The 72,089-nt window shown below is 35.9% G+C and overlaps 4 protein-coding genes and 1 pseudogene across 4 annotated transcripts in view; 3 read left to right on the top strand and 2 right to left on the bottom strand.

Moving 5' to 3' along the window:
• Positions 1–112, top strand: part of LOC101684548 (olfactory receptor 4C46-like) — a 933-nt gene extending 821 nt beyond the window's left edge. The window contains exon 1 of the mRNA XM_004781915.1: positions 1–112. This exon is cut by the window's left edge and continues 821 nt beyond it. Within this exon, the coding sequence (XP_004781972.1) occupies positions 1–112 (112 nt within the window).
• A 9,144-nt stretch (positions 113–9,256) lies between these two features.
• On the top strand, positions 9,257–10,189 carry LOC101682496 (olfactory receptor 4C11-like). The gene has a single exon (XM_004781913.1). It carries the CDS (start codon positions 9,257–9,259, stop codon positions 10,187–10,189), a length of 933 nt encoding a protein of 310 aa, XP_004781970.1.
• A 20,665-nt stretch (positions 10,190–30,854) lies between these two features.
• On the top strand, positions 30,855–31,786 carry LOC101683964 (annotated as a pseudogene).
• Positions 31,787–35,803: 4,017 nt separating this feature from the next.
• Positions 35,804–36,730, bottom strand: LOC101683690 (olfactory receptor 4P4-like). The gene has a single exon (XM_004781914.2). It carries the CDS (start codon positions 36,728–36,730, stop codon positions 35,804–35,806), a length of 927 nt encoding a protein of 308 aa, XP_004781971.1.
• A 20,939-nt stretch (positions 36,731–57,669) lies between these two features.
• Positions 57,670–58,602, bottom strand: LOC101682210 (olfactory receptor 4C16-like). Its single transcript, XM_004781912.1, has one exon. It carries the CDS (start codon positions 58,600–58,602, stop codon positions 57,670–57,672), a length of 933 nt encoding a protein of 310 aa, XP_004781969.1.
• Between the last annotated feature and the right edge of the window lie 13,487 nt (positions 58,603–72,089).

Raw genomic sequence — 72,089 nt, 5'->3', positions numbered from 1 at the left:
TACTACAATAACGCCCATGTTAAATCCTTTAATCTATACCTTGAGAAATGACCAGATGAAAAATGCCATTAGGAAATTGTGTAGTAGGAAATCTATTTTAGGTAACAAATAAATGTGCCTGGACCTCCATATTGATTCAACTCAAACAAAGATCAGAAGGACATTTTGGATGATCTTGACAAGGGATACCTATAAAATGGAAAAAAAAAAAACTGCTATGGATCAAAGATTTTGCATTGAAAAGAACAGAAATGAGTTCAAAGAAAATAAAAAATAACACTGACTCAGGATCACTCTTTGCATATTTGGGCAATTCTATGAAATTGGGGCTTTATTTTACTAGCTTCATGCATATGTATAGATTCCTAATCTGTCATCATAATTTAATAATTAAAAATATATTGGTATTGACCAGCTATCTTTATAACAATCAAAAGAGGGAGGTACTACCATTATCCCCATTTTTATAGGTGAGGAAACAGAAAGGGGAAAGTATCAAAATAAGTAGACTGAAGAGTCAGTAATCAGAATCTACCTGATTTCTCAAGACATGCTCTTAAATGCTGTGGTACAGTGCCAGATAATGATGATACAAAGATGATTATAATAGATATCATTTATTGAACTAAGGATTTGTCTGATACCACATATATATAATATAAAATATAAGATATTATATTATATCCATATTATATATAGCATACATACACATGTATATGCATGTATTATAAATCAGAATTATATGTAGTTATATATAATTATATATTATATGTATATTAATTAATTTCCTATATCTAAATTCTATGGCCATTTCATTAACAACTTGCTCAATTTTATTTATCCTAGTTGATAATATGTCCACTAAAATATTGTGGTATATAATTACTTTAAGAATATAAAAGCAGGGGGCGCCTGGGTGGCTCAGTGGGTTGGGCCGCTGCCTTCGGCTGAGGTCATGATCTCAGGGTCCTGGGATCGAGTCCTGCATCAGGCTCTCTGCTCAGCGGGAGGCCTGCTTCCTCCTCTCTCTCTCTGCCTCTCTGCCTACTTGCGATCTCTCTCTGTCAAATAAATAAAATCTTTCTTTAAAATATATATATATATATATATATATATATATATATATATATATATATAAACAATGGCCCACTGAACCCTTAAGGGGTAGGTGAAGAATATTATATCATGTTTCCAAATTTCCTTGTAGGCTTCAAAATCATTTTGTATTTTTCATGTCACCTACATGCAACCATACAAATCTTCTTTATCATCCCTTTACCCTTCTGTAGCCCTAATGTCATAGATCACTTTATGTGTGATCTGAACCCTTATCTCAATCTTGCCTGCCCTGATACCCACACTCTAGGGCTCTTCGTTGCTGCCAACAGTGGTTTCATCTCTCTGTTAAACTTTTTACGGTTAAACAGTACACTAATAAGCCATTAGAAAATGCAGTGCCTCAAAGGAAAGATTATTTCAATGTCAGATAGTAATTTCTATTCTTTAATATACATTTATAGTCCATAAACTTATTGCCTGACAATTAACAATAGTTTTTACAAGCAGTACAATGTCTGGTGCATGATAAATGTTGGATAAAAAATAAAAGTATAAAGGAAGATAGATAAAGTCAATAAAATGTAGAGAAAAAAAATACTGTGGTGTAGTTATGTTTGGTTTTCATATTTTACCTGATTCAAACTCTAAGAATTCTCTATGAGAAACTACAATTTGCTTTAACTCCTGCTTAAAATGTGTGATGAGAAAGAATTAAAGCTGAGATTCTCTGTGAAGGAGCAAATAGCTTACTTTGATACTCTTCCTCCTCTGAGCAAGATTTCATCATATGATGGGAGCTGTTCATATTCTCTCTTAATTAGTTTAGTTTTTGGCAACATTTCGTTATTAAAAAGTATTTTTTTAAATATGCAGATCCATCTACACACAGAACAACTTCAGGTTAAATATATTTCATTTATTCCTTCCATTCCTCACTCATTAATCAACAGAAATTTTGTGACCCCAAAGAATGTATCAGACACATTGATGGTGGCTGGGGCTTTGAAAGTGAATAGAGAGGAGCCTGGGTCTTGCCTTCACAGAGCGTTGGATATACTGAGAGATACCCAGAGGAGAGCAGAAAATGACAACACCATGTTATAAATGTTAACATAGTGGCTTCACTGGGTGCTATGAAAGCATGTTTGAGGGATACACAACAAAGAATAAGGGTCAGGAAAGGTTGCAAGATGAAAGGACATGCAACATGGAACCTGGAGCTTGAAATCAAGTCAACAGTATGAGTATGTTCACATCAGTTAGAGTAGGAGCATTCCTACATGAGAGAATACGTAACAAAGTCCAGGGTGTGAAAATCAGTATGCAGGAAACCTCATGAAAGTAGTATGACTATGGTTGTTAATCCATCTATTCAATCAACAAGTATTTACTGAAGTCTCACCATAAGCCAGGCAGTGTACTACACAATGAACTTATAAAAGGTACACAGCAGGATATGAACCTGGAATGAAAGGAACATGGGTCTCATAATCATGTTAAGGTTTATTGCTAAATATCATGGGACAAACTTTGCGAGGACCTTTGAAACAGTGAATGATGCAGTATGATTTGAGTTTGAGATGATAACTGAATGGGTTATCAGGGTGGGAAGTGGTCTGAAGGGAGCAAGAGTGGTGTCAGGATGTTACTGAAATGATTTGGATGTGAAAGGATGGAGGCCTGAAGAATGGTGATGCCAGAGAGGATACAGAAAATGGTGGGCATTGCTGTGTCCAGTTCAGTTTCCCTTCAATTCTCCAATGCCCAAGCTGCTGTGTCTGCACTACTAACAGCCCAGAACTCAGAGCCCCATCATTTCTGTACATTTCCTCCAGAATGAAATTATAGGCTATGCCCATCATCCCAGGAACCAGCAGGAGCCAATTAAAAAAAAAAAAAAAAGGTTATTTATTTATTTAACAGAAAGAGACACAGCAAGAGCAGGAACACAAGCAGGGGGAGTGGGAGAGGGAGGAACAGGCTCCCTGCTGAACAGGGAGCCCAAAGCAGAGCTAGATTCCAGGACTCTGAGATCATAATCTGAGCCAAAGGCAAACAATGACTGGGCTACCCAGGTACCCCAGAGAATGATTTTAACATCAAGTGGATAGGATGATCCATTTTGTGCATACGGTCAGCCTCTTTCCCCAACCACTCCCATCATTGTACAATGGGCCCATGAACAAAATGGTCATGGTGGCAGGGAGGAGGTTGTCCATGAGCTCAACAACGTGGACTTTCACCCACCAAAGCTAGCCTGGCCATGACCACTGCTATGTGCCAAATCTTCCAGTAGGATATGCAACATGAAGTCTGTAATATGGCAGCATTCCCTGGGATGATCAATCTGTTTGCAGATTGAACTCATTGGACTTCTTCCATCATGGAAGGGCAGTGTTTTGTTCTTACTGCCTAAACACATCCTTTGGATATGGATTTGCATCCCCTGCATGCAATGCTTCTGCCAAAGCTACCATCCATAGACTTGGAGAATTTTTTACCCACATTCATGTCATTTTACACAGCATTGCTTGTGATCAAACAATCTCACTTCACAACAAATAAAGGGCTATAATGGGATCCATGCTCATGGAATTCACTGGTCTTACTACATTTCTCACCCCGTTGAAGAACTGTCCTGATAAAATGGTGGGAAAATCCTTTGCAGAATTAGTTATAGTACATGCCAGGTAACAATACCTTCTAGGTTTGGAGCAAGAGTCTTCAGTTCTCTGGAAAGACGTATGCTCTGAATAAACATCCATGACATGCTCTTCCTCCCATTGCCAGGTTTTGTAATCAAAGGATAGAAATGGGTGAGGCATTACACATTTTTTTTTTATTTTATTTATTTTGACAAACAGAAATCACAGGTAGGCAGAGAGGCAGGCAGAGAGAGAGAAAAGGAAGCAGGCTCCCCGCTGAGCAGAGCGCCCGATGCGGGGCTCGATCCCAGGACCCCGAGATCAAGACCCCAGCCGAAGGCAGAGGCTTTAACCCACTGAGCCACCCAGGTGCCCCAAGGCATTACACTTTTTTTTTTTTTAAGATTTTATTTATTTATTTGACAGAGAGAGATCACAAGTAGGCAGAGGCAGGCAGAGAGAGAGAGAGAGAGAAGGAAGCAGGCTCCCTGTTGAGCAGAAAGCCTGATGCAGGACTCGATCCCAGGACCCTGAGATCATGACCTGAGCCAAAGGCAGCGGCTTGACCCACTGAGCCACCCAGGCGCCCCGGCATAACACATGCTTACCCTTAGTGACCCACTAGCAAATTTTTTGCTTCCTGTTTCCTCTTACTTATGCTCTTCTTGCTTTGAGGTCTTTAATCCAAAGGGAGAAGTGCTTCCAGCAAGAGACACAGCAAGATTCTATTTAACAGTGTTAAGACTGCTGCCTGACCACTTTTGGCAGCTCATGCTCATGCCTTTGAATCTATAGGCAAAGATCTAAGTTACTGTTCTTCTTGAGGTAATTGTTCCTGGCAACAAAGGGGAAATTGGACAACTACTCCAGAATGGAGATAACAAATAGTATATCTAGAATATAGGAGATCCCATAGGATAACTCTTAGTATCACCATAGTCTGTGAGTATGGTCAATGGAAAACTACAACAACCCAATCCAGGCAGAACTACTAAGGACCCAGATGCTTCAGTAATGAAGGTTTGTGTCACCCCACCAGCTTGAGAACCATGAGCAGCATCTGTGCTTGCTGAAGACACATTGAGTATAGAATGAGTAACAGAAGAAATTATAAATTAAGCATGTGATTGTTATAAAATGAAGACTGTAATTATTGTATTTACTCCTTATATTATGAATGTGTTTGTGTGCTTGAATATATATAAAGCAAATATCTTTGTTTTCTTCCCTTTCTTATTACCTTACTATGAAACTAAATATATATTGAATTTCTACCATGGCATTTTAGTGTTTTTGTTTTCCACCATAATATTGAAGTTACTGAATATTAAGGGGAAAGTAAAAATCACCCCCCAAAATTTACTTCCCCTTACTTTGGGGGTTCTAGGTCATTTTCAGTTCTTGAATAGTTGTGTGATGTTAGGTGGTATTATGACCTTGTGATTTGTTTTGTTTTGTTTTGTTTTGTTTTGTTTTGGAGAGCAAGTATGGATTTAGGAGATGTGTATAGGTACTAATGGATAAACAATGGATTTGCACTTGTTGATTTTATATGTTAACTTGCCTGGGCTACAGGGTACTCAAATATTTGTTCAACTATTGTTTTGGTTTGTGACTATGATATTTTTTTGGATGATATTAACTTTTGAATGGGTAGACTGAATAAAGTAGATTAATCTCACTAAAGTAGGGTTCTCATCTAACTAAATGAAGGCCTGAAAATTACAAAAGGCTAATGTCCCCTCAGTAAGAGGGAATTCACCTGCCTGATAGCCTTCAAACTGAACCATCAGCTCTTCCTGTCTGATAATTTTCACTCTGACACATTAACTCTTCCTGATGAAAGGAGCCTCCTTTCAATGGACCTGAACCGGGACATTGGCTTTTACTGGTTTATAGCAGTTTCTGGTCTTTAGACTCAAAATGGGACATAGACTGTGCAGGTTTTGCACTTGCCAGCTCCATATACATGAGAATCAATTCTTTTCAATAAATCTCTTTGTGTGTGTGTATCTCTGTGTGTGTGTGGGGGGGGGGGGTTAGCACTTCCTTACCTTCTAACATTACAAGATGCTCCAGTTCATCTTGTATATTTCATGCCCCCAAGCTAGAGTCAGCTATTTAAGAAGTCCTGATTCATTTTTGGATAATGGTGTCTGGAACCATGTCCTGGGCATAGATCATTAGATAATCACTGATTTTTTTTTTATTCTAGCCAAAAGTCATCATTTATGGTCCAAATAAGCTCCTTTAATTGCAAGAAGAGATAACCTTTTCCCCATAATCTAAAAATAAATATTGAAAATTATCTACTTCATTATATCTAGATCATGCTTCTTAACTAAAAGGGAAGGGAGACCTCAGGGAATGACCTTCCCCAGACTCCTCTATTTTGCATCATTCATGTTTAAATACTAGTGCAGGAAAGGCAGAAAAGGAGCATTTCCCAGTCAAAATTACATGTGAGAGAAAGTGTCAGATGAATCCAGGACAGACTTTGTCTTCTGGTATGTAGGCAATAACCTATGCCTCAGTGACATATAAAAAGATCAGACAGGATTTTAGAAACATTTATTTTTTTTTCTCATTTGAACTAATAGTGGCCAAATTACCTTGAGAAGAAAAGATTACTCTAAATCCTAATGTTTGTATAAGCTCTTAAAACTGGTAAGATTTGTGTTGGAGATTAACGTGACTTTATTTAATACTCAGAAAAAATATCTGATCAATGTCACAGTGTTCATCTAGCACATAGAAGGCATTTGTAGAAGGATAGAAAGTTTTGGGGGTTTTCTAGAAGTAGATTATAATAGAAACTGAGAAGACAGAATAAGATAAATGCACAACAGCTCCTGGTGGAGAAATGATCAAATAGAAATAATATCTGAGTGTTCCAGGAAATGCTCCATGGAGATGATGATTTATTTTGGACGGAGTAGGCTTCCCTTTTCAGTGGTAACTGAGTATTGAATAGGACCAAACAACTGGATCCTAATAATAGGAAATTCTCTTAATTCTTTCATTTACTTTATGAATACTTATTATTAAATATGTATTTTCTCTAGATGTTTAAATCCAGAAGTGAACAAATGTGAATAAAATCTGCCTTCCTTAGTTTGCTTCATTCAAATGTATGCCAAGCTTATATCTATTATTATGTTAACTATACAAATAGTTCAGTCTATAATTCTATCAGATATATAGATAGATAATTGATGATAATAGATCAGTAGGTGGCTGGATTGACAATTGGATAGATATTAGATATCTTTTTATAGTAACTGACTGTTAAAAACCACAAACAAGTTTTCATTCCCATTTGCTAAAGATTTGAGCAAAAAGCATATCTGGCAAACCCCTAAGAATGCAAGGGAACCTGTAGTGAATGGCAGTGTGGTTGGGATATGATGTGGTTAAGAGCTGTGAGTCCAGAACTGACTCTACAGCTGACTCACCCTGTGACACAGACATTTAAATCTTACTCTGGCCCTGGGAATCTTACGTCCCTACAGCCTTTGTCCAAAGACAGTTGTTATAAAGCAGTAATATGCCAATGTGATTAGCAAACCATCTACTAAGAGGTTTCTAAAAGCTTTATTTTTAATGCAGCATCATTATGATATATTTTCAGTGACCAAAGGAAATGTTTTAAAAGGTAAGTCCTCCTCCCAATTGTGAATTGAGGAATCAATCCCCCCACACCAAGCCACAAATATTATGCTATTTTGTTACTATCTTAAATACAATTAATTGAAATGAGTCCATGTGTGTGTGATATACATTATTATGATGTGAAAGAAAATATTACCATCCTCCACATACAGTCCTGAACTCTATCACTTTCCAATGTATATTAAAAACCATTTGTGTGTATAGCCACTTCATTTTTATTGATAATTACATAAAATACCATCTCTCATTCATTTAGCTTCCTTTTTGATGGGCTTGAAGTTGTTTCGTAATTTTTGCCTACTTGGAAAGGGCTGTTGTGATTGTCTTTGTGCCTGTGACTGAAATTACTTGCAGCAAATGGAAACACCAGTCCTGTGTCTATGCGCTGTTGAAATATCATCATGCCGAATATCACTCCCTGAGAGACTGCATCCCTTTAAGACCCTGCTAAGGATGTGCGGCATCAGTTGTTTCCCACATCAGTTTCAGCAGTGTTTGTTAAGAGGCATTCATCAAAAAGGCCACTGTTAATCTGATAGGTAAAAAGATATTTAACTGGAATTTAAATCTGAATGTATTTTTCTGTGAATGAATATGATTATACTGTCAAATAATGTTTAATAAGAAGAGTTGCTCTTGAAGTCAGTTCTTTCCCTCATTTTTGTTTGCACTTTTTAAAAAAGATTTTGTTTATTTATTTATAGAGTGAGGAGAGCCTGAACAGGGAAAGGGGAAGAGAGGGAGATGGAGAGATAGAAATTTAAGCAGGCTCCATGATCAATGTGGAGCCTGGAATGGGACTCAATCCCACAAACCTGAGATCACAACCTGAGTGGAAATCAAGAATGGGATGCTTAACTGATTGAGCCACACAGGCACCCTACACACTCTTTTCTTAAAGAGTGATCTCTGAAAGTCATTTGCGTTTGAGAAAATTGTGCTTCTGTGTGGAATACATGTTGCATATCTCCTTAAATGATTTGGCATTTTTTGGTATTGTGCTACAATATGGTAAATACATATGAAGAGGACAGATAAGGATTTTTCCACTGTTTGGTATATATAAATAAATATTCATTCCCTTCCTCTATCTATCTTCTCTTATTGAAATCCAGGTATGGGTCACTCAAAACATAGATTCCAAGAATTCTAAGTCCCTGGTGCTTAAAATAACATAAAATTTGAAAGAACACTTTGATTTATGTCATATGTTCTGTATTTATCCTATATTGCAATCTCAGTCGATCCTTATGTTTTAACAAAATATGCTGAAAAAAAAAAAAAAATAAATAAAATAGTGAATGAGGTGAAGAATTTAACTTTGGGCAACATAGTATAATTTCAAAAGTACAAAATATTATGATAGAAGCTTAATTTAGAACTCAAAGTAACTAGAAATTATTGAGAGTTAAAAGAATAGGAAATAAAGACTCAAGCTACCAGACCAAGTTTCACAATGGAGTTTACCAATTGACTGAAAGTTTACTGTTAAAATATTGTTTGTTTTTCTCTTGTTCTCTCTCTCTCTCTTTTTTTTTATGTTAAACTAAAGAGAGACATTCACTTCAGAAAGATGCCCTCTCACACAAAATCCCCTAGGTTAATATTTATTGTGCCTGAAGAATCAGGTACTCTTTCATTATTGATATTTTTCATTGCTTCCATTAATAATCAGCTGAATAGATTGTGAAGAGATAATATGATTTCCTCTTTATTCAGAAGAAAATGACACAGAAGGTAAAGGAATACACACTGGTAAGTGGTGCATCCATGATCAAGCATATGGATTTAATCTCTAAATTAAGTAATCATTGCATAATATTTCTTTCTTTGCAGATTAACCATTTCTAACCAATGCTTTCTCCATGTTGCCTGAAATTATGCAGCAAAACAACAGTGTAACTGAATTCATACTATTAGGATTGACTGAAGATCCTATGAGACAGAAAGTGGTATTTGTAATCATCTTCATTTTTTATCTGGGAACAATGGTAGGGAATTTGCTTATTATTGTGACCATCAAGTCCAGCCGGACACTTAGGAGCCCCATGTACTTTTTCCTATTTTATTTGTCCTTTGCTGATGCCTGCTTTTCAACCTCCATAGCTCCTAGACTAATTGCGGATTCACTCTCTGCAAAAAGAATCATAACTTACAATGAGTGCATGACTCAAGTCTTTGCACTACATTTCTTTGGTGGCATGGAGATCTTTGTGCTCATCCTCATGGCTGCTGATCGCTATGTGGCCATTTGCAAGCCTTTACATTATCCAACCATAATGAGCCAGCAAGTCTGCAACATTTTGATTATTATTGCATGGATTGGGGCTTTCATCCATTCTACAACCCAGATTATCCTGGCCTTGAGAATGCCTTTCTGTGGACCCAATTTCATTGATCATTACTGCTGTGATTTGCAGCCCTTGATGGAACTTGCTTGCATGGATACATATGAGATCAACCTGTTGATGGTGTCTAACAGTGGGGCCATTACCACAAGTGGTTTTGTGATTCTGATAATCTCATACATTATCATTTTGCATTCACTGCGAAACCACAGTGCAGAAGGAAGGAAAAAAGCTCTCTCTACTTGCACTTCTCATATCATAGTAGTAGTGTTATTCTTTGTTCCATGTATATTCATATATACACGCCCTGCAACCACTTTCCCCATGGACAAGATGGTGACTGTATTTTATACTATTGGGACACCTTTTCTCAACCCATTCATCTACACACTGAGGAATGCAGAAGTGAAAAATGCCATGAGAATGATATGGCATATCAAAATTACATCTGAATGCAAAAGATGAATTGAGGGCTTTGGTTGATTACTTATTCTGTGCAGATATCACATAGGGTAGTATATATCTTGACTTGCCCAATGCAATCTAAGGTAGTGCACCTAATTTCCTTACTTTTCTCTGTACTTCTGCCCTCAAACTAGTGGTTTCCATCATAATGCTAGCCTGGTTCTTACCTTTCCTGAGAGCTCAATTTTGATATTGGTGATAATGACACACTATCATGAATAATTGGTGATAATGAAGTACTTCTCACATCTAAGTCTACCCTCTAGTTTGATAAGGAGAAAGATATTTTTGCAATCACAACTGTTCAAACTTTGAGCATCCATAAATAATAGTCTGTTTACTATGACTTTTAATTGTCTCTATAGCACATTTCAAATAAGGTGTTTTGCTTTGTCTTGAACACATTCAGATCAAATGAATTAACATTGTGTGGCAAGAATTCTTCTCACTGTATCATTAGTTTATCTTTAAAAAGTTCCATTCTAGCAAATCAAAGGCCAAAAGACCATATACATATGTATGAGTGTGTACACACACACACACACACACATACATATATGTATTATTTTCTTAAATAATTTTTTCTCATTGTTTTCGTTGACTATTGAGATAACTGAGGCATTATATATGAGATTTTATTTATTTATTTATTTATTTATTTATTTATTAAGATTTTGTTCATTTATTTGACAGAGAGATATCACAAGTAGGAAGAGAGGCAGGCAGAGAGAGAGGGGGAAGCAGGCTCCCCGCCGAACAGAGAGCCCGATGCGGGGCTCGATCCCAGGATCCTGGGATCATGACCTGAGCCGAAGGCAGAGGCTTTAACCCACTGAGTCACACAGGTGACCCTGAGATTTTTAAATATAGTATTACAAAGTCCTGGAGATATTCAGCTAATCTACATAATTGGTAAATAGGGGCTAAAACAAGAGACTTCTACATATCTAAGAGGGAAAGAACAAAACAATATATGCTGTCAAGACTAAATAAGTTTTGCAATACAGCATAGATAAAACATATACTGAGATTGAAGTACCAGAAGGTAAAACTTATTTTAAAGGGAAAAAAGTGTATATTATTTCATTTAAATGTGGGTGGTATCAGTGAAATAAAAGAAAGTATAAGAGGCATTCAGAAATACTCACTATACTTGTCTCTAGTTAATGGAGTTAGAGAGACCCTACTTTTGCAGCAGGAAGCTGCTTCCTTTCTCTGTTATTTCTTAGTAAAAGTGTAGTGTGTATTGTGATGCTAGAACTGGCAATAAAATTTTGAAGCCAGCAGAGCAGATTAGCAGTCATACTTTGAATTAGAGCAGGCCAAAGTTTAGATTCACTGAAATCAGTGTGATACATGCAACCCAATGTTTATAACAGCATTATCTACTGTAGCCAAATTATGGAAATAGTCCAAGTATCCATAGAATGATGAATTGGATAAAGATGACTTATGTAGGGTGCCTGCGTAGCTCAGTGGGTTAAGTCGCTGCCTTCGGCTCAGGTCATGATCTCAGGGTCCTGGGATCGAGGCCTGCATCGGGCTCTCTGCTCGGCAGGGAGCCTGCTTCCTCCTCTCTCTCTCTGTCTGCCTCTCTGCCTACTTGTGATCTCTCTCTGTAAAGTAAATAAATAAATTTTTTTTTTAAAAAAAGGATGACTTATGTATTTGTGTGTATGTATACACACACACACAAATGCTTATGTATTTACACACACAAATATATGGGTGTGTATATATACACACACAAATACATAATGGAATATTATTCATAAACAAGAATGAGAAATGAGATCTTGCATTTTCCATGACAAGAATGGAGCCACAGAGTATTATGCTAAGTGAAAAAATTCAGTCAGAGAAAGACAAATACCATATGATTTCACTCATGTGAAAATAAAAAAATAAAAAAACAAACTAAATAAATCAGTATACGGAAAAACAGAGAGGGGGGACAAATCAAGAAAGAGATTCTTAACTATAGAGAACAAACTGATGGTTACCAGAGAGTGGGGTGGGTAGGACAATGAGTTAAATATAAAATAGGGATAAAGGAGTATAATTGTGATGTGTACTGGGTGTGGTATGTATTGAATGACTCATTTGTACACCTGGAATTCTTATCACAATGCATGTTAACTAACAGAAATTTAAATAAAAGCTAATAAATAAATAAATAAAATCATTTATATCAGTGTATTCAAGTTCACCACATCCTTAGTAACTGAGACAAGATTCCATTTAATTTTAATGCTGTTCTTCATTGTTTACCTGAAAAACATTTTCAATACCAATAGTTTCATCCAGTCAAAGATTATTTTAAAATAAATTCATTAAGATATCATGTTAAGTGTTCTCATTACTTTTTGCTTTTGGGGATGTTGTGAAGCTTAGTGACTGCACTAGTGTCCCAAGTTGGCATGTTGATATAGTAAAAGTATGTGTGTGTGTGTGTGTGTGTGTGTGTGTGTGTATACTGAAAAGATCATCACAATCTAATTAAGACATCTATCTTTTCTATATACTTAACATTGTATGTGCATGTGTCTGTGTGTGTGTGTTTGTAAGAAGTTTTAATTTAGATCTCTCCTTTTTTACAATTTTAAGTATAGGTTATGGTATTAATATTAAATATAGTGACCATGCTATATATTAAATGCCTAGAACTTCTTCATTCTACATAACTGAAACCATGCACCCTTGGGCCAACATCTCTCCATTTCCTCCAATACCTAGCCCCTGGTAACCACTATTCTATTCTCTACTTCTGTGAATATAACTTTATCATTTCCACATATAAGTGAGATCATGCAATATTTCTCTTTCTATTCTTGCTTGTTTCACTTAACATCAAATTTTCCAGCTCCATCTATGTTATTGCCAATGGAAGAATTTTCCTCTATTTATTTATTTTTTTAAAAGATTTTATTTATTTTTGGGCAGACAGAGATCACAAGTAGGCAGAGAGGCAGGCAGAGAGAGAGGAGGAAGCAGGCTCCCCACAGAGCAGAGAGCAGAGAGAGATTGGGGTTCAATCCTAGGACCCTGGGATCATGACCTGAGCTGAAGGCAGAGGCTTTAACCCACTGAGCCACCCAGGTGCCCCAGAATTTTCCTCTATTTAAAGTCTGAATAATGTATGTCCCACATTTCCTATATTGGTTCATCAGTCAAGGATGAGGTTGTATCCACTCCTTGGCTACTATAAATATGATGCAATAAAACTGAGAATTCAGAAAGCCCTACACAATCATGATTTGAGATCCTTTAGATATATACCCAAGAGTACAACTAATGGAAGGTAGTACTATTTTAATATTTTTGAAGAAACTTTGTACTTTTCTCCATAATGACTATACCAATTCACATACCCATCAATAGTACACATGGGATCCTTTTTCTTCACATCTTCACCAACATTCCTTATCTCTTGTCTTCTCAATACTGGTCATTCTAACAGAAGTGAAGTGATAGTATGATTTTAATTTACATTTCTCTCATGACAAGTGATGTTGAGCTTCTTTTGACGTGCTGTTGGCAATTTATATGTATTTGGAAAATATCTATCCAGTTCCTCTGCCTATTTTGTAATCATAGGAGATAAAGGAAATTTCCATAGCCTCTGCCCAACTTCCCTATGAACCTGAAACTGCTGAAGAAAATAGAATCTATTATTTAAAAAGCTGTTAAGAAGAAGAGAAAATAGAATAATAGACCAAAAGAATCTACTTCATTAGCTTAAAAGTATATAGAACAAAAAAATAGAAGTTAGGAAGGCAACTGAAAAGTAAACTACAATAAGATGAATTTATTTCCCAAAATTAAACAATCGCATTAAAGGAAAATACGCTGCACTTGAAAGTCAGAAGTTGGTGAGAGAGACAATAATCTTCAGCAAAGAAAAGTAATAGACTAACGATACATATATCAATATGCTAAATTTTGGAACAAAGAGACCATGCACTGCTAGTAGATGATATGATTCAATTTATATGAAGTTAAAGAATAGACAACACTAAAACAGAGTGGTGCCAATTAGGACAGTAGTTGAATCTGAGAGAATTAACTGAAAAGGAGCATGACAGATCTTTCTGGGTTAATGAAAGTATTCTAAATCCTGAATTTGTTAATCGCTATGTGAATATATAAATTTTTCAAAACTCATCAAACCACATACTTAAAAGGTTGCATTTGATTACATGTAAAATAAAATAAAATAATAAAATAATCTCAAAAAGAATTATATTGCAAAAAAAACTTACTAGTATATCTAACTCCCTCAAAAAAAAAAAATTCCCATTCAAATCTACTGATCATTTTCACAGAAAAAAAGTAGAACAGTGACTGTCATTAAGACATTAAGAATCAGATATAGTGAAAAGAAGGAGAACATGCACCCCAATGTTTATAGCAACAAAGTCCACAATACACAAACTGTAGAAGTAACTGAGATGATCTTCAACACATGAATGGATAAAGAAGGTGTGGCCCATATATACAATGGAATAATACTCAGCCATCAGAAAGGATGAATACCCACCATTTGCACTGACATAGATGGAACTGGAGGGGTTTAAGCTAAGTGAAATAAGTCAAACAGAGAAAGCCAATTATCGTATGGATTACTTATATGTGGAACATGAGGGTAGCATCAAGGACATTAGGAGAGGGAAGGGAAAAATGAAGGGGAAGAGATCAGAGAGGGAGATGAACCATGAGAGACTACAGACTCTGAGAAACAAAATGAGGATTTTAGAGGGCTGAGGTTGGGGGGAATGGGTTAACCCAGTGATGGATATTAAGGAGAGCATGTATTACATGGAGCACTGGGTGTTACATATAAACAATGAATCATGGAACACTACATCAAAAACTCATGATGTAGTATAAGGTGACTAATATAATAAAATAAGTGAAAAAACAAACAAATAAATAAATAAATATTTTAAAAAGTTAAAAGCAATTGTTTTTGTTAATAAATACTATGAGCCTGATAAAAACAAAACAAAAACAACAAAAAAAACCTCTATAAGAAGTCCCTTCCACCATTATCCAGATTCAACAATTGTCAACATATTATTATTCCTATTTCATCTCATTGCACTTTCCCTCATTCCACATGGGCTTATTTATTTTTTATTTGTTTTGTTGTTGTTGCTGTCTGAGAATACTAAAGCAAGTCCTTGATATTTTATCATTCCATTCCTAAGAATGCCAGTACTGATGTCACCCATACCATACCTACAATACAATTGCCATGCCTTGATAATAAATACTCAACCTATGCAGGCATTCGTTTTCCAAAAAAGAAAGTTAAAAGAAAAAAAAAAAAAAAGAAAAAGAAAGGAAGGAAGGAAGAAAGGAACAAACGAAACCAAAGTTCTAAAGAGAAAGAGGATTTTTGCATGTGTGGGTCTCAAGTACAAGAAATACAATTCCCTATTCAAAATTGGGTGTTTCTCTAACATGACTCTTCAGAATATTTGCTCCTAAGTCAAAGCACTTCCACCAAAGCAGATAATTATTCCAAAGAAAAAAAGCAGCAGCTATAAGCCAAGGTCCTTGAATATTTATGAAAACCTCTTAAAATAGCCATGCAGTGCCAGATGAAAATCTTTCAGAGCAAGATTCATTAGGGTAGGAATGATCCATTTGAAAGTGTTTCCTCCACATTTATTGCCTCTTGCCTATGGGACCAGAAACATCTGCAGGTCATTTCTCCATAGTGTTTCAAAATAATTCTTTCTAAATTCAAATCACAGATTTTCTATGAAGAATTCTGAGGCTTTAGGCTAGAAGGAAAGTTTTAAACTAATAGAAACACTTTCTCAAAAACTGTTGATTGGTTATCGGATTACGGAAATAGTCCATGTCTGAGTGTTTCATATACTTCATACTGAACGTTTCCTAGAAGAGGTCAATTTGAAAATGGAATTATATCTCATAAGCCTAAACATCATTAATATAATCTAAGACTATAAGTTTTTCAGTAGCATTGAAGCATCTTAAAGATGGGTACTTTCTGATAGGGATATCATTGAAAGTATGGATTGCTCTGGGCAGTATAGACATTTTAACAATGTTTATTCTTCCAGTCCATTAGCATGGAATGCTTTTCCATCTCTTTGTATCATCTTCAATTTCTTTCATGAGTGTTCTGTAGTTCTTTGAGAACAGATCCTTTACCTCTTTCGTTAGATTTATTCCAAGGTATCTTATGGTTCTTGATGCTATAGTAAATGGAATTAATTCTCTAATTTCCCTTTCTGTATTTTCATTGTAGTGTAAAGGAAAGCAACTGATTTCTGTGCATTGATTTTGTATCCTGACACATTACTGAATTGCTGTATGAGTTCTAATAATTTGGGGGTGGAGTCTTTTGGGTTTTTCATATAAAGTGTTGTGTCATCTGTGAAGAGAGTTTGATTTCTTCTTTGTCAATTTGAATACCTTTTATTTCTTTTTTTATGTTGAGCATTTTTTTAATTTTATTTTTTTCAGTGTTCCAAGATTCAATGTTTGTGCACTGCACTCAGTGCTCCATGAATACCTTTTATTTATTTTTGTTGTCTCATTGCTGTTGCTAGGACTTCTGAGTACTATGTTGAACAGTAATGGCAAGAGGGGGCATCCCTGTCATGTTCCTGGGAACACTGTCAGCTTTTCCCCCATTGAAAATGATATTTGGTGTGGGTTTTTCATAGATAGATTTTATGAAATTGAGAAATGTTCCCTTTATCCCTATACTTAAAAAAAAAAGAGAGAGAGAGAAAGATTGGAACTTTCTATATATAATAACCATTATCTTTCAACACTAGTCAAATAAAGTAATATTTTATCCTCACACCAATTCTTCAGAAGATAGTTGATAAATATCATTAGCCTAATTTGACAAATGAAAAACTTGAGGCTCATAATGATTACACAGTCTTCAAGAACCAGCTCTTTGACACCATTCACTTTATTTTGCCATGAGAACATTAACATTAAAGACTAATCATGAGCATGAAAATCAAATGTAAATATACTTCACACACAGAAAAGACATAAATACCAGTAATAAATGACATAAGTCACCAGTCATTTAATATAAGCATGACCAGAGATAGTCCTTCCTGAGGTTAATGGCCATGAATAATGTGAGCCTCTGTGGCTTCTTGAAAATTAAATTGGGGAGATGATTCTCCCTCGCCTTATTGCATGGTTTATTTTTTTCCCTGAATTTCACTCAAAATACCAATTCTTCCTATCACGTAGTTGCATACACAGTAAAAAAAAAAAAAAAAAGTAAAAGTCTTTTGTGCTCCCACAATAATGTGGTGGGTATTTCATATATGTTCCCTCAATTCTCATAACACCTGGGATATTGATATTATAATTCTCATTTTATAAAAGAGGAAACAAGGATGTAAGTTGCCAAGAAAAATACCCTGGAAAAAGAAAGTCACAAGTGTAAAAGGCAAGATTCCAATCTAGTTTCTCTGGTTTTCAAGCCAATACAAGACACTTAACCACTATGGTAGTCATTTTCAACATTGTTCAGAAAAATCTAGAGTCCCGCTCTTGTAAGGAGACTGGGAAGGGAGGAAATAGGGCTCCATAAGAGGCCAAGGTAAAGGTGTTGTTCATTGAAAAGACCACCACATTTGTATTAATATTTAGGGATTCCAATGCGTGTGTGTGTGTGTGTGTGTGTGTGTGTGTGTGTGTGTGTCTGTTGATGATATTGCTTCATGTACACTTGCCTATGAAGGAGAATTAAAGTCATTATAATTATTATGCTATGTCAAAAGGAGATTCCTAGTTCAACATTGTTTATTATAACATAACAATGTAAGGAAAAGATAAAAAAATTAGTAGAAAAAAGTTAACAAGTATAATTTGATCTAATTTTGGCTCTACCTTTTATTATCTTCTTGACCTTCGACAGGATCCATAATTTCTCTATGTTTGCATCTCTTTCTTTGTAAAAGAAGTATAAAATAACAGTGGTAATTATCTCACTTTTGTAGTGAGTTTTGTAGTGAGAAACAATAACATTTTTGCAAAAATGAGCACAAACAAGTGTCTATTAAGTTTTGGTTGATATTATCATTATTATTACTATTAACATCAGTCTCTGCAATTGTTTCTTCATTTGCAAAATGGATGAAATAATATTGTCCACATAGGTTACTGCCATGCACATAGCAATCGATCATTAAAAAGTATATTTATAAGACATTATAATGTTATTACATTTGGCAATAGTTATTATCAATTCTTTTATACTAGCTCCTGAAGGCTTTTTATTATATTTACATAAGAAACACCCTGCTACCCTTTTTATAAACTATTATAAATAGTGAGATACTTGGCTTTCTTTTCACTAGCTTGCATCCCTTTACTGAAGGTCAGCTGACTTAATCCAAGACACACAAAGATCTTTACCAAAGATATATCTCAAAGTCATCCTTACTCCAATTCCTTTTCATCCTTCCACTCATATTCTCTAATACCTTCCATGGGTCTCCACATCCTAAGGGTAAAAGAAAAAGTCCAGCTTTACATTTATACCCTTGACATCCATTTCCGACCACTATTTTCAAACTTAGATGATATTACCACCCTTGAATATAGGCTCTCAGCCATCTCTGACAATGAGGTGTGCAAAGACAATCTTTACGAATCAGATCTTATGGGTGCCTGGGTGGCTCAGTGGGTTAAGCCACTGCCTTCAGCTCAGGTCATGATCTCAGGGTCCTGGGATCAAGTCCCGCATCCAGCTCTCTGCTCAGCAGGGAGCCTGCTTCCCTCTCTCTCTCTCTCTGCCTGCCTCTCTGCCTACTTGTGATCTCTTTCTGTCAAATAAATAATAAAATCTTAAAAAAAAAAAAAAAGAATCAGATCTTATGGGGCACCTGGATGGCTCAGTGGGTTAAAGGCTCTGCTTTCAGCTCAGGTCATGGTCCCGGGGTCCTGGGATTGAGTCCCGCATCGGGCTCTCTGCTTGGCTGGTAGCCTGCTTCCCTTCCTCTCTCTCTGCCTGCCTCTCTGCCTGTTTGTGATCTCTGTCTGTCAAATAAATGAATAAAATCTTTAAAAAAAAAAAAAAAGAATCAGAACTTACCTTCTAGCTCATAAAACCCCATGAAAATCCACAACTCAATAGAAGTTAGGCATTTATTATTTACTAGATTTAAAAAAAAGATTAATAAATTCAAGGTTATATTAATCAAAAAGGATTTTTTCAGGTAATTAATTATTCACAAATGAAATAATGGAGAATAGGAAGAAATTGACAGTGTTTTTTTTTTTTTTTCTTACTGGGGTTCAGAGAGAATCTAAAGATGCAAAAAATCATATTTGTTGCTGCATCATCTCTTGGGTAGGGAATGTGCTTATCTTGGTCACTGTCACTGACAGCCATTTACCAGGGTCCCCATGTACTTTTTCCTATCTCTCCTTCATTGATGCCTGCTATTTTTCTGTCAATACCCCTACACAAACCTTAGATTCACTTCATGGAGAGAATATCATCCCATTCAATGCCTGTATTACCAAATATTTGGAGAACATTCTGATGTCATCCTGCTTACTGTGATGGCCTGTGACCACTTGTGGCCATCTGCAAGCCATTTCACTTCATAAGTGTGTGTCCTGCTAATGGGATTGGTGTGAGTGAAAGGCTTTCTACATGCAGCCATACAGATCCTCTTTATCATCCCATTACCCTCCTGTGACCCTAACCTCATAGATCACTTTATGTGTGTTCTGAGCACTTTGCTCAATCTTGCCTGCACTAATACCCACACTCTAGGGCTCTTCGTTGCTACCAACAGTGGTTCTTTCTGTCTGTTAAACTTCCTCCTCTTGCTGGTCTCCTGGTGGTCATTCTGTGCTCCCTAAGGAACCACAGCTTGGAGGCAAGGTGCAAAGCCCTCTCTACCTGTGTCTCCTGCATCACAGTGGTTGTCCTATTATTTGTGTCCTGCATATTTGTGTATGTGAGATCCACAGCTACTTTATCTATTGATAAAGCAGTTGCATTGCTCTATACTACAATAACACCCATATTAAATCCTTTAATCTATACCTTGAGAAATGACCAGATGAAAATGACCAGATGAAAGGATTTAATATGGGTGTCATTAGGAAATTATGTAGTAAGAAAGCTATTTTAGGTGACAAATAAATGTAACTGGACCTCCATATTGATTCAACTCAAGCAAAGGTCAAAAGGATATTTTGGATGATCTTGACAAGGAACACATATGAAATAAAGGGGAAAAAAGTTACTGCTATTTATCATAAATCTTACATTGAAAAGAATAGAAATGAAATGAATGCAAGAAAATGAAAATTTAAAAAAGTGTAAAATAAGGTGAATAAAGTCAATAAAATTTAAAGCAAATTATAGATAGATAGATAGATAGATAGATGATAGAATATATATATTCCCTACCTCCCACCCCAAAATTAGATATATATATATATAGGTATTTATTTATATATCTAGATATATATTTAGATATTTATAAGATTATAAATTAAATATATCTAATTAGATATATCTATATATAGATATTAGATAAAAATTAGATATATTTATATATATATAAATATATATAGATATATTTATATATCTATATCTATATAGATATATCTAATTTTAGGGCGGGAGGTAGGGAATTTCTTTCCTGCTATTGACTTAACCAGACTCTCAGAATTCTAGCTAGCTCTCTTTGAAAAAACACAATTTGTCTTAACTCCTGCTTAAAGTGTGAAATGAAACAGAAATTGAAGCTGAGATTCTCAATGAAGGGGCAAATAGCTTACCTTAATACTCTCCCTGCTTTCAGTAGGATATCAACATATTAATGTGAGGTCTTCATGTTATTTTTATCTGTTAGTTTACTTTTTGGCAACATTTCATTATGAAATGTTAAGTCTTGATGACTCAATCCACTCAACACGATGTCATCAATATAATGGACCACTGTGGATAGCTCATAGAATAAATCAAGGTCCTCAAGGTCCTCATGAACTAAATTATAATATAGTGCTGTAGTGTTGACACATCCTGAGGTAGGGCACAGTTTAGTTTTAAAAAATATATGCTTCTATTTACACACAAAACACTTCAGGATAAATATATTCTATTAATTCTTTCTATCCCTCACTCATTAATCAAAAATTTCTAGAGCCCATAGAATGTATTAGACACATTCACAGCTTCTGTTTCAAAGGTGAATAGAGAGGAACCTGGATCTTGCCTTCACAGAGTTTCAGATCCACTAAGAGACACCCAGAGGAGAGCAGGAAATGACAGCACACTGTTATACATGATGAGGTTAGAGGCAGCACAGGTGCTATGAAAACATGTTTGAGGGACACACAGCAAAGAACCAGGGGTCAGAAAAGGTTCCAAGATGAAAAGACATACAAAACGGTACCTGGAACTTGAAATGGAGTAAGCAGAGTGAATACGAACATCAGTTGGAGCATGAGAATTGTTACAGGAAAGAATATATAACAAAGGCCAGTGGGTAAAAATGAGTATACAGGAAACCTCGTGAATTCAATGTGGCAATGGCTGGTAATTCATCTATTTAATCAACAATTATTTATTGAACTCTGACCATGTGCCTCATGCTAGACAATGAGCTTATAAAAGGTAAATAACTTGATATGAACCTGGAGAGGGAGGAACAGGGAAGATGATAAAAAGTCTCCTAATCATGTTAAAACTTACTGTTGGGGTGCCTGGGTGGCTCAGATGGTGAAGCTTCTGCCTTTGGCTCGGGTAATGATCCCAGGGGCCTGGGATGGAGCCAGGCATCAGGTTCCCTGCTCAATGGGAAGCCTGCTTCTTCCTTTCCCTCTGTTATACCCTCTGCTTGTGCTCTCTTGCTCTATCAATATCAAATGTGTTTTCCTCAATGAACAAATTAACAGATTCTCAGATACCTGATATTCAGCAAGTGATTTCACTAATTGTTTCTTCTCTCCCTGTCGGTAAGAACCATTAGAAATAGTTTAATTTCAGCTTACAAGGCCACCAATATGCCTTCTGTGCCCTACCTCAGGATGTGTCAACACTACAGCACTATATTATAATTTAGTTCATGAGGACCTTGAGGACCTTGATTTATTCTATGAGCTATCCACAGTGGTCCATTATATTGATGACATCGTGTTGAGTGGATTGAGTCATCAAGACTTAACTACTCTAGATCTATTGGTAACACATGTCTGTCAGAGGAGGGAAACTAAACACAATTAAAACTCAGGGGACTTAAATTCAGTGAATTTTCCAGTGGCCCAGAGTATGGAGCATATCAAGATTCACCTTTGAGGGGCACCTTCATGGCTTAGTGGGTTAAGCCTCTGCCTTCGGCTCAGGTCATGATCTCAGGGTCCTGGGATCAAGCCCCACGTTGGACTCTCTGCTCAGTGGGGACCCTGCTTCCCCCTCTCACTCTGCCTGCCTCTGCCTACTTATGATCTCTCTCTCTCTCTCTGTGTCAAATAAATAAAATCTTAAAAAAAAAAGATATCACTTTTGAAGGAAAAACACAATAGGATAAAACCAGAGGCAGACGAACTACAAGACATACCTAACAATAGTGAACAAAACAGAATTACTGAAAGGGAGGGAGGTAGGGTGATAGGGTAATTGGATAATGGACATTAAGGAGGACGCTTCATGTAATGAGAACTGGGTGTTATATGCGACTGATGAATCACTAAATTCTACCCCCAAATTAATAATATACTCAATGTGAACTAACTTAAATTTAAATAAAACAAAACAAAATATATCCCTTTTAAGGTGAAGGGATAAATACACCCTATCTTGGTCCATCTATCCTCTCCAACACCAAAAGATACACAATACCCAATGGGCTCCTTTGGATTGGGGAAGCAATGTGTTCTTCATTTGGGTGTTTTACTCTGGTCTATTTATCAAGTAACTCAAGAAGTTGCTAGTTTGCGTGGAGCTCAGAAAAAGGAAAAGTTTCTGCCACAGGTCCAGACTGTGGTCCAAGCTTCTAATCCACATGGCTGTTAGGATTCTGCACGTCTTATGGTATTTCATGCATCAGTGGAAGAAAGGAATGTTGTTCAGGTGTTTGGAAGTTCTCCATATATGAATTGCAGTGCAGGCCCTCAGGATTTTGGAGCAAAGTGCTGCCATCCTCCACAGATAACTACTCCCTTTTTGAGAACTTGCTCTTGCCCTGCAACCAGGCCTTAGCAGGGACTAAACACTTAACACGGGCCATTAAATTTCTGTGAAACAAGAATTGCTCATCATGAACTTGGTATTTTCTGATTCATAGAGCCATAAAGTTGGGTGTGCAAAGCAGCACTCCTTTATCAAATAGAATAGTGTCCTAATATACAGTTTTCCCTTCCATGTTTTCAGAAGTTGATGATCCTCCTTCTGACATACTGCAGAAGATAAATAGTAGCCTAATGTTACAACACAATGCTTGTGTCATTTACCTCACTTCATCTTATCACAATGACATTTTATCATCTCACATCATCACAGGAAAAAGGGTATATACAGTACAATCAGGTTTTTTGAGAGAGAGAGAGAGAGGGGGAGGAGAGAATATTCAGATAACTTTTATTACAGTTTGGTGTTATAATTTTTATGTTTTATTATGAGTGTTATTAATCTCTTACTGTGCCTAATTTATAATATAACTTTATCACAGGTATGCAGGTATAGAAAAAACATACTATAATGGTTTTTGGCACTACCCATAGTTTCAGGAATCACTGGGCATCATGAAACACATTGCTCTCCCCACATAGGTAGGGACGTCTGTACAGAACTTCTGGCCCAAGAAGGAACTGAACAAATGGTTACATGAAGAAGTACCCAAATTCAGCCTGAACCCAAGGCCTTATGGAAAGTTCACTATGATCAATTGACATAAGGAGAAAAGATTTGGGCCTGATGTACAGAAAATTCTGCAGTGATATGTAGATACAGGTCAAAAGTGAATAAAAGCAGCACCACAGCCCTATTCTGGAAAATCCTTCAAGGTCAGTGGGGATGGGAAATTCCTTCAATGGGTAGAAATTTAAGCAATGCACCTGGTGTTCATTTTCTTGGAGGGAGTAATGGCCAGAAGTACAATGTATACTAATTTAAGGGTTTTGACTAATGGTTTGGCTGAATGGTCAGGAACATGAAAAATAAATCATTGAAAAATTAGTAATAAGACAATCTGAAGAAGAGGCATATTTCCATACTTTTCTGAATAAGTAAAAACATACAAAGATATATTTGTCCCTTGTGAATGCTTACCAAGAGGTCACCAGCAGAGGAGGTTTTAATAATTAAGTGGATAAGATGAACCATTTTGTGCAATTAAGCCAGTCTTATTCCTAGGCACTCCTACCTTCCTTTGATAGACTCATGATCTCATCATGAGAATAATTCATGAGAACTTGTTATCCACCATTATAGTATTGCACACAGTTTTTCCTCTAATCAATGGCCTCACTTCACAGCAAATGAAGTGCCACAATGGTCCCATGCTCATGGAATTCAGTGTTGTTACCATATTTCCCAGTATCTTGAAACAACTGGCATGATAAAATGTTTGGATAACTTTTTCCAAATTAGTTGTAGTATGAACTAAGTAGCAACACCTTCCAGGGTTGGAGCAAGAGTCGTCAGTTCTATGAAAGGCCACATATGCTCTGAATTAGCATCCAATACATGTTGCTGTTCCTCCCATAGCCAGGTCCTGTAATCAAAGGATAGAAATGGGAGAGCCAACATTCATACTGCCCTTAATGAATGACTAACAAAATGTTTCATTTCTGTTCTCATTAACTTGTGTTTTTCTTGCTTCTAAGTCTTAATTCCAAAGGGATAAATTCTTCCAGCGTGAGACATAACAAGATCCTACTAAACAGAGTCAAGACTGCTGTCTGACTTTGGGCAGTTCATGCCTTTGAATCAATAGGTAAAGAAATAAGTTGCTGTACTGGCTAGAGTGATCTATCATGGCAACAAAGGGGAAATTGGACTACTACTCCACAGTGGAGATAAGAAAGAGTATATCTAAAATATAGGAGATCCCAGAGGACCACTCTTAGTATCACCATGCTCTGTGTTAACATCAACAGAAAAACTACAACAAACCAATCAAGGCAGAACTACTAAGGACCCAGACCCTTCAGTAATGAAAGTTTGTGTCTCCCCACCAGCTAAAGAACCATGACCAGCATTTGTGCTTGCTAAGGGCACATTGAATATAGAAGGAGTAACAGAAGAAATTATAAATTAACCATGTGACTGTTACAAAAATGCATACTGTAGTTATTATATTTACTCCTTATAGTATAAATATTTGTTTTATACACACACACACACACACACATCTTAGTTTTCTTCCCTTTCTTGCTACCTCATTATGTAACAGAAAATATGTTGACTTTATATCATAGTATGTTACTGTTTTAATTTCACATCATAGTATTTAACTTACTGAATATCAAGGAGAAAGTAAAAATCACTCCCCCAAAATTGCCTTTCCTTCTAGTAGAGGTTTTAGTGTATTTTCAGTTGTATGCAGGAGAGTTGTATGATGTTAGGTGGAATTCTGACCTTGTGTTGTCTTTGTTTTTCTTTAAACATTTTATTTATTTATTTATTTGACAGGGGGACAGAGAGCTCAAGCAGGCAGAGAGGCAGCCAGAGAGAGAGAGCAGCAGCAGCAGGTTCCCCTCTGAGCAGAGAGCCCATCATGGGTCTAAATCCCAGGACTCTGAGCCAAAGGCAGATATGTAACCAACTGAGCCACCCAGGCTCCACATGCTTTCTTTACTTGGAGATTAAGTACAGTTTAATGAGATATGTGTAAGAGCTAGATGGTTAAGAAATAAACTTGTACTGACTGATTTTATGTGTTAACTCACCTAGACCACAGGGTGCTCAAATATTTGTTTGAGTATTGCTTTGGGTTGTGACTATGAAATTTTTCTAGATGATATTAATTTTTGAATTGCTAGACTGAGTAAATTAATTTGTTCTCACTAAAGAAGGGTCTTCATTCAACCAAAGAAAGGCCTGAAAATTTCAAAAAGCTAATGTCCCCTGAGTAAGAGGAACTTTCCTGCCTAACTGAACGCTTAGCTTTGCCTGTCTGATGACCTGCACTGACACATTAACTCTTCCTGACCTAAGGAGCCTCCTACCTAGGGACCTGAACTGCGACGTTGGCTTTTACTGGTTTATAGCAGTTTCTTTAGACTCAAAAGGGGACATAGACTTTGCAGATTTTGTGGTACATGTACAATAGAATATTATTCAGCATGGAAAAAGAAGGAATTTCTGACTCCTGCTACAAGATGGATAAACTTTGATGACATTTTAAATGAAATAAGTTGTTATTTTTAGTAAACTATATGTTATAACAAATTTATATTTACAGGGAAATTGTAGAAATGATGCAGAGTTCCCTTATGCTCTGCACTGTTTCCCCTGTTACCATCTTACATAGTATAGTACAATTGTCAAAACTAATTCAGTTTAAGCAAACACATTATTTTAAACTAATATCCATACTTTTAACAAGTAACTTTGATTTTAACTAATATTGCTTTTCTTCTCCAGAGTCTTATCAATATACCACAATATATTCAGTTGTCATGTCTTCTTCAGGAGCTCCAGACAGTGGCAGTTTCTCCTAAGGTTCTTGTATTTATTTATTTCAAGTATGATTAACATATTAGATTAGTTTCAGGTGGGAAAAAAATGATTCAACAATTCTAAGGATGCCTTAGTAGGTTAAGCATGTGCCTTCAGCTCAGGTCATAATCCTAGGGTCCTGAAATAAGTCTAGCAATGGGCTTTCTGATTAGTGGGGAGCTTGCTTTTCCCTGTGCCCATGCTCCCCTGGCTTGTCTCTTTCTCTCTGTCTCTCTCTGACAAATAAAGAAATAAAATATTTTTAAAAAATCAATAGTTTACTCAGTGTCCATCATAATAAGTGTTTTCTTAACTTTTCTGTTTTTTTTTTTCTTTATTTGAGAGAGAGAGAGAGCTCAAGCAGAAGGAGAGCAGAGGGAGAGAGGCAGAGAGGCAAACTCTTTGCTGACTTTGGAGCCCCATGAAGAGCTCAATCCCAGGACCCTGAGATCATGACCTGAGCCTAAAACAAGGGTCAGAGGCTTAATCAACTGAATAGAGCAGGCACCTCTGAACTTTTCTTGTTTTTGATTGAAATTGGCATTTTGAGCAGAACTAGACAAAAATTTTATATAAAAACCTACATTTAGGGTTTGTCTGTTATTTTACTCAAGACTGGACTGGAGTTATGGGTTATTGGGAGAAAGGTCACAGAGGCAAAGTGCCATTTGGATCACATCCTGTTAAGGAATATGTACTTTCTTTTTCTTTTTTAAGATTTTATTTATTTATTTGACACAGATTGCAAGTAGGCAGAGAGGCAGGCAGAGAGAGAGGAGGAAGCAGGCTCCCTGCTGAGCAGAGAGCCCGATGCGGGGCTCGATCCCTGGACCCTGGGATCATGACCTGAGCTGAAAGCAGAGGCTTTAACCCACTGAGCCACCCAAGCACCCCTGAATCCACAAATATTATGTAAGTTTGGTACTATCTTAAATACAATGATATGATATGAGTCTGTGTGTGTGTGTGTGTGTGATATATTATTCTTCTGATAATGATTACACTACCATCCTCTGCATAGAATCCTGAACTCTATCACTTTTCAACATATTTTAGAAACCACTGCATATATGTATCCACCTCCTTTTTATTGATGATTCATAAAATAGCATCCCTGATTCATTTAGCTTCCTTTCTGATGGGCTTGAAGTTGTTTCTTCCCCTTTTCTGACTTGGAAAGGACTGCTGTGACTATCTTTATGCCTGTGAGATTATTTGCAGCAAATGGAATTACTAGACCTGTGTCTAAGTGCCACTGAAATATCCTCAGCAATGAAAATCAATCCCCAAGAAATTGCACCCCCTTAAACTCCTACCAAAAGTATGTGGGATCCGTTGTTTCCCACATCAATTTCAGTAGTGTTTGTTAGGATACATTTATCAATGGGGCACTTGAGTGGGTCAGTAGGTTATGCATCTGCCTTTGGCTTAGGTCATGATATCAGGATCATGGGATTGAGTCCAGCATCTGGCTCCCTGCCGAGCAGGGATTCTGCTTCTCCCTCTCCTCTGCTTGCTGCTCCCCATGCTCTGTCCTCTCTCTATTAAATAAGTAAATAAAATCTTAAGAAAATAAAAATACATTTATCAAAAAAGGTCAATTTATTAATCTGATAAGTGAAAAGATATATAGTTAGAATTTAAATTTGAATGTATTTAGATATTAATTAAATTTATTATCTTTCCACATTTTTAATAAGAAGTTTCTTTTGAAATCAATTATTTGGCCCATTTTCATTTGCACAGTTTGGTTTTTTAAAAAGATTTTACTTATTCAGAGAGAGAGAGGGAGAGTGTGTGTGAGAGCAAGGGAAGGGGCAGAAGGAGAGGAAGAGAGAGAATCTTAAGCAGGCTCCACACAAGACACAGAACCTGGCATGGGGCTCTATCTCACAATCCTGAAATCATAAGCTGAGTGGAAATCCAGAGTCAGACGATAACTGACTGAGCCATCAGGTACCCTAAACACTGTGTTTTTAAAGATTGATCTTTGAAATCTATATTTGAGAAAATTTTGCTTTTGTCTGGAACACATGTTGTAAATATACTTAAATGCTTTGGCATTTGTGCTTGTAATTGTTTTACTATATGGAAAGTATCTGTTATGAGGACGGAGAAGATTATTCCACCATTTGGCATCTATAAATAAATATTAGCTCCCTTCCTGTTTCTATCTTCTCTTACTAAAATCAGGGTATGGGACACTAAAGAATCTAGATTCCACGAATTTTATTGAAAAGTTTCTGCTATGACTTGGAACTTCCTTAATTCATCTTCTAAATCCCTGGTGCTTAAAGTAACATGAACTTTGGGAAAAAAAGAAGTATTTTGCTTTTTATGCCGAATGTTCTTTATTTATATTTTATTTAGTCTGAGTCTCTCTTTGTGTCTTAGGAAAATTTGCTGAGAGACCCATTAATATACTGAACAAGGTGAAGAATAATTTCAAAAGAACAAATTTATAGAAGCTGAATTTAAAACTACAAACAACTAGAAATTATTGAGAGTTAAAGTAACAGGAAATAAACAGTCAAACTAACAGATTAAAACAAATTTCAATATGGACTGGACCAGTTGAAGGAATGTTCACTACTAAAATATTATATCTCCTTTCTCTCTTTCTTGCTCTTTTTCTCTCTTAGGTTTCATTAAGGGAAACACTATCAAAGTTTCTACATCATTCTTTGAATGTTCAAAATATTTATGATAAGATATTTTATAACCAAATTACCAGGTTCAAGTATTATGAAAAAGCATTATGTATATCATGCATGAATTTTCTCCACTTGGCAACATTCCAACCTGATGGGTGTTTGGTATAAACTCAAGAAAGACATCCAATTCAGAAAGATACCCTCTCAATCCAAATCCCCTAATTTAATATTTTTATGGCTGAAGAATTAGGTCCTCTTTCATTAATGATATATTTCATTGTTTCCATAAGCAATCAGGTGAGTAGATTATAAATTATAAATAAAGATTTGCACTTTATTCAGAGGAAAATATCATGGAAGGTAGGGATTATAGGTGGGTAAGAATATAGATTTGACCTCCAAATGAAGTACTCATTTCATAATACTTCTTTCTTTGCAGATTAATTATTTCTTTTTTAAAAATTTTTTTTAAATTTATTTAGTTTCAGAAAAACAGTATTTATTATTTTTTCACCACACCCAGTGCTCCATGCAATCCGTGCCCTCTATAATACCCACCACCTGGTACCCCAACCTCCCACCCCCCCCACCACCCCACCACTTCAAACCCCTCAGATTGTTTTTCAGAGTCCATAGTCTCTCATGATTCACCTCCCCTTCCAATTTAGCCCAACTCCCTTCTCCTCTCTAATACCCCTTGTCCTCCATGATATTTGTTATGCTCCACAAATAAGTGAAACCATATGATAATTGATTCTCTCTGCTTGACTTATTTCACTCAGCATAATCTCTCCAGTCCCGTCCATGTTGCTACAAAAGTTGGGTATTTGTCCTTTCTGATGGAGGCATAATACTCCATAGTGTATATGGACCACATCTTCCATATCCATCCGTCTGTTGAAGGGCATCTTGGTTCTTTCCATAGTTTGGCAACCGTGGCCATTGCTGCTATAAACATTGGGGTACAGATGGCCCTTCTTTTCACGACATCTGTATCTTTGGGGTAAATACCCAGGAGTGCAATGGCAGGGTCATAGGGAAGTTCTATTTTTAATTTCTTGAGGAATCTCCACACTGTTCTCCAAAGAGGCTGCACCAACTTGCATTCCTACCAACAGTGTTGTTTCCTGTTTTGTTAATTTTGGCCATTCTAACTGGTGTAAGGTGATATCTTAATGTGGTTTTAATTTGAATCTCCCTGAGGGCTAATGATGATGATCATCTTTTCATGTGTCTGATAGCCATTTGTATGTCTTGATGGGAAGATTAATTATTTCTAACCTGTGCTTTCTCTACTTTGCCTGAAATTATGCAACAAAATAATAGCATCATTGAGTTCATACTGTTAGGATTGACCCAAGATCCTATGAAAAAGAAAATGGTATTTGTATACTTCTTCATTTTATATGTGGGAACCATGATAGGAATTTGCTGATTATTGTGATCATCAAGTCCATCTGGACACTTGGAAGCCCCATGTACTTTTTCCTATTTTATTTGTCACTTACTGACTTCTGCTTCTCAACATCCACAGCCCCCAGACTAATTGTGGATTCACTCTTTGCAAAAAGAATCATAACTTACAATGAGTGCATGATTCAAGTCTTTGCCTTGCACTTCTTTGGATGCATGGAGGTCTTTGTCCTCATCCTCATGGCTGCTGATCATTATGTGGCCATCTTCAAGCCCTTACATTACCCAACCATTATGAGATGGCAGGTCTGCATCATCTTGATTGTTATTGCATGGATAGGGGCTTTTATCCATTCTATAGCTGAGGCCTTTCCTGGCCTTGAAATTGCCTTTCTGTGGACACAATTTGATTGATCATTACCGCTGTTATTTACAGCCCTTGCTGAAACTTGCTTGCATGCACAACCACATGATCAACCTAGAATGGGTGTCTAACAGCGGGCCCATTTGTACAAGCAGTTTTGTGTTTCTGATGACCTCATACATTTTCATCTTGCATTCACTGTGAAAGCATAGTGCAGAGGGGAGGGAAAAAAGCTCTCTCTACTTGCACTTCTCACATCATCATAGTAGTCTTATTCTTGGTCCATGTGTATTCATATATTCATGTATCCCAACCACTTTCCCCATGGACAAGATGGTGTCCATATTTTATACTATTGGGACCCCTTTTCTCAACCACTCATCTACACACTGAGGAATGCAGAAGTGAAAAATTTCATGAGAAACCTATGGCATATTACAACTACCTCAGAAAGCAAGAGATGAATTGAGGGTTTTGACTGATTTCTTAATCTATACAGATATCAAATATGATGTGTATCCTGACTTCACCAATGTCTCTATTATAATACAGCTTATTTCCTTATTTTTTTTCTGTACTTCTGCGCTCAAACTAGTAGCTTCCCTCATAATGCCAGCCTGGTTCTTTCTTTTCCTGAGAACTCAGTTCTGACATTGTGGATTATGAAACACTCCTCACATTTCACATCACACTTAGTTTGATAAGAAGAAAGATCACAACTTGTCAAACAGTGAATATCCATAAATAAAGAATATCATATAATCTATGACTTGTAATTCTCTCTACAGCTCATTTCAAATAAGGTTTCCTGCTTTCTCTTGAACAAAATCGGAGCAAAGGAGCTAACTCTGTGTGTCAAGAAGTTCTTTTCATTATATTACTAGTTTATCTTGAAAAAAATTTCCACACTAGTGAACTAAAGGCCAAATGCTGTATATATAAATATATGTAATTTTTGAATTTTTAGTATGTCGATTATATATCAATAAAGCTTTTAAAAACAAAACTGTTAAATTTTGTGATTATTAGTACAATCTGGGTGGGACTAGAGGAGATTATGCTGAGTGAAATAAGTCAAGCGGAGAAAGTCAATTATATGGTTTTACTTACTAATGGAGCATAAGGAATAACACAGAGGACATTAGGAGAAGGAAGGGTAAAATGAACTGGGGGAAGACAGAGACTCCAAGAAACAGGCTGAGGGTTTTAGAGCAGACAGGGGTAAAGGAGTGGTTGAACCATGGTGATGGGTATTATGGAGGGCAATTGTTGCATGGAGCACTGAGTATTATATGTAAACAATGAGTCTTGGAACAATACATCAAAAACTAATGATGTATTATATGGTGTCTAACATAACACAATCAATTAATAAATAAATACTATTATTAAAAATTGATTTCCCATGAATGAAAGATTTGTAAATATGTATTAAAAATTAGTTCATAACAGTGACTTTGGATCTCTATTTTGATTAAAATACAATGTTGTGTCTATAGTTAATGACACTATAATCTTTATTTGAAAATTATAGTCAGTAGCTGTTAAAAGTTTTCACCCCAAGAAAAGTTATAACTATGTGTGGTGATGGATACTTACTATATTTATTAAGGCAATCGATTTAAAATATATATAGATTCAAATCATGAGGTTATACAACTGAAACCACTAATAATGTTATATGCCAATCATATCTCAGTAAAATAAAAAGTAGAGTCTATGTCTCCATGCTTTTATCTGGGCTAAACTTGTGATACATTGCTCATGTAACCTTTAACCACATGAACAGAAGGTGGTAAAAGTCGTCTTGTATAATCCCTAAAGTTTGGTTTGAGGGGTCTTGAAGCTTTTGTTTTTGAAAAACAACCACTGCATTAAAACAACTTGTAAAGCCCAATCTACCCTCCTGAGTGAACAAGAATTAATAAATATTAGCCATTTGTAACTTAAACTGAGCAGTGCAAGAAAACATGTTTAAAAATGATTTTGCTCATATGATCTCCCTGAGCAAAATCATTTTTAAACATGTTTTCTTGCACTGCTCAGTTTAATATGTAAGAATAGTTTTCATGTTCCTCTGTATGTCACTGCCTTTTTCGTTTAAACATGTCAAGGAGAAAAACATTTGTCACATGTCAGAGTCTCTAGAATTTCACCATGTTTATAATAACTCAGCAGGAACACCTCATTTTGACAGTTTTAATATATCCATATCTTTTATAGTGACAATTTTTGTTTTGAGGTATAAGTAACCTCATTACTTTATTCAAATCTTCAAAATATTCTTTATTTTACATTTCAGTATTTAAACAATCCACCACGCAAGTGCACCGGAGTATAAAGAAAGATAGGCAATGCTGAACTTTCAAAACAGCCAATGGTAATGACAAATATCACATGTCCAGAAGATAAACTTTCAATTTCATCAAAGACTAGGATAACATTTCTGTTTTATGTCTGAGGAACAAACCGATGGTCCCCAGAGGGAAGGTGGGCACATTGGGTGAAGAGAAGTAGAAGAAATAGGAATGAATAAGTCACAGCAATAAAAGTCATAGTGTAGTGAATATAGTCTTTGTTATCATGGTAGCAGTACATGGGCATAGATGGTAGCTACACTTGTGATGAGCAGAACAAAAACTGGAGATTTGTGGAATCACTAGGCTGTACACTTGAAACTAATGCAACATTGTGTATCAACTATACTAAAAAACAAAAACAAATGAACAAACAAAAACAAGAAAACAGATTTCTGTTGCACAAAGGAAAATAATACTTTAAGTAAATACAATTCAATTTCTTCCTGGGGATTGTGTTGAAGAGAATAGAACACCAGAAAATAAGACTGTGCCTCTCATATTTGAAAATGTGGTGAACCCATTCTCTGGGACTTAACTCCTCATATCATGCTAGTGGATGACCATGGATGATGTCAGAGGCCAACTTCAAAAGGTTTGAGTATTCTTGTATAAATTAAGGGAGCACCTCAATGCTAAGCGGTTCTTAGCCTATGACCCAGTTTTCAGTTGGCTACATCTGCTTCTCAGTCTAACCTTCTTTGTTTCTCTCTAGTATGAGAGCCTTTCTGAGTAGAACCAAGAGAGTTTTGCATAGCCCGATTGGTGGGGGGAAAAATGTCAAAATATGCTGTTTGCATAAAGAGCAGTGAGGATTAACAAAATGCACCACAGAGACATCCAACTCATCAACTATTTGGCTGCTTCTTCTTCTTCTTCTTCTTCTCCTTCTTCTTCTTCTTCTTCTTCTTTTTTTTTTCCCTGTTAAAATTTTGTTTACTTATTCGAGAGAGACAAAGAGAAAGAGAGAGCAGGAGCATGGGGAGGGGGAAGGGGAGAGGAAGAAGGACAAGCAGGCTCCCACTGAACAGGGAGTAAATCACAGGCTCAATCCCAGGATGCTGAGATTAGGACCTGAGCCAAATTTAGATGCTTAACCACATAACCAACTGAGCAACCCAGGCATACCTTAGCTATGTGGCTTCTTAAACTGAGGGCCCTTTACAGAATGGGAGATTTTCCACATTTACAATAAGCATCAATTTGTATACTCATAAGGGATTTTTAAATGAGGTTATAAATACACCATGGAATTACACTTAAAGGTTTAAAAAGTGATGTTCATTATCTAATTTAAAATTTTAATGCCTGGAATACATCATCAATAGGCTACAAAGAATTAATTATAATGTCTATAAGGACAGTGTGAATAGTGTAATTACATTGAATTACATTATTTAAAAAGCATTATTTATGTAAAGAGTTAAAATATATAATAACATTAGTAAATTTTTTTTGGATTGCTTTTTCTTTGATTGCAATGGATACCACCAAAAAAGGGAATGCTTAGGATTTCTCTCTGTGTGTGAGATATTTTTTCAGTCAAAAATCTCTTTCCTAAAGCAGGGCATAACGTCAAACAATGTAATCTTACAGTGTGCCTTGATAAGAGTGATATAATGTCCAGTATGTCTAAGATAATGAAGGGGAAAATGTTCCAGAATACCAGACTTAAGTTCCAAAATGTTAAAGCTGAAAGGACCTGGAGGTCATGTGATTTGTTCCCCTTATTCAACTTCAAAAAAGTAAAGTAACAGCAAGAGGGTAGTTGAGGGGCCTTCGAACTTTAAGTCTTGCAATTTGTTAAAAATGCTTTACTTACTTATTTACTTATTTGAGATATAGAATGAGAGAAGAAGAGAAAGAGAGAGAGCATGGGGGGGGGGGTCAAAGGGAGACACAGACTTCTCACTGAGCAGGGAGTCTGATGTAGGACTCTATCCCAGGACTCTGGGATCATGCCCTGAGCCAAAGGCAGTTGCCCAACCAAATGAGCAAACCAGTTGTCCCAAGTCTTGCAGTTCTTGATGAAATCACAAAACCTTCCTGTACATCCTGTATTTGTTGATATTAGGGTTCTGTGGATATAACAAGATCCAGGCCAATATTTTAACTCCAGAGACGTCATTTCTCTTCAAGCTGTGTGTCTCGGCACCATATTTTCTTCATGGCATTCTTCATGTCTGTGTTTCTCAGTGTGTAGATGAGAGGGTTGAACATGGGGGCAATCATGGTGTAAAATAGGGCAAAAACCTTGTCATTACTCACAGAATCAGCCATGGGGACATATGTGAAGATGAGGGGCAAGAAGAACATGAACACAACAGTGATGTGTGAGCCGCAGGTAGAGAGAGCTTTGCGGCAGCTCTGGGATGAGTGTGTCCTCAGCGTGGACAGGATGATGATGTAAGAAATTACCAAGGCAACAAAGGTCAAAATCGATAGCACTCCTGTGGTGCTAATGATCACAATAACCAACAGGCTAGTGTCCATGCAGGCCAGCTTCAACAAGGGGAAAACATCACAGAAATAGTGGTCTATCTGATTGGGTCCACAGAAGGGAAGTTCAATAATAATCAATACCTGCAGGATTGAGTGGAGAAATGCTCCGAGAATCGAGGCCATCAAAAGAACATAGCACACTTGTCTGCTCATGATGACCATATAGTGAAGGGGTCTACAGATGGCTGCATAGCGGTCATAGGCCATAGCCACCAAGATAAAGATCTCAGTGGCACCAAAGAAGTGGGCATAGAACATCTGGGCCATGCAGCTGTTGTAGGAGATGGTCTTCTCCTGGGCCAGTAGATCTGTGATCAGTTTGGGGGCCACTGTGGAAGTGAAGCAGACGTCCATGAAAGACAGGTAGCTCAGGAAAAAGTACATGGGCTGCTCACGTAGGCGGCTGCCATTGATGGTAAGAAGAATTAGGAGGTTTCCTGAGAGAATTGCAATGTAGCAAAATAAGAACACCACAAAGCAGGCAATCCTTTCATCCTCATCACTAAAAAGTCCTAAGAGGATAAATTCTGTGATATTTTCATGTCCCATTGTTTCTGTGGGTGTGATCAAGTAAAGGAGAAAATTAATGTACTGGAACCAGTCAACTTTTAAAACAATTCATTTATTTTAAAAGTCATTCATTTATTCAATAATACATATTGATTGTTCATTACGATACAAACACCATAATTAGTGCTAAGGGTACAGAAAGCAGTATGCAAAATACATAAAGTCTTACCCACAAGTAGATAAAGTTCATTAGAGTAGACATATACTAAAAATAATTTCACAAATAACTAATTAAATTATAATAACTCCCAGTTTCATACTATGAGCAAAAGGATAAATAATTAGAAGATGAGGTGTTCTTTTTTAGGTCAATTTTGAAATGCAATTTCTGTAGTATACCTTAAGAGTAATTTTTAAATCTCTGCTATGTATCAACAACATTAAGGTTATCTGTTCTTCAAGAGCAGTCTCGTTATTTACATCCTTCCCAGTGACTAAATTTGTGCTGAATCCTGAAAGTTCAGTTAAGTCTTTAGACATCAGTGAGCTTGTAATTTTAAATATCAGATCTCTAGGTGACAATTTCAGAAAATCCCTTTAGCACCTTTTCACCAACATTGAGCAACGATGAGATCTTAGGGAAAAGGGGTGCTTCTTTGTATTGGATTGTAGTATATTTGTGGCTACTTGTAATTGACCTAATATCCCAGTTAACTTTCCAGCCTAACCCAGGAGTTTTCATCCCTTCATCCCACTTTCCAGTGCTCCCCAGTAGGACAGCATCCTTGGAGGATCAAATTCCATCCAAAGATTCTTTTTCACTAGATCTGTTTTACCTACCTTTTATTTCTTTGAATTGAACCACTTTCTCTCCTTTACTGGCTCACTACAGGTTTATGGGTCCCAGTCCTGAAATATTTTAAGTAAAAAGGACATACTGCTCTGGTGCAAAATATTAAACTATATCTCTTACTTCATTTTGGCAAAAAAAAAAAAAAAAGTGTGTCACAAAATTGTTAAATTCAGTGCCCAGTTGGATAAAACATAAACTCTACACACTGATAAAGTGTGATAGCCTGTTTTGAAGGGTTATAACAGCAACTGAACAATGATTTTTACTTTTACTTTCATAATGTGTGATTTTCTATGAGATTATTTTGGAAAAATGTACAGTGGGCATACAAAAAGATCTTTAATAAGACTTTGTGAAGTTTGTGGACTTGAGTTGAGTTCCATCCATGAGCCCCAGATTAACAGCCTGTGGCTCAATTTCTTGCAAAAATCTCTGAAAATATCACTGCCACATAAGCAAAACCAGTAGTAATGATTTTGAGCTATGGTGTAATTTGTTTAAAACAAATGGTTCAGGATTATTTTATCTGTGAGTTATCTATTCTGTCCTTAAAAATAGAACTCCCTCATTGAATATAGAATCTTATTAACTGACATAAAAATATTTTAACAAGGTAAAAGAATATACCATGTTTATGGTTAGGGAGTATCAATATATAAGAAAGATGTTAATTATTCCAAAATTAATCAATACATTTAATAATTAGAACAAAAATTCTGACAAACTTTTTTGTGAAAAACTGATTCCAAAATTCCAAAAGAATTAAAATGCAGAGGAGGAAGAGCAAGACAGTGAAGTAGGAAACCTATTTTCTTTTCTGGTCCCAGGAATTCAGCTAGATAGTTATCAAACCATTTTGAATACCTACAAACTCAACAGAAGATTGAAAAAAAGAATAGCAGCAATTCTATGAACAGAAAAGTTACCACTTTCTGGAAGGTAGGCCATGCAGAGAAGTAAATATGAGGATCTGTCAGACGACTCCCAGCAAATGATAGAGCAGTGGAGTACAAAATCAGAACTTTTAGAAGTGGGCTCTGCTGAGGGATGTCACTTTAGTGGCTAAGTGGAGCCCTCGCTGGGACAGTGTGGTCTCAGGACCCTCAGTTCACCAAAAGACTGAGAGTACCTGAGTTAGCAGAGCTCCCAGGGATCAGAGCAGGGAAGTTGGCTGCAAAGGCAGAGCGAAGGAGTGGGCTTTCAGCTCAGGATTACCTTAAACCATGATCTCCAGCACAGTAAGACCACTTGTCTTTGAGCAGGGACCTCACAAGGGGCAGATTTGAGAAGAACTCCCAGGAGAAGCAGCACAGGAGTGCACTGCAGGAATCTGCTGGGTTTGGAGCCTCCAAACAGGGCCATATGCCAGAGATAGAAACACTCAGTCACAGGCCAGGTAAGGAAGAACAGGCACAGACCAGGGAGACAGGAGTGATTGATCGCTTTTCTCTGAGGGCTCATGGTGGAGTGGGGCCCTGAGCACTCAGCTCCTCCAGGCCAGAGATTTGGAGGACACCATTTTCATTCTCATCCTCCAAAACTATGGAAACATTTCAGGGAACAAAAGCTACTGAGAGCAAAGCCAAGAAGATTATTTAGCCTGGCACTTGGCAAGGGCAGTGCAATTCTGCCTGGGGCAAAGACACTTGAGAATCACTGCTACAGACCCCTCCCCTAGAAGATCAGCAAGAACACCCAACCAAGGACAAGTTTACTGATCAATGAGAACTGCAAAACTCTAGCACTAGGAGAGTACAGCACAAATAATTTATGGCTTTTTTCCCCCATGATTCTTTAGTCTTTCAAAGTAAGTTGTATTAATTTTATTTTTCCTCTTTCCTTTTATTTTTTTTTAATTTTCCTCTTTCCTATTTTAACCATCTTATTAGTACCTTTTTTAAAACCATTTTTAATTTTCATTTTAACAGTCGTATTCTATACCTTCATTGTATTTAACTTTATGTCATATATATATATATATATATATATATATATATATACACACACACACAGGCACGTGTGCACACACACACACACACACACACACATATTTGGGATAAACTGCATCCCAAAATTTTTAAGAAAAAAAAATATATATATATATATACACACACACAAACATATATATATGTTTTTCTTTCTTAAAAATTTTTAAGAAAGAAATATATACATATATATACACATATGTGTGTGTATGTGTGTATATATATATACACACACACAAACATATATATATATATGTTTTTCTTTCTTAAAAATTTTGGGATACAGTTTCTTCTAACATACCAAAATGCACCTTAAATCTAGTGTATGGCTTTGTTCTAGTCTTCCATCTGGTCACAACCTCTCCCACCCCCTCCACTTTTTAAAAATTTTTTTTTCTTTAATTTTTCAACCAACTTCTAATCATTTCTTTGTATTGTTTTAATTTTCATCTTTGCAGTCATATTCTATCCCTTCATCCTATTTACCCTTTTCTTTTTAAGATTTTTTATTTATTTATTTGACAGAGAGAGATGACAAGCAAGCAGAGAGGCAGGCAGAGAGAGAGGAGGAAGCAGGCTCCCTGATGAGCAGAGAACCCGACGTGGGGCTCAATCCCAGGACCCTGAGATCATGACCTGAGTCAAAGTCAGTGGCTTAACCCACTGAGCCACCCAGGCACCCACACTTATTTTGTGTATGTGTGTGTGTATATAACTATATAAATACAAATATAAATATATATATAATACATATTATATATATATATATATATATATTTCCTTTCTTTAAAATTTTGGGAGGCGCTTTCTTATAACAGACCCAAATACAACCAAAATCTAGTATGTGGTTCTATTCTATTCACCAGCCTTATCATATATATATATATATATATATATATATATATATATATATATTTTTTTTTTTTTCCCCTTCTTTTCCTCTGGTTATGAGTCTTTTTTGATTTGTTTGGTGTATATTTTTCTAAGGTCATTGTTATCCTTTTAGCATTTTGTTCTTGCGTTCATTTCTTCTTCTCTGGACAAAATGACAAAATGGAAAAAAAAAGCATCTAAAAAAAAAAAGAAGAAGAAGAACAATAGGTGGTACCAACTGCCAGAGATCTAATAAATATGAACATTAGTAACACGTCAGAACTAGAGTTCAGAATGATGATTATAAAGATGTAGCTGGTCTTAAAAAAACATAGAAGATAGTAGATAACCCCTTTCTGGAGAAATAAAAAGAAAAAAAAAAAACTAAAATCTACCAAATTGAAATACAAAAGACTATTAATGAGGTGTAATAAAAAGTGGAGGCTGTCACTGCTAGGATAAATGAGGCAGAAGAGAGAATTGGTGATATAGAAGACCCAATGATGAAGAATAAAGAAGCTGGAAAAAAGAGAGATAAACTATTACTGGATCATGAGGGGAGAATTCAAAAGATAAGTGATATCGTAAGGCAGCATTAAAATAACTGGAATCCCAAAAGAAGAAGAAAGAGAGAGAGGGGCAGAACGTACATTAGAGCAAACTATGTGGATAAATTACCTCCCCATCATCAAATAGTAAAACTTACTAGTCTCAGAGACAAAGACAAAATCATGAAAGCAGTTCGGGACAAGAGGTCTGTTACCTACAAGGGTAAAAATATTAGATTGGCAACAGACATATCCACAGTGACCTGGCAGGTGAGAAAGGATTGGCATATTATATTCGGAGCACTAAACAAGAAAGATATGCAGCCAATAATACTATATCACTAGGCTGCCATAGAAAATACAAGAAGAAATAAAAAGCTTCCAAGACAAACCCAAAATCTAAAAGAATTTGCAAACATTAAACCAAACCTACAGGAAATATTGAAAGGGGTCCTCTAAGGAAAGGGAAAGCCTAAAAGTAACATAGACCAGAAAGGAAAAAAGACAATATAAAGTAACAGTCACCTTACAGGCAATACAATGGCACTAAATTCATATCTTCCAATAGTTACCCTGAATGTAAATGGGCTAAATACTCCAATCAAAAGGCATGGGTATCAGAATACATAAAGAAACAAGACCCATCAATATGCTGTCTGCAAGAGACTCATTTTAGACCCAAAGACACCTCCAGATTTAAAGTGAGGGAGTGGAAAACAATATACCATTCTAATGGACACCAGAAGAATGCTGGAATAGCAATCCTTATATCAGACAAATTAGATTTTAAGCCAAGAATATAATAAGAGATGAGGAAGGACACTACATCATACTTAAAGGGTCTGTCCAACAAGATTTAACAATTTGGGACGCCTGGGTGGCTCAGTTGGTTAAGCAGCTGCCTTCAGCTCAGGTCATGATCCCGGCCTCCTGGGATCGAGTCCCATATCGGGCTCCTTGCTCGGCAGGGAGTCTGCTTCTCCCTCTGCCTCTGCCTGCCATTCTGTCCCTGTTATATAAGTCAATTCTGATAAATAAATAAAATCAAAATCAAAAAAAAAAAAAAAAAAAAAAAGATTTAACAATTTAAAATATCTATGCCCTTAACATAGGATCAGCCAATTATATAAGTCAATTAATAACAAAATCAAAGAAACAAATCAACAATAATACAATGGTAATAGGGACTTTAACACCCCACACTGAAATGTACAGATCATCTAAGCAAAAGATCAACAAGGAAATAAAGGCCTTAAATGACACACTGGACCAGATGGACATCATAGATATATTCAGAACATCCCATCCCAAAGCAACAGAATACACATTCTTCTCTAGTGCACATGGAACATTCTCCAGAAAGATCACATCCTGGGTCACAAATCAGGTTCAACCTGTACCAAAAGATTGGGATTATTCCCTGCATATTTTCAGACCAAAGTGCTTCGAAACTTGAACTCAATCACAGGAGGAAAGTTGGAAAGAACTCAAATAAAAGGAGGCCAAAGAGCATTGTACTAAAGAATGAATGGGTCAACCAGGAAATTAAAGAAGAGTAAAAGAAGATTATGGAAACAAATGAAAATGAAAACACAACTGTTCAAAATCTTTGGGATGAAGCAAGGGCAGTCCTAAGAGGAAAGTATATGGCAATAGAAGACTTTCTCAAGAAACAAGAAAGTATATGGCAATAAAAGACTTTCTCAAGAAAGGTCTCAAATATAAAGCCTAACCTTACATCTAAAGGAGCTAGATAAAGAACAGCAAATAAACCCTAAACCCAGCAGGAGAAGAGAAATAACAAAGATCAGAGCAAAAATCAATGAAATACAAACCAAAAGAACAGTAGAACAGATCAACAAAACTAGAGGCTGGTGTTTGAAAGAATTAATAAGAGTGATAAATCCCTGGCCAGACTTATCAAACAGAAAAGAGAAAGAACCCAAATCAATAAAATCATGAATGAAAGAGGAGAGATCACAACCAACACCAAACAAATACAAACAATTATAAGAACATATGAACAATAATACGTCAGCAAATTAGACAATCTGGAAGAAACTGATGTATTCCTAGTAATGTATAAACTACCAAAACTGAACCAGGAAGAAAGAGAAAACCTGAACAGACCCATAACCAGTAAGGAGATTGAAGCAATCATCAAAACTCTCCAAAGAAAAAGAGCCCAGGGCCAGACCACTTCCCAGGGGAATTCCACCAAACATTTAAAGAAGAATTAATGCCTACTCTCCTGAAACTGTTCTTAAAAAAAAAAAAAAGAAAGAAAGAAAGAAAGAAAAGAAATGAAAGGAAAACTTCCAAAGTTATGAGGCCAGAATTATCTTGATCCAAAAACCAGACAAAGACCCCATCAAAAATGAGAATTACAGACCAATATCTCTGATGACCATGGATACAAATATTCTCACCAAAATATTGGCCAATAGTATCCAACAGTATTCACCACAACCAAGTTGGATTTATTCCTGTGCTGCAAGATTGGTTCAACATCTGTAAATCAATCAATGTGATACAATACATTAATAAAGGAAAGAACAAAAACCATATGATGCTTTCAATAGATGCTGAAAAAGCATTTGACAAATAACATCTTTTCTTGATTGAAACTCTTCACAGTGTAGGGATAGACAGTATATGCCTCAATATCATAAAAGCCATCCATGAAAACCCACAGGGAATATCATTCACAATGGGGAAAAACTGAGAACTTTTCCCCTAAGGTCAGTAACATGGCAGGAATGTCCACTATCACCAGTATTATTCAACACAGTACACAGTACTCAGCAATCAGACAACAAAAATAAATAAAAGGTATCCAAATTAGAAAAGAAGTCAAACTCTCAGTCTTTGCAGATGATATGATAGTTTATGTAGCATACCCAAAAGACCCCACCCCAAAACTGCTAGAACTCATACAGGAATACAGTAAAGTGTCAAGATATAAAATTAATGTATAGAAATCAGTTGCATTTCTATACACCAACAAGATAGGAGAAAGAGAATTTAAGGAGTTGATCCCAATTACAATTGTACCCAAAACCATAAGATACCCAGGAATAAACCTAACCAAAGAGGTAAAGAATGTATACTCAGAAAACTGCAGAATACTCATGAAAGTTATTGTGAAAGACACAAAGAAATGGATAAATGTTCTATGATGGATTGGAAGAACAAATATTGTGAAAATCTATGCTACCTAAAGCAACCTACACATTTAATGCAATCCCTATAAAAAACACCATCAACTTTTTTTTTCCAAAGAAATGGAACAAATAATCCTAAAATTTGTATGGAACCAGAAAAGACCCTGAATATCCAGAGGAATGTTGAAAAAGAAAAGAAAAAAAAAAAGCTGGCAGCATCACAATTCCAGACTTCAAGCTCTATTGCAAAACTTTAATCATCAGGACAGTATGGTACCAGCAGAAAAACAGACACATAGATCACTGGAATAGAATAGAGAACCCAGAAATGGACCCTCAACTCTTTGGTCAACTAATCTTCAACAAAGTAGGAAAAAAATCTCCAATGAGAAATGACAGCCTCTTCAACAAATGATGTTGGAAAAATTGGACAGCTGCATGCAGAAGAATTAGACTGGATCATTTCCTTATGCCATGCACAAGAATAGACTTAAAATGGATGAAAGACCTAAATGTGAGAGAGGAATCCACCAAAATCCTTGAGATCACAGGTGGCAACCTCTTTGACCTTAGCCACAGCAAGTTCTTCTAGACATATTGCCAAAGGCAAGGGAAGCAAGGGCAAAAATGAACTCTCAGGACTTCATCAAGATCAAAACTTCTGCACAGCAAGGGAAATGGTCAAGAAAAAAAGATGCAACCAACAGAATGGGGGAAAATACTTTCAAATGGCATATCAGATAAAGGGCTAGCATCCAAAATCTATAAAGAACTTATCAAGCTCAATACCCAAAGAACAAATAATCTAATCAAGAAATAGGCAGAATACATGAACATACATTTCTCCAAAGAAGACATCCAAATGGCCAACAGATACATGTAAAAGTGCTTAACATCACTTGGCATCAGGGAAATAAAAATCAAAACCACAGTGAGATACCATTCACACTAGTGAGAATGGTTAAAATTAACAAGTCCTACTGCTGGTGGGAATTCAGTCTGGTACAGCCACTCTGGAAAACAGTAAAGAGGTTCCTCAAAAACTTGAAATAGAGCTACCCTATGATTCAGCAGTTGCACTACTGGGTATTTACCACAAAGATACAACTATAGTGATCTGAAGGGACACATGCAATGCTGGGTCAAAACTCCAATATTTAAAACAGCAAAGTCCACTATAGTCAAACTAGGGAAAGAGCCTAGATGTCCACAAACAGACGAAGCAATAAAGATGTGATTATGTGTGTGTGTGTGTGTGTGTAATTACACACATATGTGTAATTACACATATGTGTGTGTATCTTCTGTGTATTTATATAGAATATAGAATGTGTGTGTGTATATATATATTCTGTGTATATATATATTTTTTTTTTCTGTAAACACACACACACACACACACACACACACACACACACCATGGAATATTATGCAGCCATCAAAAATGAAATCTTGCCATTTACAGTAACGTGGATGGAATTAGAGGGTATTATGCTAAGTGAAATAAGTCAATCAGAGAGGAACAACTATCATATGATCTCACTGATTTGAGAAATATGAGAAAGAAGACAGAGGATCATAAGGGAAGGGAGAAGAAAATGAAACAAGATGTAACCAGAGAGGGAGACAAACCATAAAAGACTTTGGTCTCAGGAAACAAACTAAGGGTTGCTGGAGTGGAAGGGGGTGAGAGTGATGAGGTGTTTAGGAGATATACATTGGGAGGGTATATGCTATGCTGTCAGACTGATGAATCATAGACCTGTACCCCTGAAAGAAACAAATCATTATATATTAATTTTAAAAAGAATTAAAATGTAGAGTAGTTAAACTAAATTTTCAAGCAAGAACAAAGAGAATAGACGTATCCCCCAGAATTGAAGTATATTATAAAGCTATGGTAATTAAAAAGCTGTAGGTAGAGTTACCTGGTTAGCTCAGTAGGTTAAGCATCCCAGTCTTGATTTTGGCTCTCATGTCATGATCTCAGGGTTGTGAGGTTGAGCCCAGTGTTGGGCTTCATACTCAGTGCAGATGCAGCTTGAGTTTCTTTCTCCTTCTTCCTCAGCCCCTCTTGCTCTTGCTCTCTCTCTCTTTCTCTCAAAAGTAAATCTTTTAAAACAAAGTTGTAGGTAAAGATAGATTGTTGGATTTGAAGACTATATATATATAGTATATATATACTATATATATATATATATTTGAATTCCAGGGAATTCAAATTGATGTGAACTTTAGTAACTGATGTTGGGACCTTGAATCACTTGCTGAAAACAATATACCTTACAAGGCACAAAAATTATAATACAGTTTGGAGAAGGATACAAATGTATCGAACAAAAATAAAAAATTTGAGATATAATTAGAATGGGTTTCTATCTTATCTAGGAACATTATTTTAAGCAAAGCATAAAAAGGAAATTCAAAAAAATTTTAAAAATCTATTTTAAAACATTTTACATGACAAAATTTCACATAAACCAAACATTTTTAAAAGTGACAAATGGGAGTAAGTATTTATAAACCCTGTGAATCAATCACATAAAGAAAAATCGTCCAATTTTCTACAAAGCAAAATATTTGACAAGGCAATACACAGAAAGGGAGTCATAGCTGCTTAAAGTGCATATCAAAATATTCAACCTCATTAGAATCAGGGAAATGCAGATTCAACAACAATGAGATACTATACTCCCACTCATCAACTTCATAAAAATAAAATTTAAAATGCTTTCATTTAAAATTTTGATTAGTGACAGAGCAAAACTACCCCAGAAAGCATAAAAAAAGGATATTCCTCACAGACTCAATCAAATTTGGAAAATAGAAGTGATCTAAAACCTGACAATGGAATGGAAATAAAGGGTGGTATGTTCTCATTATGGAAAACTAAACAAATTTAAATGTTTAATCCCTAGGAGACATCTACCACGATACAAATCACTGAGACATAATATGTTTTATTGTGGAAAACATAATAAAGTGTACAAAAATAATCACAGTTTAATTAATAAAATGCATGTTAAATAAAAAGATCACAGCTCCAGAATACCATGTAGTTTCTATGAGAAGCTAATAAATTAATAGAAAAAAGTACAAAAGGAAAGATTACTTCTCAGAAATAAAGGAGGTGATGACCAAAGGGATTTTAGCATTATTCAATATTTTAATTTCTTTATTAAATATATTATATTTCACTATTACTTCTGTAATTAAAGTTAATTTTAAAACTCATTATTTTATTAAATGGCTTAAGGAGAGCATAAAATATAAGAAATGAAATGAAGTAGAATAAAAAGTTAACCTTTACTGGAATTAAGTAAACTTAGCACATCTAGTCATACTTTTATAATCCTGATAGGATTTAAAGAAATTTCAAGGTGATTGATTAAATCTCTAGCTGTTATTACTGAGGACTCAAGTTCATAATTTGCTCTTTTTCATGGTTCCTTGGTTTGCTGAACCAACTCTAGCTCTTATTTTTATTTTAGGAAACAACAAATTTGCAACAGATTGCTGAATACTAGGATATACTACACAAAAGGTTAATCACCTCCAATATACATGGACTCCGTAGAAACGCCATCATTTTAAACTTCTGATTACCTGCACTCTTCATCTTTGCTGCAACAAGTTCATTAAGAAAATCTACACCAGAAAGGGAGCTCCTCTGAGCTTTGTTTTTTTCATCTGCAGAATAGTGGTTAATAGTACTTATCACATAGGATTCTGGTGGGAATTGAATTAAAATTTTCATATAAAACATTTAGCTATAGATACGTGCATATAATACATCATAGAATTAACTATGAACTCTTATAAATTTAAAATGTTTAAAATTCTATAAATGCTTAATAGTTCATAGGACAAAGGGAGCTTTTAGAATAAATTTTCTTCAATGAGTTTGACATGCCACTGAATATAGATTTCTACAGAAGTTATAATATTATTTTGACAACTAACCACTATTGAAAATCCCAAACTAATGACTAAGACTTGCAATAGGACCTGGGATTTCCCATTTCACAGATGGAAGAACTGAAATCAAAGGAAAAAAATATTCATAAAGACCTTCAATACCTTACAAAAGATGATCTTTCACTTATTACTTAGATTAAGTGAATGAAACACTTCAACAAAATAATTATTTTATCCCGTTTTTTACTTAGGTCATTTTCTGCAGTTTTTTAACATTTTAATATATATCAGATCTATCTTTGTTAAAAAAATAGTAATCGGTTATATAATTTGAACTCTCTACCTGTGGTCACTGAAATTTTCCTCCATATAGTCCACGTTCATTTCAAATATCAGGTATTATTGCTCAGTATTACAGACCTGTGGCACTGTGAGGCAAGAAATGGAGGTTCTTGTACTGGTCTGCCACTTCCTGATTAAGGGATTTAGGAAAAAGCTCCTCAAATCCATTGGTATGCATTTCCTCTTAAGAAAAATAAGGAATTGCAGATTTCATGGATCATTCCACTTAAAAAGAACTTTTTTTTAAATCAAGTGATTTAGTAACTCATTTACAAGTTTATCAAAATTATCAATTAATTTCCTATCATTCTCTTATTATCTTTATTCTCTTTATAACCTATTGCTTATTTTATTCAACTATCTGATTTTTTCCCAAACTTTTATTGTTTTTTTATCTTTCCTTTACTTCCAAAGTAGAGTACACAACATTCCACAATATCTCTGAACCTCAACCTGACAGCTAGAGAGTCCCATACTTGAGACCAGGAATTCAAAGTAGCATTCCCATTTTTTCATTTTTTATTACAACAGACCTTTTAAAGATGTTTTGCAAACTATTAAAATGTAAAATTGTTACATGACTTAGAAGCTCAAAAGTCATAAAAGAAATTGTTACCAAGGAAATATATTTCGTGTTATATTTATGCAAAAAATTACTTTATTAACCAAATGAATAAAGATGGATGATTGTATAGCTGCTCAAAGAGATCACATAGGCTCAAGCATGTAAAAATAGAAAAGGTAAGAATATAGAAAAGGAAAAACAAATACATAAAAACTCACATTTTTAGTACCGGCCAAATCCAATTAATATTGAAAGGGATATCCTTTTCTTCTTGAACTCATGACAACAAATTAAAAAAAAAAAATCTTCAAAGTCAAAAGATAAATATATATCTTAGGACAAAAAAAGTAATGGAAAAATTCCCATACCTTTGTTTGAAATTTCCCATGCCTTTGTAGGCAGTTTTCAAATTTTATTTAAAATGTAATGAATCACTGAATTCTACTCCTGAAACTAATATTACACTATATGTGGACTAACTGAAACATAAATAAAAACTTGAAATTACAAAAAAAATAAAAATAATAATAATAAAAGAAAATAAATATGTCTTAAAAACTAACAGTACTCAGAACAAGAATGAGAAGTATATCATAAAACTGGAAGGAAAATCTCAACTGCATCCCATCCTTTATATCTTTCCTTTTTTTCTCCTTTGGTGCAATAACGAGCTTCAAGATCTACTTCCCTAAATGTGCAGCCTTGGGGTCTCCTGGGGAGAGGAATAGTCAGGAAGAATATATAAAGGCACTGGTTGCAGGTGAGAACTGGACCTGCCAATGGCAATCCCTATGGGAATTCTTGGACAAGGCTAGTAAAAATAAACTCTGGTGATTTTAATTTGCTTTTGCTTTGGTTTTTCAAATGTGCTTTTGAAAATAGTTTATTTTCTATTGTTTCAGATATAAAATATATGATAAGTATCAAATACAATTTCCATGGTCAGTAATACAATTTTTAAAGTGGATTTATTCTTCTCTACACAAGGAATAAGCCCTAATACACCCATTATATTTATTATAGGTCTTCTACTGCTTCCATTATCAAAGCTAATTAATTATTAATATTGAAGTTATTTGGCTTTTTTATAATAATTAAGGTCAAAATTTAATGTCCCCATTCTCACAAAGCTTATCCTTTTTATATAGGTTTTATATAGGTTTTATCCTTTTTTTATAGGTTTTTTTCATTTTGGTTTGGGGTTTTTGTGTGTCTTTTTAAATATTGGTGTTCTTCTGGGCACCTGGGTGGCTCAGTGGGTTAAAGCCTCTGCCTTTGGCTCAGGTCATGATCCCAGGGTCATTGGATCAAGGCCGGCATCAGGCTCTCTGCTCAGCAGGGAGCCTGCTTTCTTCTCTCTCTCTGCCTGCCTCTCTGCCTACTTGTGATCTCTGTCTGTCAAATAAATAAATAAAAATCTTTAAAAAAATAAAAAAATAAATGAATAAATAAATAAATATTGGTGTTCTTCTCTTATTTTCTCAATAGACTATTAACTCAATGAAAATAGGATCTATTGTTCTTCAGACTGTATTTAATAATTTAAATTTTGATTATGGCAAGTGTAACAACAGTAAGTGAAAAATCATTACCATGTGCTAGTAATTACGCTAAGGACTTTAAAGGAATTTTAAAAGTTAATGCACATAATGACCCCATGAGATGATATTAATATTTCCCCAGAGGCACAAAGAAATAATTGACAAGATTCGACAGCTAGTAACTAGTATAGTAGAATTCAACCTTGCTAAGATGCTTTACTGACCCTACAATGATTGTGACTAGTATTTCCACACTTTACACAAAGTAAGACCTTAATAAGTATGTCTGAATTTTTATTGAAATAATAAAATAATGTGCTGCATATTTCAAATTGCATATAAATTTTGAATTGTAGTACTTAGGATACATACTTTTATTTTCCAACTTATATAGTCCGCTCATAGTAAAACTTCAATTGCACCAACAAAATAAATTACTAAGGTAATTTTTATAGTTTTGATTATTTGATGATGGCAAAGTAACATAAAATTTAAAAGATTTATTTTTTCATGCTTTATTATAATACAGTTATAATTCTGTTTCATTGCCTAAATAATTTAATTTCTGTGCTTTTGATGTCAGAAATACTGCAAGGATGACTGTGTATATATGAATGGAAGATGGTTGAACAACGCATCACAGCAACAGTGTCAAAATCTAATTAGATATGCAGCTTAAGCATTTAGTAGAAGAGGCAATTTTATGTGAGATGCGTTTGCCAGATGTCCAGGATGATTCATGTTACTACCTCAAAAACTGAAGCCAGAGAGTCTGACTTTAAATACCAGGTGTACCTTTCATGGGCAATGTGACTTTGGGTAAGATACTTATCTCACTGGAATTTAGATTCTTTCCCTATAACTATAATTATTTTATCATATATCAGTAATATGTAATCAATATTATTAGTAGTAATAGTAGTATTGCTATTATTCACTATTATTATTAGAAACTTTATGGCACAATTTACAAAGAAAACTTGGAAATATCTCCAGGACAAAGCATTTCAATCACAACCTTCAGACTGAAGTCATTGATACTCAAGGACAAAATAAGACAACAGCTCACTGCACAAAACTCTGTGACACTGAAATATAAGTTTTACACTCCAGGCCCTCATCTATGACATTGATGTGTTCATGAATGTAGACAGTTTGTTATAGCTGAACTCATTGTGTAAGCAACTTGATGAAGATCATACATTTAGTTGGATTCAAGGATTAAGTTAATATAAAATGTTACTTATATTTCCTCTAAGACTTGATTCTACACATAAGGGATTGTCCTATTTTCCACATGGATAACATTTCAAAGAGGATGCAAAAGTGGCATATTTAATAAGGATAGAACTACCCTCATTTTATACATATTGAGATATGCATTCTCTGGTTCTTGGGTTAAAGTTAGATTTTTTCAAAATTCCTTTTACACTGTGGTAGACATGATTCCAAAATGTCCCTCAGGATTTCCTGCCCTAGTCCTGGGAACTGGAAATATGAAAATATAGCACATGTTAAATGTAGAATTACATGTCTAAAGGGATTTCAACAATGTAATTAGGGTTATTGGTATGTTAACTTTGAGTTATGTGTTTGATCGTATCTAATCCCACAAGCTCTCTAGAAGAAAATAATTTTTCCTGACTGGTAACATAAGAGTAAGTAAGAGAGATTCAAAGTACAATTAGACTAAAATGCACCATCCCTGACTTTGAAGACAGACAGTCCACATGCAAAGCCCTCTGGGAACTAAGAGCTTACCCTCCCCACCCCTTCCTCTTTCCAGCTAGGAAATTTCTGGAGACAAGAGACTCCATCTTGATATTCCATTCTCCTTTCTAAGGAATAAACTCTTGAACTGGGCCAGAACACTAATTGTTTTTTACAAGCAATTACTCAGAAAATCCAACAGAACAACTTTCATTTAGACCATAAAACTATTAACAAGAACTTCTTGAGAACAGAAACATTAACTACTGCATACCAGGAATAGTTTTGTTTGACAGCATCAGTAGAATAATCATTAGAAATGAAAAGTGGGGTGCCTGGGTGGCTCAGTGGGTTAGGTGTCAGGCTCTTGATTTCAGCTTAGGTTATTATTTCAGTGTTGTGAGATCCAGCTTTGTGTTGAGTGTAGAGCCTGCTTGGGAATCTCTCCCTCCTTTCTCTGATATGCCCCATCTCCCTGCCCCCTCTCTCTCAGAAAGAAAGAAAGAAAGAAAGAAGAAAAAAGAGAGAAGGAAAAGGTAATCAAAAAGAAGTTGCATCTGTGAGTACCAAATGAAGGTTTTCTCTCTCTCTCTTCTTTATCTAAATCATGTGATTTCTCCTTTCTTATTTCTCTTAAAACAAACAAACAAACAACAACAACAAAAACCTTGCTTTCCCTGTGTTATGCCCCAATAATGGGTCCATGATTAAAGGAGCAAGACTGATATAAAGCGAAGGTCAAGCAAAGCTTTATTTCATGCCAAGCATCAAGAATCTAACGGAATGTTTGGGGACACACCTCTTACAAGAGAGGGTGACCCTTCTCTGTTTCACAGACTAGCTTTTAAGGGCAAAGGTCACGTGGCCAGGCCTGGCCACGCACAGGCTACGTGACCAATTGAGTTACAATTTACCCTAGTAGACATTTGACCCCGCCTATTACACCTTGATTAGGATTGGCGCCCAAAAGGCTCCCAAAGGTGGTGGGGGGCAGGGGGCAGGGAGACAGTATGCAACCCCCCACTGATTGATGTCTCCACCTAGCCTGACCCACCCTTGTATCTGGGCTTTGTTACCTGGAGCTGGTTTCCAGGACTTGTTTTTAAGTGAATCCCCTGGGGGAAGGGGAGCAGGGACAGTTTAAGGGTTAAACAACTAGTTGTTTTTTTTTTTTAAACTCAATGAAAGCCTCTTGCTAAAATATAAAAATATAAAATAGGTCCTTACACCCCGTATGAGCAGGACACTTTTCCTGGTTACACCAAAATCCATGCTCCCCAAATTGCAGTTCTGAGAACCTCCAATAGAGGCCTGTGTTCTTTTTCAGTTTCCCCTCCTTTTCCCAGTTGAATGAATGGACTTTGGAAAAAAAAAAAAGATTTATTACTCACAAGTCACAGAGTGTACATCACATGCCTGGGGCCACACATTTTGATCACAGGCACAGAGAGACAGAAAGAGCTCACCAATCTGAGGTTCTGCCTTTATTAGGTTCAAGAGTGGGGTACCCAGGATTTATCCTAGTAGACATTTGACCCAGCCTATTACACCTTGATTAGGAGTTCACTACTGGTGAATTTAAAACATAAAGTACAGGAAGAAAAACACAAAGTCACACAAAGATCAAAAGTCATTTAGAAGTCCCCCAGGGCTTTCCAAATGGGGGACTTCATTGGTAGGGCAGCCTGACCCCTCACCTAGTTGTGTAGCTGGCACTGTGTTCATTGCAGCTGAGATGTCTTTGAAATGGATGATCCAGCCATCAAAGGTTAATGTTAGTACTTTACATTATAATAAAAAAAGCCAGGAATCCTGGGGTTCAGTCAATTAAGTATCTGCCTTTGGTTTCTGTGATGCTAGAATCCTGGAATCCAGTCCCCCAATGGGCTCCCTGCTCAGAGGGAAGTGTGCTTCTACCTCACAGGGTAGAAGTGGCCCTATTTGTGAGCTCTCTCTCTCATAAATAAGTAAAATCTTAAAAAAAAAAAAAAAAAAAGAAGAAGCAGAAGCCAATTGTCAGGCACTTACATTATACCTAAATAGGATCAAATTTTGAGGTGCTGGGGATTAGGGCTCCAAAATATTATTTTCTTGAAGGACACAAATTAACTTTTAACATAAAATTTCAAGTCTAGGTAAGTGTTTTATGTCAAAAGATTCTATGTTCAGATATATGATTTTTTAACTGTAAAGGTTTTTTTTTTTAATTATTACATGCAACAGTAGGCAAAATTATTTAAAGTACGTTTTCACTAAAAGAAATTCTACGTTATTGTTTTTCACTACTCACAGATGTTGTCTTAGTTCCTCCAAAGTTTGAATCAAAATTTATCTTCAGGATAGCTCTTTTAAAAAGAACATCTTTTTCCTTTAATTAATATATTATGTGTAAATTTATGATATATAACATGTTGATTTGATATATTAATATATTGTAGTACGATTGTGATTAAAAAAAAAAAGAACTTGCAAGATGCATTGAGAACAATGTAGTATCAGTAATGGAAGTTATAACATTCTGCAATGCATATGAAGTGTTTAACACTAGTATTAAAGATGTTTCTAAGGGGCGCCTGGGTGGCTCAGTGGGTTAAAGCCTCTGCCTTCGGCCCAGGTCATGATCCCAGAGTCCTGGGATCGAGCCCCACATCGGGCTCTCTGCTCGGCAGAGAGCCTACTTCCTCCTCTCTCTCTGCCTGCCTCTCTGCCTACTTGTGATCTCTGTCTGTCAAATAAATAAATAAACAAAATCTTAAAAAAAAAAGATGTTTCTAAGAATGATAAGAAGCATAAAAATAAAAAAAATAATACATATATATATTTATATATATATATGTATCTCAATCCTCATGTCATGTTGTCATGTCATGTTTTGATTCTTTCGTTTGAGCTTATTTTCTCTGAACGTTTTATGTGAAAATGGACATATTGATGACTTTCTGATGGGATACTTTACTACCTAGAAACTTTGGAATTTAATTATTTCAAGCAATTTACTTTAGAGCTCTCTGAATATGAACTGACTTTAAATCACATTCACTCCTAAACTAGCAAACACAAGAATAATACAGACTATGAGATTATGACAATACCTAAGATTAAAAAAAAAAAATGGACTAGCAATTGTTTCATACTTTTGGCAGCTCTCTCTTATACTACTTTTCTACAGATCTAACAAATAGTTCTGTGACTAAAGCAAACAGCATAGTTATTCAATGAGGCATCTGCAGAAAAATGTGGGTCTGCAGAAAAAGTTGATCAAGGTAGACCTCAGCTCTAAACTTTTGTGTACCACACTGAAAACACCCCTACCATTAAGGACTCCCACAGGTCAAACTTGCACGTTGTGGCCAACTGTAATCCTATAGTTCTTTCATGTATGACATGTTCTCCTAGAGCAACGCTGTACTTTCCTGCTTGGCCTTCCTTGTGACTTGCACCTGGTTAGATATTTGGAAGCAGTGAAGGGTGTGGGAGGAATCTCAGGAAGAGACCAAATATCATTGTCTGACAACTTACTCAAATGAGATAATCACAAGGTATCTAGGCAAGGGAAGACTGTTGTTACCCTCTTTCAAGAGAGAGGGACTTACTTATGACAATCACAAGGTTGCAAGTTCATCTGCGAGTTGTTCTCTCTCTTACCCACACAAATATGTCTACTTTCCCTATCTGAAATTAGATCAATCTCTATTGGCAACAGACATGGTTACAGCAACCACATGAATTCCACTTCAGAAGCATACCCAGGAGACATTTTGAATATAGTGTCTCTGGGGAGGTACCTAAATGAGATCCAACATACTCCCCTTTTCATACATGCCTTGTCTTGAAGTAGAAGAGGATTTCAACTAAAACTCTGCCAACTAAGTTCTACTGAAGTGTGACCCTTGCAAGATGAAAATCAGCAACTATGATCAATGATAAACTGCTTGAGATGGATAAATTCTGAATCCAAAAAAAAAGTGATGTGTATATGTCCCTAGTGTTTATTGTGGAATCATGGCATTCCATTCCCACACAGAGAAATAGATGATTTTTTCTTTCCAAGCTACCAAGCTAAGTTCTTTTTTCTTTATTCTGTTTTTTTTTTTTAATTTTTATTTTAAGTAGCTTCCACACACAACATGAGTCTCAAACTCATGACACTGAGATCAAGAGTCACATGCTTTACTAACTGAGCTAGCCAGGTGCACCTCAAGCTAAGATGTTCTAATGTTCCCAGTACAATAAAGTTAATACAAACTTAGCAATTTTGATATAATTTAGTAATTTATAAATAAAAAATATGTTCAAGAAAACAAAAATATTCATGTTAAATATTCTATATGGATAAAAATACAAATTAGAAAATAGGTTAAAACTGAAAGATTCTTAGTAATCATGTAACTCAATACTGCAATGTTGATGGATGGTGACAAAAGGTGATATCCCTATCCACTGCCAAAATGCAGACTTTATACAAATATCTCAGTCTCTATCAAGTTACCCTCTTTTCTAGATTCTATTAAAACTCACTAAGATAATTCATGCATGTGATGTAACTATTTCTCTTTCAAGGCCAAAAAAAAAGACTCTTTTGAGTTTTAACATTCTTTATCAGTTATTAAGTTCAAATTTCCTATTTCAACCATTGGTTGCTTCTATGTCTTACTTATAGCACATATGAATATATCTACTTAATTTGGGACATATATGCTATAGTCATAATAACCTAAAAGTGCAAATAAATTATTATAATTTGTATGACCCAAGAAAAACTTAATGTTTTCCCCAAATTAGAAGTGCTCATTGTAGAACAAAAAGTTTTTACAAAAAGAATACAAAGAGTACCACTCCAACTATCCAAGGTAAAAATATTCCTTCAGAAAGGTAAATATTTACACTATTTTCTGCTACTGTTCTAGAAGAATCTAAATAAATATGAGAAGAATTTGAAGTATGACCCCAAGAAATAAAAGGGAATTACCTAGCTAATAGACTGTCCCTTAAAACATAAGGATTTTATAATCATTTGAAACTGGTGCTTTCTGCTCAGTCAACCAAGAACAACCAAGTTGAAGATCCATAATCAGACATGATGTGACTGAAGTGTGTAATAAAAAGGAAGTCATTTGAAGGAGGAAAACCTGACCGGCTGCAGATATAAACATATAAAACATAACTTGTAAACAGAGAACATGAAAAGTCAATATCAAGAAGGGCAGGGAAAACACTAGGTCAAAACCACAGTGATGCCACACAGCCAAGAGAGGCAGAGACACAACAGTGAACATCAAAGGCATGTGTCTTGACATGGCTGTCTGTACCTGGTGCTGTCCCTTCTGTACATGAAAATGACTCAACACTAATCAGTGTACATATTCATTCTTGAAGGAATGAATTCTCTGTCCTCTCATGATGTTAACACCACAATAAAAAGATTCTCAATGGGCTTCTAGGTGAATCTGAACTATGAAGAAAAAATTGAAATACCAATTCATCTTTTGTCATCTGAAATCAACTTTTTCCTCCATAACTTCCTCATGGCATCTTTCACCTCTGCATTCCTCAATGTGTAAATCAGAGGATTGATCAAAGGTGTTCCAAGTGTATAAAACACAGCTATCATCTTATCCATGGGGAAGGTGGTTGCTGGGCGTGTGTATATAAATATGCAAGGACCAAAGAAAAAGATGACTACAATGATGTGGGAGATGCAAGTGGAGAAGGCTTTTCTCCTCCCTTCAGCACTGTGGTTTCTCAGAGAATACAAGATGATAACATAGGAGCACATCAACATGACAAAACTCACTGTACAAATGGCCCCACTATTGGACACCAAGAGTAAGTTAACCACATAGGTGTCTGCACAGGCAAGTTTCAACAAGGGCTGCAAGTCACAGAAATAGTGATCAATCACATTGGGACCACAGAAAGGTAAACTCAAGGCAAGAAAAATCTGAGCTAAAGAATGCACACAGGACCCCACCCAGGCCATAGCCATCAGCACAGCACAGACCCTTCGACTCATGATGGTTGTATAGTGTAGGGGCTTACAGATGGCCACATAGCGGTCAGCAGCCATGAGGATAAGGATGAAAATCTCTAGGCAACCAAAGAAATGAAATGAAAAGACTTGTATTATGCATTCATTAAAAGAGATAGAGGTCTTCCTCAAAAGGGCATCCACAATCATTCTAGGAGCGATGGTGGTACAGAAGCAGGTGTCAGATAAAGATAGATGGAAAAGGAAGAAGTACATTGGACTCCCGAGTGTCCGGCTGGTCTTTATAGTAGTAATAATCAGAAAGTTACCCAGCAACGTCCCCAAATAGAAAAGCAAAAAAGTGACAAACACAATTTTCTTCTTAACAGGATCCTGGGTCAACCCAAGCAGAATGAATTCAGTCACATTATTATTCAGCTGCATGATTTCTTCAACTAAGAGATGCTTGAGTATGAATTTGTTGATCTGAAAGAAATAAAGGAATTAATTAATGGTGTGATGTGTGATTTTATGGAATAATTTAAGCAAAATAAATAGTCTTCATCATTAATATTTTAGGGGTGAGTTCCTACATGTCACCTCAATAGTTTGTTCCTCCATTTATAATGGCCACTTCATAATGCCATTATGATTCTCAACAAACCTGTGAAAGTTGTATCTTCCTAGAGTATACTTCAGATACAATCTTGTAGCATTTAAATGATTTTGATTAACTTTGCCAATTCAATGAATATGAAGTTAAAAGATATGGCTCCATTTTATTATTAATGTCATTATTTTTACATATGTAATATCTTTGGGCCCATGTTTTGATGGTGTGTCACTTGGTATTTTAGATATTTTGACTGCCTTTGTAGGCTCATGATACAAGTATAAAATCACACTCCATTATATGTATAAAATCACACTCCCCAAAAGAAGAATGTCTTATTTTTGCATATATTTATCATCATATATTTCATATATACTTATAGAAAATGTATATTTTTATAAATATGTAGTATGCCCTCTGTTACTAAATATTTGCTCCCTGCTATTAGAGCTTGAAAAGAGGAACAGGAAGTACTTCTAACTTCTAAATAATACACTTTTACCTTGAAACACCCTTATGATATTTAGTATTTGACATACACTAATGCAGATAAGGGAATGAATGTTCTTTGATAGTTGATAATATCTCAAATATCTGCATTTTTAATTTTCTCCTTCCCATTTCTAGAAACACTCCTTAATGGACACAAAATCATTGAGGTTACATATAAATGAAAGGGGGTATTATTATGCAATAGTTCATGTTTTCAGTAATCCAAATTTTAGCTTAAGCACTTTGGATCTGAGGTTATTTAGGAAGATGTCACCAGATAGTTCATGCAGGACCAAATCAAGACTGTAATCTCCACCAGAGTTCTATTAGTCAGGTAGTGAAAATTCCACATCCTTGTAACAGAACAAAGATTCAGAAGAGTGAGGTAGATATTGTTTTAGACAAGAATAGCAAATAATCAGAACTGACTCCATTTAATTTGTTTTCTATCCTGGTAAAGTCAGTGATCATTTATCTTTGAAATTTCACTTCCTTCAAATTCAAATTTGGAAAAAAAAAAGAGTACTGCTGACTTCACTTCTAGGAATTCTAGGAATAAAATCTTTTCTCTAAATCTTTCTTGTCAAAATGGTGTTGAAAGGGATACTACGTGCAAGTAAAAATACAAACTGAAATATAATTTGGAAGACTTACCAGATATTTAATCAACATTTTATCAATAATATCTTTCCATCCTGGAATGTCATTTCTACCTACTTCAGTTATCTCAAAACTTCAGGAACCAAATTCTAAGAACTCTTTTCTGGAGGTCTTCAGTAATTACACTTTGATCAACCATCAGAAAGAATGAATACCCTTGGGGCACCTGGGTGGCTCAGTGGGTTATGCCACTGCCTTCGGCTCAGGTCATGATCTCACAGTCCTGGGATCGAGTCCCGCATCAGGCTCTCTGCTCAGCGGGGAGCCTGCTTTCCTCTCTCTCTCTCTTCCTGTCTCTCTGCCTACTTGTGATCTTTCTATGTCAAATAAATAAATAAAATCTTAAAAAAAAAAAAAGAAGAAGGGATGAATACCCAACTTTTGCATGAACATGGATGGAACTGGAGGAGATTGTGCTGAGTCAAATAAGTCAAGCAGAGAAAGTCAATTATCATATGGTTTCACTTACTTGTGGAGCATAAGGAATAACACAGAGTACATTGGGAGATGAAGAGTAGACGTGAATAGGGGGAAATTGGAGGGGAAGACAAACCATGAGAGACTGTGGACTCTGAGAAACAAACTGAAGATTTTAGAGGGGAAAGGGATGGAGGGATGAGACTGGTAGTGGTTATTAAGGAGGGCACATATTGCATGGAGCACTGGTTATGGAGCATAAACAATGAATCTTGGAACACTGCACCAAAAACTAATGGTGTATTTTATGCTGACTAACATAACATAATTTAAAAAAAAAATAATTCTCCCTCATGTTCTCCAATGGCATCCTTTATAGTTTTTCTTATAACATTACATATCACTATTAAATTCACTTATGTGAGTGTTTTCTTTAGCTTCTTTCTTGGAATAAGAATCTTTGAAAAGTATTTATTCTCGGGATTTTATTTTTCATAGTTCAAGCCCCAAAGCCTTATACCGCGTAACTACTTAATGTTTTTTAATTAGTTTTCTCTATTACCTCTTAAAATATATTTATCTGATGGTTTTAGTAATATTTTGATTACAAAACACATTCGCATCATTAATGCCTTGTGGCTCTCTATCTATTATGTGTGGCAGACAGACAAACATTCTCCTAAATCATAAATCCAGGAAGTAGGCTGAGATCAATTTTAAACAATGTAATAAACATGGAGTAGAAGATGTTGTATTCTGAAGAGCATCACAAAACCATGTAAGATTCTGGGACACTGATATCCAAAAAATGATCTTCTTACATATTAGAATTTTCTACATGAATCTTTAACCCATAAAGAATTCAAGGAGTACTTTGACATTTTTCACATCTTGCAACCAAGGCATGTTTTTGTTCATGTCTCTGTAGATGACCACATGTCCATTTTTTCGAAGTACATATTAACACTTTCATCCATTTCTCCAAGAAATATGACATACAAATGAGTTGCAATGACCTAGGGACAAATAACCCTAGTATAATAACACATCTTCTAATAAATATTGCACTTACCTCAAATTTTCAAACAAGTGTAGCCAACTTCAGAATGGCTAAATCTGTCAGCACAGTAGCAAACTATATGTTGGGCTTGGAAGTAACAGAGAAGAGCTGAAAGAAAAGCACACAGGAAAAAATTGGAGAATAAATGAGGGTGGGATATAGACTGTCAGGTGGATCATTCTATCCCATAACTCTGTTTTTCTGCAGCAGCCACAGTGAGTACCACTGGTTTCCTTAAGGGCTTTCTTCAACTACCTAACCCTCCCAAATTTGGTTACACTAGACTTCCACCTCCGGGAGAACCACTATACTCATTTCTATGCAAAATCCACATTCTCTGTGGAAGGTTAACAGGCTGTCCCCAGATTCTTTATCCCTTAGGGAACAAACTGAGGGTTACAGAAAGGAGAGGTGTGGGAGGATGGAGTAACCGCAGAATGGGTATTAAGGAAGGTGTAGGTAGTTATGAGCACTGGGTGTTATACCCAACTAATGAATCACTGAACACTACACCAAAAGCTAATGACATACTATATGTTGGCTGATTGAGTATAATAAAAAAAATAAAAAATGAAAACCTCCCACCTACCTGGCACATTACCTTTCATTTTCATGATATCCTGTTGCCTCCAAATCATAATGATTCATCCAAACTTCCCATGAGAAGTTGCTATTCAGCTCTGAGATTAAATCTCAAATGTGTGTATCAATTGCAAATTAAGTTCTTCCAATATTTTGAAACATATAAAGAGTAATAATTCCATACTGTGATGTACAACTTTCTATGCTTTTATAGGTTGTTTGTTTGTTTGTTTTTAATTCTGAGTGAGAAAGAAAGTGAAAGCAGGAGGAGGAGGGGCAGAGTGAAAGAAAGAGAGAAACTCAAGCAGACTCCCCACTGAGCATAGTGCTGGATGTGGCACTCAATCCAGGACCCTGAGATTATGACCAGAGCTGAAATCAAGAGTCAGCTGCTCAAATGGCTGAGCCACCTAAGCACACCACAACTTTCTATTTACAAATGTCACTTGGAGATGGGAAAGCTGGCATTCTCCTAATGTTGTCAAGGTCACTGCCTCAGTTGACCTTTTCTCTAATTTCTCACCAGGCATAAGCTCTTCTAACCTTTAATAACCATATTGAGGATGTATTCTCCTCAGTATTTTCGAACCTTTCTGCATTCTGCTACAAGAAAGTATTAAGGAAAACAAAAAACAAACAAGCAAAAAAGGAACCCTTGCAGTATGAAATCTATCCTTCCATCCCCACACAGCAATGGAAAGCCACACAAAGACTTTCACATGCCTGGTACTCATAAAATATTTGCTGAGTTCAAAAACCATTTTATGCCAAAACTTACATTTCATTTTATTTCTTTACTATATTAACAGTAAACTTTGGCAATTTTTTTTTCCTGTTCCCTTCTCAGAGGATGGGGAAGCAATAGTCACGAGACCTATGAAAATGTATTGTTTAAATATGTTGAATTATTCTATAATGATGCCTCTCTGAGTGCAAAGGTGTAAGCAATCTGTCACTTACCTGTTAGAACACTGTAAATTAGTGATACATATTTTCATCCCTTTTTGAAAGCAGCCTTCCCATAGAACACTGAAAAAAAAAAGTCCTCTCTGTCTCCCTGAGGGAATATTTTAAATATAATGATGTAAAATACTAGCACCCTAGAGAATACTATTCCCTAAAGTTGTCCCTTCTTTGTTGCTCAAAAACATCCTAGATGTTGTAATACATTTAACTTTTGGTTCATCCATTCAGCCTCCAGTAGAATAAGTTAACCCCTCCTCAGACTCAAGACCAAAAACAAACAAGGGTTTGGTGTTCTTAGGTGCCTCAGGCCAACCAAAGATAGAGGGAAAAAAAGGAAAATACAAATGTATGGTGCTAGAGAACGAGAACAAGAAAAAACAGTGTGCTGGCAAGAAGAGGATGTGGTTCTCCAAAAAACTACTCTGATCCCGCCCAGTGCCCTAAGTTTATTTTCTGTGCTTTAGGAGACAAACTTCTCTAGCTTTTGTAATTTATTCACAAGCACAGTCCAAGGAAAGCAGTAAAGTGTCCTAAAACCAGAGGTTCTGTTCTGTGTGCTATAGCCAAGCCCCACCGAAGAACCACAGATTTGTAGCAATTGATCTGAGGATTAAATACGTATACTGAATAGATATCTCGTATTATTTCAAACTGATTTCCATTTGTTTCATTAACTAATATTAGTAAAAATACACTTGTTAAGGAATTCATCTTACTGAAATAATTTTACCTCACCAAATATTTATTAAATGACTTTTATATACTATTTTATCACTTTATATCTTATATATTTTCTTTTTTTAAGATTTTATTTATTTATTTGACAGACAGAGAATACAAGTAGGCAGAGAGGCAGGCAGAGAGAGAAAGGGGGAAGCAGGCTCCTTGCTGAACAGAGAGCGTGATGCAGGGCTCAATCCCAGGACCCTGGGATCATGACCTGAGCCAAAGGCAGAGGCTTTAACCCACTGAGCCACCCAGACACCCCTATAATTACTTCTGAATAATTACCCACATGATTGTAGATGGAGTAAGTTGAAGAGATTATTTCTGAACTAATCTAAAACTACTAATTTAGAAATAATGGATTGAAGTGAGGTCTGGTCTAGGGAGACAACTAATAGTTCTCTAGGAGTCCCTTCAGTGATGGGCCTCAATTGTATCTAGGGTCAGTAGTACTGAAACACTGAATCTCACTAAACATCAAATAAGACCTTGAAAATATCAAGTTGTCCTTATAATACAATGTGATAGTTTTCATGAGGAGCTATAGCATATATCATCAATAAGGAGAACCTTTTGTGGACATTTGTTGTTTTGATGAAACATTTCTAACACTTCAGCAGATACACTGTGCCTACCTCATGAAGATGCTAAAGATGAGCTATAAAAACTGTCTTGGTGAGCCTTGATTGATTTTGCCTGAGATGAGTTTGTCTTCCTTCTTCAAATGAACCTTGATTTTCCTCTGAGGACCCACACATTCTCCATTCTCAATATGAGTTATGAGTAGTGTTATGCCCTAAGGGTGGGACTATAACTCCTATGTGGCCAATCAGAGAGCATTCCCCCCTGCCATTGTAATGATCAGGTCAGAGATCTATTAGAAAATGAGAAGCAAACTCAAAATGTTTGTTTAGACTCTTGAAAAAAAGTGTTTTTTTGTTTGTTTGTTTGTTTGTTTTGTTTTTTTTCTAATAGAGTTTCTGGAGTAAAGATCCAGAACTCTTGCCCATGATCCTGGCATAAGTAGAGAAATCCTTATCCAAAAGGGAGCCAACACAAAAGGAAGCAGAGGAAGCAAAGTAGAAGAAACTCATTCTTATCATAAAACTTTAACTGTAGAATCCACACATTTCCAACTGTTTTACCATTTGTATTTTATTCATTTTATATTAGTGTTTTTGCATTTATTTAAATAACATAATAAATACTTATAAACTTAACTCTATCCCAAGAACTAAAATATTACCAATAATTAAATCTATTTTAGCTCTTCCCTATCTTGTCCCCTGCTTAAATGTAAAAGTAACCAATAACCTGATTTTTGAATGTATAACTACCCTGCTTCCTAAAAATAGAATATTTTTATCATATATATATTATATATATATATGATTGATTTTTCCTAGCTTTGAATTTTAAAGAATGTAGCCAACTGTATGTGAATTCCTAAGAATGGCTTTAATTTTTTCATTCAACATTATATATGTTACCAAATTTTACATCAGTTTTTAAATATAGTTTTAGATTCATTTTTACTATCATAATATACTCTAGTGTATGATTATTTTAAAATGTGTTTACCTGTTATCCTGCCAATAAATACTTGTGTAGTATGAACAATAACAATTAACATTTATAAGCATGTCTCCTACAAATGTAATTAGTGGGTAACAGGATATGGCAATATTCAGCTTTACAGGATAATATAAAAATTTCCACAAGGGGCCCAGGAAATGCAATGAATTATGTTCCAAAAAAGAAGAGACTAGAATACTTATGAACAGATCTAATAATTCTACTTGATGAATGAAGATACTTTATATTTCACTATTATTTTAATTAAAAACATAAATTTGTAATCCACAGATCTATCTGGGTTTATATTTTTCACTCAACTAAAAAATGTCACTTGTTAACAATATAATGGGACAGATAGTAGCTATACTTTTGGTGAACACAGCATAATGTATAAAATTATCAAATCACTAAGTTGTACACCTGAAATTAACATTGTGTTTCAATTATACTCAAATTTAAAGTTGCCAATTCTTAGCCACTTTATCTGTGTCATATTTAGAATAAAAATTTTTGAGCACTAAAATAGAATGATGTCCTGTGAATGGAAGAGAGTTTCTGTGAAGCAGAAAAACTTCCCATTACTTATTACATGTTATTAATATTATTAGACTATGTGAACTGTAAAGTTAGATTTGAGGTATATGATTGTACTTCTATTAACGAGAAGCATATGTATACAAATATTTTCATCTACTCCTACATACCTATATTAATTGAAGATGACTTGCAAAGATTAGGAGAAGCATGGTAATGAATAGAGAATTGCATGATTGCATGAAGTTCTTTGTTCCCTAGAATATATAACTTGGGCTCAAAAGCCTGGTCAAGGAAAATAAGATCTGTTTGGAAAATGATAATGAAACATATGATCTTTACTGTCTTATTGATAGGATACAGAGCTCTATAAATAGATGAACTTCCAGAACCTTGAGTGTTAAGTGTACCTGGTACCTTCTAATAGACTGCTTGCCAGTACTATAGCATATAAAGAACTTCTTAAAAGTGAAGATGTCAAAATGATAGAAAAAATTTACCTTCATTCGATTTCATAATTTAAAAAAACAATTTGAAGAGATAATGGAGGAAGATGAATCGAAGCATGGAGGATCTTTAGGGCAATAAAAATAATCTATGTGACAATAGAATGATGGACGCATGTCATTATACATTTGTCCAAACCACAGAATGTACAACAGCATAGAATGTACAACTATGGACCATGGGTGATTATGGCATGTCAGTGCAAGTTTAATTGCAACAAACATATGACTCTGGTAGGGGATGTTGATAATAAGGAGACTGTGCATGTGTGGGGGCAGGTAGGGGAATTTCTATGCCTTTCTCTCAATTTCTCTGTGAACATAACAGTGCTATAAAAAATAAAGTCTTTAATAAAATAATTTACTAGCCGATGTATAGACTTTTACACACATATGCCAGGTTTGTTTCTGAGGTATAATTTCTTGGGGTCATGATCTATCCTGAAGCTATGACAATGATGTGTTTTTTGGGTCAGCCTTGGGTCAGATGCCTTGGAACTCCATTAGCCTTTGGCTCATGATGCAGGGAAGGAAAAAACAGATTCCCTGAGGTACACAGCAAACTGTGGTCAATAACTCCTTCCAACATGGTCTCTTGGTCTCCAAGGCTGATGCAATCCTTTAATTATCAGAATATGTGATGCCAAAACCACCTCCACACTAACAGGCACTTTTGTTTATCAGCTCCCCAGTGACAATTTCTTCATCAGCCAATGTTCTTGGCAAGAAGCTTCAGAGACAAATCCTACTCTTGAACTACTGAAACGGTTCCTACAAGTACACTCTAATTCCCCCAACATAATGAAAGATTCTCTGAAGACATTACATCAGCCACCTTGAATGGTGTCTGTGTCTCCAGTGCCTTGCCCAGTCATGAACTGTGACTAAGGCCTCCTGTCTGTCTCCCTATCCATGAGCTAATGCCAATTCTCTGCCTTTACATGGAACATATTCCTAAGATCACTCTTCTGCTTCCTGTCACTCAGTGCATGGGCACAGAGCCATTTACACATTCAAGTCTTGTGTGATCCATTGAAGTGTCCACTCTTTACACACATGGCAAGTACCTTGATACTTGATCAAGTGTACCTTCATAATGTGTAGATTATTGTTCCTCAAATTTGCAAAAGACTTTTTAAATAGGGATGCTCTGAAGCTTAACTTCAGCCTTGGTATTCAGCCAAAATAACTTATCGGTTTAGACCTCAACATTTGAAAGACTGAAGAGACAAAGGCCTACATCAGTGTCATTTCTGGTTGTCTCTACTCTTCAGGGACATGACATCATAGGCTACTTCTGTTTCCAGTCTGCTTAATGGTATAATTACAGATTAGTCATGGCATTCAGATTCACTGCTGATATATGAATATTTACTTTCAAGTATTTTTTTATTATTATTATTTTTTTAATTTTTTATTTTTTATAAACATATATTTTTATCCCCAGGGGTACAGGTCTGTGAATCACCAGGTTTACACACTTCACAGCACTCACCAAAGCACATACCCTCCCCAATGTCCATAATCCCACCCCCTTCTCCCAAACCCCCTCCCCCCAGCAACCCTCAGTTTGTTTTGTGAGATTGAGTCACTTATGGTTTGTCTCCCTCCCAATCCCATCTTGTTTCATTTATTCTTCTCCTACCCACTTAAGCCCCCATGTTTCATCACCACTTCCTCATATCAGGGAGATCATATGATAGTCATCTTTCTCTGCTTGACTTATTTCGCTAAGCATGATATGCTATAGTTCCATCCATGTTGTCGCAAATGGCCAGATTTCATTTCTTTTGATGGCTGCATAGTATTCCATTGTGTATATATACCACTTCTTCTTTATCCATTCATCTGTTGATGGACATCTAGGTTCTTTCCATAGTTTGGCTATTGTGGACATTGCTGCTATAAACATTCGGGTGCATGTGCCCCTTTGGATCACTACGTTTGTATCTTTAGGGTAAATACCCAATAGTGCAATTGCTGGATCATAGGGCAGTTCTATTTTCAACATTTTGAGGAACCTCCATGCTGTTTTCCAGAGTGGCTGCACCAGCTTGCATTCCCACCAACAGTGTAGGAGGGTTTCCCTTTCTCCGCATCCTCGCCAGCATCTGTCATTTCCTGACTTGTTGATTTTAGCCATTCTGACTGGTGTGAGGTGATATCTCATTGTGGTTTTGATTTGTATTTCCCTGATGCTGAGTGATGTGGAGCACTTTTTCATGTGTCTGTTGGCCATCTGGATGTCTTCTTTGTAGAAATGTCTGTTCATGTCCTCTGCCCATTTCTTGATTGGATTATTTGTTCTTTGGGTGTTCAGTTTGCTAAACTCTTTATAGATTTTGGATACTAGCCCTTTCTCTGATATGTCGTTTGCAAATATCTTCTCCCATTCTTTCAGTTGTATTTTGGTTTTGTTAACTGTTTCCTTTGCTATGCAGAAGATTTTGATCTTGAGGAAGTCCCAATAGATCATTTTTGACCTTGCTTCCCTTGCCTTTGCCGATGTTCCTAGGAAGATGTTGCTGCAGCTGAGGTCAAATAGGTTGCTGCCTGTGTTCTCCTCAAGGATTTTGATGGATTCCTTTCTCACATTGTGGTCATTCAACCATTTTGATTCTATTTTCATGTGTGGTGTAAGGAAATGGTTCAATTTCATATTTCTGCATGTGACTGTCCAATTTTTCCAACATCATTTGTTGAAGAGGCTTTCTTTTTTCCATTGGACATTCTTTCCTGCTTTGTCAAAAATTAGTTGACCATAGAGTTGAGGGTCTATTTCTGGGCTCTCTATTCTGTTCCACTGATCTATGTGTCTGTTTTTGTGCCAGTACCATACTATCTTGATGATGACAACTTTGTAATAGAGCCTGAAGCCTGGAATTGTGATGTCACAAACTTTGGCTTTCTTTTTCAATATTCCTCTGGCTATTTGAGGTCTCTTCTGTTTCCATAAAAATTTTAGGGTTACTTGTTCCATTTCTTTGAAAAAAATGGATGGGATTTTGATAGAGATTGTATTAAATGTGTAGATTGCTTTAGGTAGCATAGACATTTTCCCAATATTTGTTCTTCTAATCCATGAGCATGGAACATTTTTCCATTTCTTTGTGTCTTCCTCAATTTCTTTCATGGGTATGTTATAGTTTTCTGAGTATAAATTCTTTGCCTCTTGGGTTAGGTTTATTCCTAGGTATATTATGGTTTGGGGTGCAATTGTAAATGGGACTGACTCCTTAATTTCTCTTTCTTCTGTCTTGTTGTTGTTGTAAAGAAATGCAACTGATTTCTGTGCATTGGTTTTGTATCCTAACACTTCATTCAATTCCTGTAGATGTTCTAGCAGATTTGGAGTGGAGTCCTTTGGGTTTTTCACATATAGTATCATATCATCTGAAAAGAGAGTTAGTTTGAATTCTTTTTAAATTTCTTTTTGTTGTCTGACTGCTGAGCCTAGGACTTCTAGTACTATGTTGAATAGCAGTGGTGATAATGGACATCCCTGCTGTGCTCCTGACCTTAGTGGGAAAGTTTTCAGTTTTTCTCCATTAAGAATGATATTTGCGGGGGGTTTTTCACAGATGGTTTTGATGATACTCAGGAATGTGGCCTCTATCCCTATGCTTTGAAGAGTTTTGATCAGGAAGGGATGCTGTACTTTGTCAAATGCTTTTTCAGCATCTATTGAGAGTATCATATGGTTCATGTTATTTCTTTTATTAATGTATTTTATCGCATTGATTGACTTGCCGAAGTTGAACCAACCTTGCAGCCCTGGAATAAATCCCACTTGCCCCTGGTGAATAATCCTTTTAATGTACTGTTGGATTCTATTGGCTAGTATTTTGGTGAGAATTTTGGCATCTGTGTTCATCAAGGATATTTATCTGTAATTCTCCTTTTTGATGAGATCCTTGTCTGGTTTTGGAATCAAGGTGATGCTGGCCTCATGAAATGAGTTTGGAAGTTTTTCTTCCATTTCTATTTTTTGGTACCGTTTCAAGAGAATAGGAATTAATTCTTCTTTAAGTGTTTGGTAGAATTCCCCTGGGAAGCGGTCTGGTTCTGGGCTTTTGTTTGTTTGGACATTTTTTTTTTTTTGATAAACATATATTTTTAACCCCAGGGGAACAGGTCTGTGAATCACCAGGTTTACACACTTCACAGCACTCACCAAATCACATACCCTCCCCAATGTCCATAATCCCACCCCCTTCTCCCAAACCCCCTGCCCCCGGCAACCCTCAGTTTGTTTTGTGAGATTAAGAGTCACTTATGGTTTGTCTCCCTCCCAATCCCATCTTGTTTCATTTATTCTTCTTCTACCCACTTAAGCCTCCATGTTGTATCACCACTTCCTCATATCAGGGAGATCATATGATAGTTGTCTTTCTCTGCTTGACTTATTTCGCTAAGCATGATACGCTCTAGTTCCATCCACGTTGTTGCAAATGGCAAGATTTCATTTCTTTTGATGGCTGCATAGTATTCCATTGTGTATATATACCACTTCTTCTTGATCCATTCATCTGTTGATGGACATCTAGGTTCTTTCCATAGTTTGGCTATTGTGGACATTGATGCTATAAACATTCGGGTGCATGTGCCCCTTTGGATCACTACATTTGTATCTTTAGGGTAAATACCCAATAGTGCAATTGCTGGGTCATAGGGCAGTTCTATTTTCAACATTTTGAGGAACCTCCATGCTGTTTTCCAGAGTGGCTGCACCAGCTTGCATTCCCACCAACAGTGTAGGAGGGTTCCCCTTCCTCCGCATCCTCGCCAGCATCTGTCATTTCCTGACTTGTTGATTTTAGCCATTCTGACTGGTGTGAGGTGATATCTCATTGTGGTTTTGATTTGTATTTCCCTGATGCCGAGTGATATGGAGCACTTTTTCATGTGTCTGTTCGCCATCTGGATGTCTTCTTTGCAGAAATGTCTGTTCATGTCCTCTGCCCATTTCTTGATTGGATTATTTATTCTTTGGGTGTTGAGTTTGCTAAGTTCTTTATAGATTCTGGACACTAGTCCTTTATCTGATATGTCATTTGCAAATATCTTCTCCCATTCTGTCAGTTGTCTTTTGATTTTGTTAACTGTTTCCTTTGCTGTGCAAAAGCTTTTGATCTTGATGAAATCCCAGTAGTTCATTTTTTCCCTTGCTTCCCTTGCCTTTTGAGTTGTTCCTAGGAAGATGTTGCTGCGGCAGAGGTCGAAGAGGTTGCTGCCCGTGTTCTCCTCAAGGATTTTGATGGATTCCTTTCGTACATTGAGGTCCTTCATCCATTTTGAGTCTATTTTTGTGTGTGGTGTAAGGGAATGGTCAAATTTCATTTTTCTGCATGTGGCTGTCCAATTTTCCCAGCACCATTTATTGAAAAGGCTGTCTTTTTTTCCATTGGACATTCTTTCCTGCTTTGTCGAAGATTAGTTGACCATAGATTTGATGTTCTATTTCTGGGCTCTCTATTCTGTTCCATTGATCTATGTGTTTGTTTTTGTGCCAGTACCATGCTGTCTTGATGATGACAGCTTTGTAATAGAGCCTGAAGTCCGGAATTGTGATGCCACCAACGTTGGCTTTCTTTTTCAATATCCCTTTGGCTATTCGAGGTCTTTTCTGGTTCCATATAAATTTTAGCATTATTTGTTCCATTTCTTTGAAAAAGATGGATGGTACTTTGATAGGGATTGCATTAAATGTGTAGATTGCTTTAGGTAGCATAGACATTTTCACAATATTTATTCTTCCAATCCAGGAGCATGGAACATTTTTCCATTTCTTTGTGTC

Source organism: Mustela putorius, unplaced genomic scaffold, assembly GCF_011764305.1.
Source record: "Mustela putorius furo isolate JIRA1106 unplaced genomic scaffold, ASM1176430v1.1 tig00000127_pilon_pilon_pilon, whole genome shotgun sequence".
Classification (NCBI taxonomy): Eukaryota; Metazoa; Chordata; class Mammalia; order Carnivora; family Mustelidae; genus Mustela; species Mustela putorius.
Note: the sequence above shows the minus strand (reverse complement) of the source record. Positions and strands in the feature narration are given on the sequence as shown.

What these genes read in the sequence shown, in the direction of transcription:
- LOC101682496 (XM_004781913.1), top strand. Translation starts at nt 9,257, where the DNA reads ATGCAGCAAAACAACAGTGTAACTGAATTCATACTATTAGGATTGACT.
- LOC101683690 (XM_004781914.2), bottom strand. Translation starts at nt 36,730, where the DNA reads ATGGGACATGAAAATATCACAGAATTTATCCTCTTAGGACTTTTTAGT.
- LOC101682210 (XM_004781912.1), bottom strand. Translation starts at nt 58,602, where the DNA reads ATGCAGCTGAATAATAATGTGACTGAATTCATTCTGCTTGGGTTGACC.